Source organism: Aphidius gifuensis, linkage group LG6 (genome assembly GCF_014905175.1).
Source record: "Aphidius gifuensis isolate YNYX2018 linkage group LG6, ASM1490517v1, whole genome shotgun sequence".
Taxonomy (NCBI): domain Eukaryota; kingdom Metazoa; phylum Arthropoda; class Insecta; order Hymenoptera; family Braconidae; genus Aphidius; species Aphidius gifuensis.
Window position 1 is genome coordinate 15,326,452 of NC_057793.1, and position 72,089 is coordinate 15,398,540.

A 72,089-nucleotide genomic window follows, 5' to 3' on the forward strand; every position below is an offset into this window, starting at 1 on the left:
ATATTGCTCATATAGAAATATATATAGTAAATATTAAATGCAAAATAAAAAAAGGTTCAAGTATTTTTCAAGACAAATGTAACATTATTTTTAACATTAAAAAAATCTAAATTAATAAATTAAAAAAACGATTTTCAAAAAAAACATTTGTTTGTTCGTTTAGTTTGAATTTATTTTATTTTTTAATTAAAAAATTAATAATTTTTAATAATATTTGTTATTAATATTATGAAAAAATTAATGTCATATCGTCGATATGGACGATATATCGGATATATCGTCTTGACCATATCGTATCGTATCGAGTTTGACGATACGATATGGAACCCCATATCGTATCGAATATCGTCACCTCCATATCGTATCGTATCGTCATATCGTCATATCGCGGCATCACTAATTATTATTCGAAATGTGGTAAAGATACTTGATTCTATCCTAAATATGGAAAATTAAACAAAAAAAAAAATTACGTATTTAAAAAATAAATTTATTAATTAAACTTCCGTAGTAATTAATTGGTTCATTAATTAGCTAGAAAACATCTAAGTTTGCAGACAAATTGGAAATTATTCTAAGTTCCTAAACTCGAAAATAATCTAAGTCCTCGTTGAAGCCGAAAAAATTCTAAGTGTTGAAACTAAAAGTGAGTCCCAAAAAAAAGGGCTCTGAAATACTCGCGTCCACGATTCAATATATGACGAGTATTTAAAAAAAAGACTCATAAAGGCTCTGAAAGACTCTGAAAGGCTGTGAAATACTCTAAATCGATAAATAAAGACTTATAAAGAGTCATAAAGGCTCAAAAATTTTATCCCGGGATACCCAATGAAAATTAGCCAACCTACCCCACTACTAAAAATCCCAAACCATTATAAGACAGACACACGAGAAATAAACACCTGATAGGACAATCAACTCCAACGAAATCATTTCTACCAACTCCTACTCCCAATACATACGCAAAAGATGACTGAGTCCCGAAAATGTTGAGTAAAATCAGTTAATTCACAATTGCCAGATATGGTTCTTCATAGCCAAATTTGCCTATTTCTTCACAAGCAATATCAAAAACCTTGGTAAAAATATGAAACTGAAACTAGCTACAATGAAATCGGCTTAGATAAATATACAAAAAAATGTCATTCCTTATAATAAAAATTTCCTCTAGCGCTTCTCGTTGACCCATTCACTGCCCGAGCATCTGGCAACTCCGTGAGTTATCGTTTACAGCCCGAACTACGCAAATCATTATCTAATGTAATTAGATTATTATTATTATTATTATTATGTTTATTACTATTATTATTATTATTATTAAGCTAGGTTAAGAAAAGTTTTAACAGTAAGTTCACTTAATGATTTGTCGAATGATACAACAAAAACGATTGATATGAGAACTCTTACGAGACCGAGAAAAATGGAAGAATGAGTTTGGAACTATGAATGGAAATAACGTCACCAACAAGTAATAATGTTTGAAAATTAAATTATTAACAAGAATTATTAGATCGCACCACTTATCCAAAATTACCACGATAATTTTACAAGGGTTGTAAGGCCTTGAGTTTGATACAGGGCTATCAAAGGATGTGGAGGTTAGATGTAAATGGAAATAATAGGAAAAACACTTTAAATAAATCCAAACACTGTGGCTTAAATTCTAATAATATATTCACTTTATTATTTCACTAAGAATATAAGTAATTGTATTGTATATTGTCTATTGAGTTGACTCTGAAAAGTGTTGTCATGGACAAACACTACTATATTTTACATTGTAAGTATAAAGAAATTCCGTTGTACGCGAATCAATATTAATTAGAGATGTAACGTAAACGACTGTTAAAGAGCAACTGATTTCTCAGTTCGTTAAAAATTTTTAAGTCCAAAAAATGGGTCTGTACTATAATAAAAAATTAGTTTTAATCGGTCAAAAATTAGTCTAAGAGAGGGTAAAAAACTATGTGTAGGTGGAGGGATTTTGAGACATAAAATTGGGCCTTGTGTGGTCCAAAGGGTACCATGTGTAAACAAAAAATATAGATTTTACGACCGGAAAGTCTAAGACATTTTCATGAATTTATTTCATTTCAAATCGTTATAAATTTGCTTTTTTATTGTCGATTTTACGATCATTCTCTGTATTAGAAATACGTTAGTGCAGTTGTTTGACAGATGTGAGATTTTCTCTAATTCTTGACAAATAATGTTTTAAAAAATATTTTATAATATTACCAAAGAAAAACGTGAGTTTATGGTTTTATTTGTTACGTGATTTTTACTAAAAAAGCTATGCATTAGTTGACCATGCGTGAGAATATTCGAAGTCGTTAAAAAGAACTATTAAAAAGTGTACATAAATTACAGTAATGTCATTTAAAGTATTTTAGAAAAAATAAAAAAATCAAATTGTTAGTCACATGTTATTCAAAATTTTTTCGTTTAACCAAGTAGCCATAAAAAACCGAGTAATATTAAAAACTACTGAATTTTATTGTAGTTTTATTTAAAAATAAAAAAAATTAAAATCTGGTCAGCCTGGGACTGAAAGACATCTGTGGTTCGACCTGGAACAACGATCAATAAAAATGAATAATAAAAATAATGATAAAAATCAAAAAGACAAAGAACATGTGTCAGCAGTGTTGGGACCATCAGTGTCAGGCACGTGATTAATATTATATTAGAAAGTCTTGTTGCATTTTCAAATATGCCACTATCAGATAGTATTAATTCTTTTATTAATTCAACACCTGATTTTGAGGATGCAACAATTATAAAGACATCAAGACCATTTTTTTTTTAGATACATCAACAACAGATATTGATAAAATTAATGAAAACGAAATTAACAGTAATAAATTTACAATGAATTAAAATATTCGCAATGTAACGATGACATTGGTAACTGTTTAGCAATGGCTGTTTCACAAATTTTACCTGAATTAATGATACAAATAAGTATATTTAGTAATGTTTCTGGAAGTAATCCATTTTCAAAAGATTATTTGGATAATTTAAATAGTAAAATTGACGATAGTTTTCACAGTAAAACTCTTACTAGTACAAATAATACTTTTACGTCTAAATCGTTGAATGTATTAGGCAAAAAACTGAATCATTAAATATTTTTAATGGTAGAAATTTGAGACTTTATATTCATTCAAAAAAACAAACTATGCCACATTTACTGAACTAGTTGATGTTATATCAACAAAATATAACAAAATTGTTGATTCACGTTTATCAAATAATATGTCAATAGACAATAATGAGACATTCACGGAATCATTAGATAGTTTGTCCAAAAAAAAAAAAAAAAAAAACAATGAAAAATCCACATCAAGTGAATTTAAAAGTGCATTATTAACACCATCGGTTAAAAAATCATTAATTTCTAATGTTACATATGATACTGATTCGCCCAATTATTTAAGCTTTGCATTGTAACAACAAATTCAGACTCATATTATTATTTAGAAAAAAATCAAAACATCAATGACAGTATTCATTTACAACTATCTCCAAACTCAACATTTAACTGTCCTAAAAATCGAGATGATGATGAAAATACGACATTTAGATTTTTCAAATGTTACATCAATAGATCGTTGACAGTTAGCCTACATTTTATTGGAAAATTTAAATAATTATTAATTGACACTTAAAAAAATAATTAAAACTTAAAAATTAAAATTATTCAATGAATTACTTCAACTATAATTAATTGTATATATATATGAACGCAAAAAAAAAAAAAAAAAACTCATAAAACTTGATAGAAAAAAAATAAACAAAAACAACATTTGACTTTGTGCATTCGACTTACTAGCGCCGTTACTGGCGATAATATACACTGGTTTGCTTCGATTGCTCCATTCCGCGAGCTTCAACAGCTGCCCATCGTAAAAGCTAATACACAATGTGACGTCACAGATTACCCTCCTTATAAAACTCCATGAAAAGAAATAATAAAATAATTCGTCAACGTATGAAGAAAAATATATTATTATTAAAACTTTACAAAAAGATGTGACTCCACATTTTTTCCCAATTCGAATTTCATATTTATATGTAATCAAACAAAAAACAAAAATAAATTTTTGTACAAAAAAGAGAATCAAGTATTCGAAATTGTTATTATTTTTTTTTTAAACATACAAAAAAAGAGAATATCAAAAAAGTCAAGTACAAAAGTACTACTTTCTTTAAAAATCATTGACCCATATGAAGGGTCTTAACTTTTGACAAAATTTTATACTTGACCCCGCCCGGTTCTTCCCAAATAAAATTTCAAGCCTACACACTTTTATAATTGTTTATAATATTGACGACGGATATCTATTCATACAATCATACATATGTGCATCTTTAGCAATCTTTAGTTTCATATACCATGCAATATGCATTATTAGAAGGGGGAGAAGCTTATACCCACTCTATGCATTATTAGAGTGGGTATAAGCAGAGTGAAGCCATAGATGATTTTTATCTCGGAAGTGACGGAATCCTCTTATACCCACTCCATACGGTGAGCTCGGAAGTGACGAAAACCTCTTATACTCGTTCCATACAGCGAGCGCAAAATGTCGGACTAATGGGACCTCGGTGGCTTCACTCTGCTTATACCCACTCTATGCATTATACATTAAAAGCGCCCCTACATTTTACTTTTTGAACTATTTTACTGACGTCATGTTTTTGCCACTCACTAACGATTTCAGAAAAATTTTTTCACACATTTCTCACACACAGAGAAGGATATGTTAACAGTTAACATATGCCATGTTAAAATGGGTGGTGGCTGATAAGTTTACATCAAAGATATATATATTAACATTAAACATACGTATCTTAATAGTTAATATGCGTATGTTAACTATTAAGATATCTGTAATTGACACAATTTGAAGGTTAGGCTGATAGTTGAAGACATTTACGTATGTAAATATGAAAATTGAATGTAAAATTAAGAATGAATTTACAAAAAAACTAAATTTAAATAAATTTATGACAACACGAGTACATATTATATTATATAACAATTAGAATAGTATCACAATATAATGTCAAAAAAAAAAGATGACAAGAAGTAGACTGGCGCATCAAAATATTTGGCCGCGTAAAGATACGTATGTTAACTATAAACATACGTATGTTAACATTTAAGATATCTATGTTTATTGTTAATATATATATCTTAACATTAAACTTTTGTATGTTTAATGTAAACATATTGGTATGTTAACTGTTAACTTATCCTTCTCTGAGTGCAGTATGGGTTAATTTTAAAGAAATTCAGACTAATCATGGAGAAATACAAAGTAATCGCGGCGAAATATTTTCACGAGTGGTTGGCTAAGTATGATAGTTCAGTATTACATACGTATTATGTTTTATATTCGTATTAATCAATTTGATACAGATGAAGTGCTTCTACTTTTCACTTCTTATTGATGAGTCTACATTTGTGTGAAAGACTGGAAATTTTATTTGGGGAGAACCGGGCGGGGTCAAGTATAAAATTTTGTCAAAAGTTAAGACCATTCATATGGCTCAATGATTTTTGAAGAAATTAGTACTTTTGTACTTGACTTTTTTGATATTCTCTTTTTTTGTATGTTTGAAAAAAAATAATAACAATTTCGAATACTTGACTCTCTGTTTTGTACAAAAATTTATTTTTGTTTTTTGTTTGATATCATATCTTTTTGTAGTGTCTTTTGATCGTTTACAATAAAAAATAACAACATATCATACGTCCTGATCATCAAAATAAACAAGGTGTTTAAAGCTTGTCTATTTTAGACTACTCATACAAAAAATATTTTTTATCTCAAGATAGAAAAACATGAAGGCACTTGTTGTTGCTTTCATGTGAAGCTGCCATTGTGGTATGCAAATGCAAAAATAAGGTAAAATTTACATGAAAGCAACAAAAAGCGCCTTCATGTTTTTCTATCGCGAATAATATTTCTTATCGGCGAATCGTTATTGCGAGACTCGCAATAACTCCCGCAATACGGGACCAAGAATAGCGCCCCAGTTCTTATTATTCTTTGTAATTGATTTGTTTTAAACTGTTCCCTGGTAAAAATAATCTGGCAGAATCTGGCAGTTGTTCCGAAAACCGGTGTAAATCTGCGGGAATCTGTAAGGATCTGTCAGAATTTGCCAGATTTTTTTTCACGAGGGATATTATTTCATCAACTCTTTCATAACCGCATAGCTGTGAACATTCACGACCAAATTCCGTAGCACGTCCAATTACCCAAAGAAATAATAAACCTTTCTCTTGTAATGCTGGTATCCCTGGTAGAAATATTTCTACGAATTTTCTAAGAGCTGTCTGTGAATTTTAACGAATTTCTACGAAATTGACCCATGCGGAGAAAAAATTTTAAAAAATCTTCGAAAGTTTTCTTCGTACTCTTAATTATTTGTCTGAGCTTCGAGAAATATTTTAAGATTTCTTGCCGAATAATTCATAGTAGGAATACTTCTACGAATTTCAACGAACTTTTTACAAATTTCTGAATAGTTCTTCTAAAGTTCGCAAACAATCGAAGAAGCTTCTTTGAAGAACTAAATAAATTCCGAAAAATGTTCAAAGAAAATCTATAAATTATTTCTACTATAAGTCCATTTTCTCTGAAGCTCAAAAAAACTCGGAGAAATATTCAAAGAAAATTTTGGAACTGTGTTAACACATGGTTGACTTTTAGAGAAGTTCCCGAGCAATTGGAGAAGTTTCTCCGAAGGCCAAAAAACTCGAAGAAAAATTGAGAGATAACTCCGAAACTATTTTCTCGAATGGGTCAATGTCGTAAAAATTCGTAGAGATTCGTAGAAAATTCGAAGAAATATTTCCACCAGGGATACCCAACTGTTGCATTTCATCATCAGACATTGTACCATATGGTAATTCCATATGTATATTCCATCAACTTCATACTGTACATATCTGTTGAAAATTAATTATTAAAATTCAGTATTACTACCAGGTACAAATGTTGTAATTTAATATGATTTCTTTTTTTGACAATAAACAAAAACCGATTATTTTGTGTAAAAGCTCCTGTTTTTATAAAAAACGTAATGAATGAATGAATAAATAATTTAAAGTTTTTTTTCATACAATTCATTTTTTGTTTAATTAATATTTATAAGAATTATTTATTTATTCAAATATATAAATTTTTGAAATTTTAATTAGTATATTTTATGAGGTTAAAAAAAAAATCAAGAAAATATGAGTTCTATTGCACGTAGCCATTTTAGCATTATTTAAAAAAAAAAAAAACATAAAAAAAAAATAGATGCACATATGAAGATGAATTATTAAAGAAGTATAAATATAAATAGCAAAAGTCATTTTGAAAAAGAAAATTTCAGAAAGCTAAATGTCCACTTTAAATTAATATTAGCAGTGCAGCCAAAATATAAACACTAAAAAAAAGAGATGTCTAGGAGAGAGAAGAAAAATAATTGTAAAGTTTCATACCAACTGAACGAAAGAAATCTGGTCGATTTGATAAAAACTGATATAAACGCAAAGACCGTAAATATCAATTATGCTTTAAATATATATTACCGCAACGAAAAAATCTGATTTTTTTTTTTAAAAAAGCTCGACATCGATCTATGGGATCATAACTAAACCTCTGCATCCTCATTCAAGTCTATCATATTTTAATTAAATTTCTAATAGATTCGCGACGGAAGGGGACAAAATATTTGATGTATAATAAGGCACGGTAGTAGTTAACTCTCATCATCACACATATTCTCATCAACACAAATACATTTCTTTCGTATTCGGTAATTGTTGTTGTGATTCAATTTGTTGTTGTTTATCATCTTTAATGTTCTTATCTTGATCACCATTTGTCATTTCAATAATTGACTTTTAGCACAATGAATATTAAAGCTGGTAAAAATTCATCAGCTGATGCTGGTCCACGAACTGATAATTGTAATAATTTAAATATATTATTACAACAATTAATAATTGATCATCTGTTGTCTGTGGACTCATGTAGATTCAATTGATGGATTAATTACCCAGTTAGATCAAATTGTCCATACAAATCTTTGGGTTTTAATTTGGAATGTTCTGGTGGTAAACTAGCAACACCAGTTATTGGTATACCAGCTGCAATATTACGTGGTATTTTTTGTACAACAGAATGATAATGTCTTTGTAATGCAACAAGTTCCCATAATGATGTACAATATGCATTACAACATTCTGGTTCATCAAGTTCTGGTTGATAAAAACCATCAGCAGAATTAGCATCAGTATCAAAAAGTCCCTCAATTGATTTTGTTAGCATTATTATTTTAATAATACCAAGTAGCCTTAATGATCTATGATGTTGTAATTGCAATGACATTGGTGCAATTCTCTTGATAAATGCTATTAAACGATTTTGTGTTATTTTTTTTCTACGATTAATCAACACTTGAATTAATATTTCAATGATAATATGACAATCTTGTTGATTTTTCCCAGAATTAATTGATAATAATGAATTTTTATACAAATGTACATAAAATCTGTATGAAACAATATTTAATGCTGGTCCTTGTCCAGACGATATTGTAAATACAGTTTGTATACAATGTAATTGTTCACGTAAACCTAAATCTTTTCTTCCATCAGTGTATTTATGATATTAGCTAAATCTTGATAAAATTTAAGATTAATACAATGTGCAAATTTAGCTAGACCCTCTAAACATTATAGGTAAAACTTGACTATTTGGTGCTTGTTTTAACATTCTAAAATATATTGTAAATACAATACTTGTTATTTCAGTTAATATTTTTTGTTCTTCAACTTTTCAAGCTCTTTTTCAACAGCTTCTAATTTTTAATTTTTTCACGTTTACTCAATGAAAGTATACGTTGTTGATGGCTCATTAATTTTTTTTGTGTCATTTCGTCATCACGTTTTTTATCAAGATCAATATCTTTTATTCTCAATGACAATAATACTTTAACAAGTTCAGTATGAACCAAGTGACCACGTAATTTAATATATTGGTTTAATTTACGAATAATAACAAGTGATAATTTACCACGTTTATTATCGTTAAATATATTTTTTACACAATTAAATACTTTTTCACGAACTGATGGACGTTTATTGTCCAAAAATTATTCCAAAAAATTAGCTAAATTTGTTGGATAGTTGAAATAAAATATGGATGTGTTACTAAAAGATCACTAATACTTGTTTATGTTATTTCAGAGAGAGTTATTTCTGGTAATGTAAATACTCTTCTGTCACCTTTTCTTTTTCTCAGCTTATGACATGTTACCCATTTTAATTGACGTATTCTATTTTGTATAATTAAATCTTTTTCTTAATCATTTGTTATTTGTGGACTCATGTAGATAGATTAAATATGATAAATTTGTTATACTTTTAGTACTTGTGTTACTTGTCCAGATGGTAATGTAATATTGCTTGACGGTGGCAATACTTGTAATTGAAATATCTGCATTAAACAAAATTTAATTAAAAAATATATTTCGTCAATAATAATGTAAAATTTAATAAATTAATCAAGATGATTAATGATATTTACAAAATTAATTTATGATCCAGTAATTGCAAAAAGATTTTTATCTGTAGTTATATTAACTGGTAAATCATCTTGAATCCAATTAAGCTCTTTATGTAATTCTTGATTAAGTCCAAAGTATTCTCTAAACCAGCAAGTTGTTGAAGTTGATGTTGTTGTTGTTGTTATACCTCGATGACATTTTTAAGCTTTGACAACCACAATAATGCCATTCTAATATTTTCTTCAGTTATATTTTTATTATTATATCAAGAGGCACGGTAGTGCCTCGCGTCAAGTATGAGAAAAAAAAAAAAAGTGGGAGAAACGAGATTTAACTACCGTGCCTATATATTATCGACACGAAGCTAACCCTAACCCTCAAATTCCTCGGGAAATTATTTTAAAATATGATTGATCAGATAAATATATTATGTCTTCTGATCATTTTATTAAATCAATATCACACTTTTTTATAAAAAAAAAAACAGATTTTTTAGAAGTATACTTTTCTTTTAAACTTCAAAATCATTTTCAGAAATTGCGCTTTTCTTGAAATTCTTATAAAACCTTACCGCACTCTGACAAACATTATAAAACCAAAATCAGATCAAAGCATTATGGCTGCCAAGTCCAGAGCAATTCACAACCTTATAAAATAAAAATTGAGCAATAATAGTAGAATGGTGTGAAAGAACCTTTATTTATATCATATACAGTATTCAATATCGCATCGTTGGTGCTACAGTATTCAATATCGCAGCGATGGTGCGCGCGCCATATGCCGTTGGGATATAGGCGCGAATCCTACTCACCAGGAGTGCTAATGTGTGCTAATATACAACATACACATGCTTACTGATAAACGTAACCTTTTGTTTATACATCCTTTTCTTTATCGTGCCCTTGTTTCTTGTGCCTTTTGGAATATATTATTTGATTGATGTGAAAAATATTCTGTCTTCTGATCATCTTATAAATTAATTGAATCTTTTTAATAAAAATAAAAACAGATTTTTGAGATGTATACCTTTTTTTTAAACTTTAAAATCATTTTTAGAAATTGCGTTTTTCTTGAAGATTATTTGAAACTTTACTGCACTCTGACAAATATTATAAAACCAAATCAGATCAAAGCAATATGGTTTCCAAGTCCAGAGCAATTTGACAACATTATAAAAATGAAATTGTGCAAGGTAGTAGTAGATAGAGTGGGAAACCTTTATATTTACCACAGTATCCAATATCGCATCGATGGCGCAAATTAAATAATGATACTTTAAGCTATGTTCCCAAGTCACATGTTATTGTTTATTTTTTTTTCCATTAAGTTTAATGAGTTTTTTTTTTTTACATCATGTGTAAACAAAAATATAAAATATTTTTATTTACGAAAGGATTTATTTTCGATTATCTAAATCAGCTGCCAGAAACATCGGTCTATAGAGCAAAAAAGCTAACATATTTAGATGGTGTGAAAAAACCTTTATATATGTCAGTATAGTATTCAATATTGCATCGATGGCGCGAATCAAATAATGATACTTCAACCTATGTTCCCAAGTCTCATGTTGTTATTGTTTATTTTTCTTTCCGTCAAGTTTAATGAGTTTTTTTTTTTACAGGATATGTAAATAGAAATATAAAATATTTTTATTTACGAAATTATTTACGAAAGGATTTATTTTTCAATATTAAAATCAGCTGCTAAAAGCATCTGTCTATAGAGCAAAAAAACTAACATATTTAGATGGTGTAAAAAATCCTTTATATATGTCAGTATAGTATTTAATATCGCATCGATGGTGCGTGCGCCATATGTTGTTGGGATATAGGCGCGAATCCCAGGTCTGTAAAGTTAGCACATACATTTATAGCACAATCAAACCAGACTATAAAAAACAAAAAAAAACGCACAAAAATTGCGGATTCCGCACAAAAAACGCATATAATTCGCACGTAACTCCTGATACAGTCCGGTTTGATTGTGCTAACTTCACATACCTGCAAATCCTGTCATGCTAATTATGCTAATATATACAACATACACATGTTTCCTGATGAACGTAACCTTTTGTTTATATCTTTTCGTATTTATTGTGCTTTTGGGAATATATATATATTATTATGTTATTATATAAAAAATATTCATAATTATATATTTATTTGATTTGAATTTGGATATTAATTGTCAAGGTAATTAATATTATAATAATACAATAAATAAATAATATCAATATAGATTGATGCATATAGTAATTAAGTAAATTTTATAAATTTGTATTGTGTGCAATTGATATTTTGGTGACAATTCATTTACATTTACAAATGAAAAACAATAGAAGAAGAAATTACCAGTGCAATAAAATTTTTAGTGGAAAAGAAGTCTTCATGCTTATACAAGTTGAATTCATAAAATTGAGCTGGTTAAGACAATAACTGAAAACGAAACTTGTGTATACTGTGATGAAGAATATGCAAATAAAACAAACTTGTATTATCACTATTCACATTGTCATCAAGTCTCAGAGTATCAAACTATAAATTGTCCATTCGTAGGTTGTGATGAATCTGTGAATATATATGAGTATACTTATTTAAAACTGAGAAAACACATTTGAAACAAGCATCATTATCCAGTGAAGATGGAAGAATTCGCTTTTCTTAATGATAATAGTGATTACAATGTTATTTGTTCATTTATTCATTTCATTAATAATAATTAGTGTGATATTTTCTAATATAAATTATATTTATTCATTGTAAAATATATTATTTATACAGATTTCATGGATTGGAAGGGTAGAGTTAAAACTAAAAAGGCTGCACCTTTATAATAAAAGATACAAAGAGCAGAGTTTTGGTAATTCCAACACCAAAAGACAATACATCTGCAACTGCAACTTTAAAAAATTCAAAACCACTGTATGTCCATCTATGATGGATGTTACAAGTGTTAAAGATCCTGACAATAATAATGGTTGCAGGACTCACGACAAGCTAAAATTTCCGATTATAAACATGGCGGCTATAAAAATAACCAAAAAGTAATTAAATTCACTAAATTATCACTGAATTAACTACTATTTACTGAATTGACTGCAAATCCGTGGTGTCTCGCCGTGACTGCAGAACAAGCTTGACACCACCAAGCTTGTTCTAAAATCACGGATTCGCGATAAATTTAGTAAATTTAGTTACTTTTTAGTGATTTTTATAGCCGCCATGTTTACAAGCGGAAATTTTAGCTTGTCATGAGTTCGCACCCTAAAATTGATGTCAAGTATTGGTTATTTGATTGTAGAAAACCCTTAATTTTCGAAAAAAAACTGTTTTTGAAATATTTCCATGTTAAATAAAGTGTATTTTATATTTTGTTATTTTCGGCTTATTAATATTTTTTTATTATTGTTTTATCAATTATCGATATTTTATATATTTTTCTATTGTTGTCAAGTGTATTCAATTTTAGAGCTGTGTGTTCACACGCAAGTTTTTGCTGCAATGCTTTATGCTTCATGAATGAGTGCCCTCATCGGTAAGTTTTCTCGCTCACTGACGAATCGAGTCTCCGCTCGGTCTCTACAACTTCACAGCTCTATGGTGTTATTCATTTTTCATTAGCAATCTACAATTGTAGCTACGAACAAAAGTATTTAGAAAAATGTAAATCGTGTTCATATGCAAATGTTTCCTTGTCACACGAATTTATGATAAATCTTTTAATACCAAATAAAAATAACACATCCACTTTACAAGAAACTTATCGATCAATCACTATCATTGTGGCACGAAGGGGTTGGTACATGTGTCGATTCTTTTAGATCACTTCTAAAATTCACATTTGTGGTTCTACCAAGAAGACTAGAAAGTAGAAGAGTCAACTCCGTACATTGGAAATGGGACAAAATATGTCCTGTACCTCGAGCTTCTTAAATTTGCCAATTTGGCGCTGATTGGGTTCTACGTATAATGTTAGTTATTTTGTCAGTTATTTCCGCAAAAATACTAGCTGGATAAAAATTGATAATTTGTTCGTTGCTAGCAAAAACTGGTGAAGTAATGCAAAAAATGCTTACATATTTTTTTTTTAGAACGAACAAAAATTAATACGGATGGTACCAAGTAATTTTATATACTTCTTAATATTATAGTTTTTTCTATCGAATGATTTAAGGACTTTACAAAAAGATGTGATATCTAAACAAAAAAAGAAACACAGTTTTTTTTACAAAAAGGAGCGTCAAGTATTCGAAATCCCCACTAATTATATGATTATAGTAATTTTATTTTATATTGATATTTATTAATTTTTTAGATACAAAAAGATATAATACCAAAATAAGTCAAGAAGGAAATATTTAACGCATATAATTAAGTCTTAATCTTTGACAAAATTTTATACTTGACCCCGCCCGGTCCTTCCCAAATAAAATTTAAAGACTTTCACACTAATGCAGATCTACTGAAATTTAGTAGTCGTTCACTTTCAAAATAAATGTATGCGCAGTCACAACCTTGCAACTTTATTATAGTAGTTTCATATAAAAAAGACAAGAATAGAGCGTGACAAGTGTGATTTTTTTGAAAATCTATGAAAAGTATTTGAATTATATTAAATTAATGTCGTAGAGCTCAAACGCACGACAAGCTAACTTTTGCTTGTAAACATGGCTGACGTAATTCTGAGTGATCTAAGCATGCGCAACACGTAAAATTACTAGAAAAATCACGATGGCTGGGGACATATTACTAGTTTTATGGGAATTAGGACGGCCATGTTTACAAGTTCGACACAACCCAACTTGTTGCGCGTGCTCAGTGCACTTTACAAGCGAAACTAGGCTTATCGTGAGTTTAAACCCTTAGCTTATTAGCATTGTAACTGAATTCATTTAGATTTTTTGGTGATATCTGGGAAAATTGCATAGTGGACACCACCTTTTACACCGTAAAATATATATTCGGCGCTCGTGTCATATTGTGTCATACGCATTTATTATTGAATTGTTGATTGACGAAATAAGTATATATATATATATGTATAGAGGTATATATATATATGTATATATATATTTTTTTAAACACGCCGGCAAGGTAACAAGATTGTACGCTGCCAGTCCTAGGCCTAGATAAAATGTGAAGGGTATATATATATAATAATGGATAATTGGAAAATACCATTAACTCTGTTGTCGAGACGTGTGTAGGCTTCAAATTTTATTTGGGAAGAACCGGGCGGGGTCAAGTATAAAATTTTGTCAAAGATTAAGACTTAATTATATGCGTTAAATATTTCCTTCTTGACTTATTTTGGTATTATATCTTTTTGTATCTAAAAAATTAATAAATATCAATATAAAATAAAATTACTATAATCATATAATTAGTGGGGATTTCGAATACTTGACGCTCCTTTTTGTAAAAAAAACTGTGTTTCTTTTTTTGTTCAGATATATTTATCACAACATTTTTTAGTTATTTGTGCAACTGAAAGAATTAAATCTTTATCATTAACAGATAAATTTAATATATTAAATCAGCAATTTCTTGAAGTGTTTTAAAATAAATGTAATTTGTTTCTGGTGATGTTATTGTTTTTTAACCATTGTATTTATTGCCCAAGATGCCCAACTTGTATTATTATTTAAAAATTCATGTTCACTTGTTATTTCTCCTTTTCTAAATACACAAATATATAATATAAATAATATAAATAATTAAATTAAAATAATACAAATAATAATAGCAATAAATAACATAAGATAACACAACATACTTGTAAAATACTTCCCAATCTTGCGGATTTACTGAACGATTACGAAATTCAGCAACAAGTCTTTTTCTTTTTGCTCAACATTACCACCAAGACTTGTTATACCAAGATCAAGGCCACCCAATAAATTATCATTACTACTTGATGTATTTATTATAAATTATCATTATTATTATTTTATTAATTTATTTAGTAAATATATATTGTTTTTATTATATATATAGGTATATATATTTTTTTTTTTTTGACGTTTAACGTGACAGTTCAACGACGTATTCTGGAGGTTATGAAAAATAATAAAATAAAATGCTGCAGTGCAGCCAATATGGCATCACCATTCACCCTTGTAAAGTTTTATACCATACCAACTGAACGAACAAAATGTAGTCGATTTGAGAAAAACGAAAAGACCGTAAATATCAATTATGCTTTAGATATATATTACTGCAACGGAAAAATCTGATTTTTTCTAAAAAAAAAGCTCGACATCGATTTATGGAATCATTACCAAACCTCAGCAGCCTCATTCAAGTCTATCATATTTTAATTAAATTTCTAATAGATTCGCGACGGAACGGGACAAAATATTTGATATATAATAAGGCACGGTAGTAGTAGTTAATCTCATCTCACACATATTCTCATCAACACACATACATTTCTTACTCATACTTGACTCGAGGCACTACCGTGCCTCTTGATATATATTAAACCAGGTAGGGTCAAGTTTAAAATTTTGTCAACAGTTAAGACTTAAGTATATGCATTAGAAATATATTTAATTCTTGACTTTTTTTAATACTACATCTTTTTGTATTAATAAAATAAAATAGCTAAACGATTTCGAATACTTGACGCTTCTTTTTGTTAAAAAAACTAGGTTTTTTTCTTCGTTATATTGTGTTCAATAAAAAATATCAAACATACAAAAATTTATACATACGTAAATGGAAAAAATCTACAGTTTTCAGCCGCTTTCTTATAAAATTGTTATAATAATGACAAAAAAAATATAAAAAATTTTTAGTATTTTCGATAAATTTATTTATAAGTGTTTGAAATGACAATATACTTTTGAAAATTTATTTTAAAATTATTATCAACAGTTTCTACTAATCATTAATATTTTTGTTTATAACGTTTTATTTTTTAGTAATAATTAATTAAAAAAAAAGATAGTCAAGTTCCCCAAGGTGCACCCTAAATGTTCCGTAGGATTTTTTATTTTTTTTCTTGCCGTCTACAAAAATATTGTAAAAAAAACAATTTGTGACACTACACGGAGAGAAAAAAATATTATGTTTTACTATGCTACTGTAGTACCGGTGGATGTTTTCGGATTTTTGATAAGATATAATATTTTTTTTATATTTTTTATTATTTATTTTATATATTTTAATAAAGGCACATAGTAAATTAAATCATTTGTAATCAAACTATGGAACAAGATTTTTTTTACTGAAGACATAGTCGAAAGTACTAACGAAATCTTTTTCTTTTAATAAACTGTAGATACAAAGTGCTATGTGTAAATTAATGTTTATTATGTTAGCATAGTAGAATTGACAATTGACGCTCGTTAAAATAATCATTCGGTACCTAAATTCGAACAATGTTATTTATACTACTCATCAATTTTAAAAAATACGATTCCCGATTTAATTTTTATTGTGTGTTTTATATTAATTACGATATTTGAAGCGAATTTTACTATGTTCACATGGTAAAAAATGCAGAAAGACGAAATATCAAACAAAAGAGTCAATTTTACATCAATTCCAGTTTAGTCCCGTAGCTGAGCGGTCTAAAGCGTATCCGACACCACGTCAATACATACTTCGCCGGTTCGATCCCCGGTCAGAGTGTGAAAAAAAAAAAAAAAAAAACAAAAACAAAACAAAACAAAAGCTTCTGCGTTAATAATACAACAGAAAAAAAAACGACAAATTTTTAAAATATTTTTTTAATCAAGTGTATTTTTGACTATACAACATAGTACTTTTTATTTTAAACATGGCCATTTTTACGATTGAGTATTATGATACTTACTACGTTCGATTAAAATTCTTAAACATAGTAAAACTCACTGTTTACATGATAAATGTTGCTAAATTTCCCAAAACATCCACCAGTACTATAAAACATAGTAAAATCCAGCGTTTTTTTTTAGTAAAACCTAATATTTTTTTCTCTCCGTAAACATATCGTTAAATAAAAAAAAAAATAAAAGACCGAAAAATTTGAAAAAAATAACGTAGAGTCAGATGAAGCGTCGTCGATTAAAACATTGCCGGAATTGATCGGTCAATATTTGGAATTGCGCCATGTCCAAAAATCGGCATATTAAATATAATAAGGCCCAAAAAGTAAAAAAAAAATATCATGTCTGTTTTTGGAAAAAAAAAAAAACCTAAATTTGTTTTAACATTGACTAATTCGGTTCAGCGGTTCAAAAAATATTGAAAAAAGACAGTTTGTGACACTACATATCGTTGAATAAAAAAAAAAATAAACGACCGAAAAATTTGAAAAAAATATCGTAGAGTCTACAGATGAAGCGTCGTCGATTAAAACACTGCCGGAATTGATCGGTCAATATTTGGAATTGGGCCATGTCCAAAAATGGGCATATTAAATCTAATAAGGCCCCAAAATTGGAAATAAATATTACGATTGCTTTTGGCCAAAAAAAATAAAGAAAATGAGCATCTCACAAGCCAATTCGATTCAGGACTTTACGTTTTATCTCAAAATAACAAAAAGTCACAGAAAAGCGAAAACATAAGTGTCCTACGGAACACTAAAAAGATAAGTGTTATTATTATCAATAAATTAATATCTGTATTTATATAAAACTATTGAGCGATCAGTTGATTTTAAATATGACTTTCCTGTTTAATCTTTTTGTAAAATATTATGAATGTTCTCAATTATTATTAACTTTAAGTATCTCAGATGTTCGATTATTTGATTATATCTAAAATATTGATTGTTATGATATAAAACTTTATGTTTCTACGTACAATAAGTTACTAAATATGAATTAAACGAAAATTTTGCTATTGAATATAACTTTTTTTTTTTTGATTTTCATAAATGATTAACTATTCTTATTTTTTATAATTATTAATTTTTGTAAAACTAAATTCAATTTATCTTTTTGGTAATTATAAAGATAATATATCGAATTTATCATCCCGAGATGAAAAAATTGAGGTATTTTGACGAAACACAATTGTGTTTGATACTTGAAATTGTGTTTCTGAGTGCCATTAAAAGTACTTTTCGAATACCGATTGAAAAGTATTTTTAGCAGGATAATTATGTTTGATGAGTATTTGAAATACAATTGTATCCGGTTAAAATACTTGCTCGGGATACTCAAATATACAATTGTATCCGGTTAAAATACCTGCTGATTATTTGAAAAAAATAATTCCAACAAGAGTGCGTTTTATATATATATTTTTTTACATAAAATCGTTTCTACCCGGGTTTGATCCCACGTTTTCCTAATTACTAAACCTACACTCTACCGCGAGACTATTTTTTCAGGTTAATAAAATTTGAAATTTTGCTCACATAAGCTACGAGGTCTATACAAATATAATTTGTTTAAAAAACTAAAAAAGAGATTCACTATCGTTATTTTAGATTACGACTCGATTCAGTTGACTATACATCCTTTCCTTATCAACATTTGCCATAATTAATTATAGTTAAATAGCTATTGGCAAATGTATGTAAGAAAAAGATGTGGTGTCTACAGCATGATTACTAGAATAAATTGGAAATGTTAATATAAGGATAGAAAAAATTATTAAATAATTATTATTTAATTCATAAATAAATTATTTAACTCTAAAAATAATTGGAGTTTATTATATAATACGGTGCTATGATATTGAAATTTTTCTAAGTCCAAAAACTGGAATATCAGAATACTTTTCAAAGACTTTTAAAATACTCAAACATATAAAATACCTGTCAGGGATAATTGTATCCGAGAACCGATATTCGAGCTCTTCATTTACTTCTTTCATAATACCACCAAAATATCGAAAATACTCATAAGTAATCTCACAATACCTCATAAACATCGCCGGATATAATTCAAACACTATAAAATATCAATAATACGCGGTCAAAAATTGAATTTTTGGTTTTATCATAAAAATTAATTGTTACAATGAAAATTTTATGTTTTCATAATTTATTGTTGATCTTTAGATGAATTGAAACTATACTTTTGAATATGATTTATCATATTGAAAAATTCATATTAATAAAATAAAATTTCTCAGCCATAATCAAATTATATCAATTACCTGATAAATTTAATTATTTATCTCTTGTCATGAGTGCTTGTTGTGGATATTCCTTCCGAAATCAGTGACCGTGGTGTAGTGCCTTCGTGATAGGATGCCACCACTCGTATAAGACTTTCATGAAAAGTTTTTGAAGTGAAACTTTTTTTTGGAGGGTAGGTAGAAAAAAAATTCGTCACAAAAATGATGGAATAGGAGACAGAAGTAGTGTAACGGAAACTGAAACAGAAACTGAAACGGAAACTAAAACGTTGAAAAAAACACAGTATACATATAGCATAGGCAAAGCAACATGAAACGTTGCATGAAACGTGGAATGAAACACAGTATACATATAGCACAGGCAACGCAACATAGAACGTTGAATGAAACGTTGCATGAAACGTAGAATGAAACACAGTATACATATAGCAGGGGCAATGCAGGACCCGTATTCACAGGGCAAGTTTTATACAATTTAGGGCTTTTTTTGCAACTGATGGCGCTTATAAAATTTTTTTTATATAGATTTTACATATAAAAAATCTAAAAGCGCCACCGGTGGATGGAAAAAGCCCTAAATTGTAATGCCTTCTGAATACGGGTGCGGCATGAAATACATGTAAGTATAGTATAGCTTGAGAGAAAGAAAAAAGAAATGGGCATGCGCATAACTGAAAAAAAAAATATATATATCGCTAAATAGTAGTATAGTTTCATGGTTGTCATCAGTTGTCATAGCCGGCACCATAGCATTATCATTGTCGAATATTTAGAATATCAGTTGTTGTATTTATATTTTTTGTAAGCTATTATTATCAAATTTTTGTTTCAAAAATTATTTTTATTTTATACTAGTCAGCCGTGTCCGGCTGCGCCGGACTTACGGATATATGTATTTTTAATTCTCCAAAAAATTAAAAACATAAAAAATATAGAGAAAAAATTTCATTTTTACATCCTGATAAATTAGAAAACAACATAAGGAACTAATGCATTATTTTTATTCTGTTCTTACCGGAAAAATATATCGTTCGATCAAAAAAAAACCCAGGACATAATGAAAAAATTTAATTTCTACATTCTCGTGAACCGGAAACTGAAGCAATATTTTTAATCTCCTCTTTTTTGGAAAATATATATATTTTTAAGAAAAACCCTGAAGATAATTGCAAAAATCATTTTGACCTCCTGGTGATCGTAAAAGGTAATCTGAGTAATGTTTTCGTGGACTGAAACCCTCCTGAACTTAAACTAAATATCTATGTCAAATTTCATGTCAATCGGTCCAATAGTTTACGTGAAACTGCGTTCCCACGGCCATGTCTTTTTACTGCATAGATATACATGATACTATAATATAGGTTCATGAGTACATATATAAAAATATAACAATAAAAAATAGTATATTAATCTCTTTCCGTTTAATATGGACGCAAAACGTTGTAAAATGACGGAAAAATTGTCTGTATCATCACAAATCTCTGATGAATCTAAAATGAGGGATAATGAACCCAACAAATTGAATGTTGATCAAAATAATGGAAACAAAAATGGTCATATTAATACTTATTTTTTAACACTTAATTCAAAATGTAATCCAAAAATAATATTAATATAATAGGTATTCTTGAAAAATCAAAAACCGATCTAACTCTATTATTCGTCGAGGCTCAAGTTTCAACTGATCAAAAACCCCAGGAAAATCCTGCGAAGAAATCAAGACCATTAAGTACTGAACATGTACGACAATATCGTGATAGACAACTTAAAAAAAAATTACAGGAAAACCCTCATGCTCTATTAGCTTCAACATCTTCACCTGTTCCAAGCACTCAACGTTTACGGCAATACCGTGCTAGACAACGTGAAAAAAAAATTACAGGAAAATCCTGATGTCATATCAGCCCTAACACTTACAATTTTATCAAGTACTGAATGTTCACAGCGATATCCTTCTAGACAACGATAATTCATAACAAACAAAATAAATAATAAATTGTTAATAAAATGCTCAATAATATAAATACCGACCGTAATATAAATTGTTAAAAACAACAGAAAAATCAATAAAAAAAACTTATAGAGTCATAACCGCAATCACTCCAAAAGATGTTTTACTTCCCCCGCGCGTACTAGCAACACGCATAATTTTTTTTTTTCTTTATCTTCTAGTGCTGATGAAACATTCTGACAAAAGAATTAAAAATTACAATTGTAATCAATTTTAGTTCACTTTTGCTGAAACAGATAATAGATATTGAAGATATAATAATAGAAAATGTTTTAAGGCAGTATGTCAAAATATTGAAAAAAAATTCCCTCTCACAGATTTTGATCAAAGAAGGCTTATTTTTTAAGTGAAATAAAATATATTTTATCAAATTTTTTTTGTAATTTTCTACCACGATTTGACCGAGATAATTAGGGTCAAAGTTGACAACAATTGAACACTTTAACACACAAGCATAGGAAGCATCAGCACGTTTTCACTTCTATTGAAAAAACGCTCTCACAGAAAACCTTTATTTTACTACAGCTTATACTTCTTTTAATAACAAAAATGATTTTAAAAAAATCATCGATTTCTACCACGAATTTTAAAAGTTACTAATTATTTAAGACGAAAATTTAGGGTCAAAAACAGTCAAAAAGTACCAGGCGAAGCATTGAAAATCTGCTGAAGTAGTATTAGTGTGTGTAAATACGAGGCGCCCTCACTTATATTTCTAGAGACGCGTCAGTAAAGTATACAAATTTTAGACATTAGAGGGCACTTATTATTTTTTTAAGCTATGGTTACAAGGGTGCCTCTTTAAACCCAAAGAGTTATCCTACCTTGGGACTTACATACTGCCTTAACAATGATCGTTATGACACAATTAATTATCCAAGAGTAATATCATTGCTTTTTTTTTATACCTTATTGTTATTGGATAAATGTATTTTGTTTGTAATGAGATGGAGTGGCATAACGCAAATTTCCGCTACTGCATCTTTTACTGCGCACATGAGTCCGATGACGCTCAAACTTGTACGAGCACCACAAGAAAAAATTTAGTTTGTAAAATGTAAAATAAAAAAAAGATAGTCAAGTTCGCCAAGGTGCACCCTGAGTGTTCCGTAGGATTTTTTATTTTTTTTCTTGCTGTTTACAAAAATATTGTATAAAAACAGTTTGTGACACTACATATCGTTAAATAAAAAAAAAAAATAAACGACCGAAAAATTTGAAAAAAATATCGTAGAGTCTACAGACGAAGCGTCGTCGATTAAAACATTACCGGAATTGATCGGTCAATATTTGGAATTGCGCCAAAAATGAGCATATTAAATCTAATAAGGCCCGAAAAGTAAAAAAAAATATCATATCTGTTTTTGGAAAAAAAAAAAAACCTAAATTTGTTTTAACATCGACTAATTCGGTTGAGCGGTTCAAAAAATATCGCGAAAAAACAATTTGTGACACTACATATCGTTGAATAAAAAAAAAAATAAACGACCGAAAAATTAAAAAAAAATATCGTAGAGTCTACAGATGAAGCGTCGTCGATTAAAACATTACCGAAATTGATCCGTCAATATTTGGAATTGGGCCATGTCCAAAAATGTGCATATCAAATCCAATAAAGCCCCAAAATTGGAAATAAATATGACCATTGTTACGTCTTGCTATCAATATTATAAATAAATAAATCAATGAATTATTTTAGCAAAATCAACATTTTACTTGTTTCTCACAATATTATATTTTTTATTTTAAATTATTTTTGCAAACCGTAGTTCAAAGTCACCTTAGCTACTCGATATTTTACATCCGTTGACGTTACAAATAATTCTCTAAGTAAATTATTAAATGCTGACTATCGTGGGACAGGTAAATTATAATTGGTCAAAGATGTTTCCACCTAAGATCATCCCTACTTTTTAATTTAATTTTTATGGGAATTATTATTTTAGAATTTAAGGAGCTTCACTCTTGCGACAACTTTTGTTTGGACAATATCTAAATTAATTCTTAATTCTATATTTTATTACTTAAATATTACAATCAATTGAACTTTTAATTTTCTAATAAATAAAATTTTAAAAGTGAATTTAAATTAAATAATCTTTGTGTTTCAATTGTTATTTTTCCGTTTATAAATTGACTGTTCCTAATATTAAAAATATATTGACTGTGACATTTTTCCGGGGTGCTGTTTTTCTGTGCTATGAGTTTGTGTTACCTATTGGATTATTCTAAATTATCAACATCATCAGGCGACCATCCAGATTGACACGCTCTCTATAATTTAATTTTGGATAATCCACAACAACAAGGTAGAATCTACAAAAATTACACATTCCCTCCTAACCCGTTACCCTGTAGGGAATAACAAAACAAGAGGATTTTTATAAAATATGTTAAATATCAGGCTCATTAATTTTTATTATTGTCAGTTTATTATATTATTATTTTTTTTGTCAAACGTTCTTTCTTCTTTTTGCTATTTCATAGTTCAAATAAATTAATTAGCCTGGTACGTAACACCATTGATTCTGGCCAAAAAAAAAAAAAAGAAAATGAGCATCTCACAAGCCAATTTGATTCAGGACTTCTCGTTTTTTCTCAAAATAACAAAACTCCACAGAAAAGCGAAAACATAAGTGTCCTACGGAACACTAAAAACTTCACTTCAAGTCCGGCCACCATTGAATGCGTCCGCAAAATAAAACTCGTAAAATTTTATCTTGGTGACGTGGCCTTGCCACATCACAAATACTTGAAAAATGAATTGTTTAATAATTCATAATTCATCATATAATTTAAATGTTGAAATAAATAGTTTAAATAATAATAAATCAAAATTTGAGTTCTATTTTATTTAAAGTATTCAAATAAAATCCTAAACAATAAATTAAAGTAATTTGGTGGAGTTTATTAACAGTTAACCGACAAGTAATGGGCCGACAAAAAACAATAATTGTAGCTGATTGTACTTGGATTGTAGGTGATTGTAATATATTTAATTTTGTTTGTCAACCCCCTCATTAATTTTAATTAATTAATGAATATTTGGAGTTGCCAGATAGCCGACAATTTATAATTTTCAAATGGCTGATATTTTTATAGTAATAAGATGCTTAATCGATAGCAAATCGTTTGTACATCATTATTTTTTGTTTGTCATAGTTCAATAATTTTTATTTTTTTAAATATTATTTAAAAACCATTGTACTATTCATCCCCCTGTTAATTAGTACTTGCGCATGCGCGACCAAATGTCATGTTGGTGTTGGGAAATGTTGAGGATTAATAAAAATGTGTACAATGATAAACAATAACATTTTTTAAATAATCAACAACTAAGTAAATATCAAATTACTATCTTATCAATTCATTATAGTATTTAATAAAAAAAAATAAATCAAACTTCAATATCTGTTCTTTTTTATCACTGTAACCGCGCATCCGCAAGTACTAATTAACAGGGAGGTTAATAGTACAATGGTTTTTAATTAATATTTAAAAAAATAAAAATTATTGAACTATGACAAACAAAAAATAATGATGTACAAACGATTTGCTATCGATTAAGCATCCTATTACTATAAAAATATCAGCCATTTGAAAATTAGAAATTGTCGGCTATCTGGCAACTCCAAATATTCATTAATTAATTAAAATTAATGAGGGGGTTGACAAACAAAAGTAAATATATTACAATCACCTACAATCCAAGTACAATCAGCTACAATTATTGTTTTTTTGTCGGCCCATAACTTGTCGGCTAACTGGTAATAAACTTTGGTGGCAAAAGTTTGAATATTAATAAAAAATAAAATGCTATAAAAACCACATGTTACAACTGGCTCCCAACATAGAGGCTCGACCATGAGGTGAGAAAAAGAGAAAAATATGAATATTTGATTGTATAAAAGACATCTTCAAGAGAAAAATAAAATAAAATAGTATAAAAAACCACATGTTACATGTTTATTTTTAGGGAATTTTAATTTCTTATTGTTTTCGCTTTTCATCTGGACCCCCCCCCCCCCCGAAAACTTTCTAAGTTCTTTAATCTAAATACGATAAATATGGGAAACATTTAAATATGAAGGAAAATATAGAAAAATCACTGAATATGAAGAAAAAAACGATAAATATAGAAAAATATCAGTGAATATTAAGGAAAAATTACGGAATATAAAGAAAAATACGATATATATGGAAAAATGTCAGTAAATATAAAGAAAAAAGGGCTAAATATAAAGAAAACTTTTATAATTATGGGAAAATATCAGTAAATATGAAGGAAAAATCACTGAATATGGGGAAAAATACGATACATATGGGAAAATATCAGTAAATGTGAAGAACAATGTAGAAAAAAATAGAAAAATATCAAAGAAAAATCAGTGAATATAAAGAAAAAAACAATAAATATGGGGAAATATCAGCAAATATAGAGGAAAAACTACTAAATATAAAGAAAAAATTGCTGAATATGAAGAAAAAACCGATAAATATGGAAAAATATCAGTAAATATAAAAAAAAGGGGTAAATATGAAGGAAACTCTCATAATTATTTATTTATTTATTTATTTATTTATTTAATGATCGTTTTGAAGAGCCCAATAGTAGTTAAACCATAGAAGGGCTGCAGTGGTATGACATAGTAACATAGTTAAATAATAATTTGTACAATTTAAATTACTTATGATAATTTTTGTAGATAATTGTCTAGTTCACAAAGATTATTGAATAATATTAATAAAATTAATAATAACCTTAATACATAATTATCTAATCAATAGTATAACCTATACATTACAAAGCTACCTTCAGACATTCTTTAACAAATCCTGGAGATATATTTTTTAATTCCATTATTCTATTAAATAGCATAGTTTTACGACACACTGTGTTGGTAATATCAACCATTCTGTTAAGAGGAGTTGAAGTATTTACATTTTCACAAAACAATAGAAAAATATCAGGGAAATATCAGTAAATATCAAGGAAAACTTACTGAATATAAAGAAAAATACGATAAATATGGAAAATATCAGTGAATATGAAGAAAAATCACTAAATATGAAGAAAAATACGATACATATGGGAAAATATCCGTAAATGTAAAGAAAAATGTAGTAAAAAATAGGAAAATATCGAAAAAAATCAGTGAATATAAAGAAAAAAACGATAAATATAGGAAAATATCTGCAAATATGAAGGAAAAATTACTGAATATAAAGAATCCGATCATTATGGGAAAATTTCAGTGAATATGGAAGAAAAATTACTGAATATAAAGAAAAATACGATATATATGGAAAAATATCAGTAAATATAAAGAAAAAGTCGCTGAATATAAAGACAACTCTGATAATTATGGTAATATATCAGGGAAATAATAAGAAATATCAATGAAAACTTACTCAATACAAAGAAAAATAGAATAAATATGAGAAATACAAGTAAATATGTAGGAAAAATTACTGAATATGAAGAAAAATACGATACATATGGGAAAATATCAGTAAATGTAGAGAAAAATGTAGTAAAAAATAGGAAAATATAGAAGAAAAATCAGTGAATATAAAAAAAAAAACGATAAATATAGGAAAATATCTTCAAATATAAAGGAAAAATTACTGAATATAAAGATGAATTCGATCATTATGGGAAAATTTCAGTGAATATGGAAGAAAAATTACTGAATATAAAGAAAAATACGATATATATGGAAAATATCAGTAAATACGAAGAAAAAATCACTGAATTTAAAGAAAAACCGATAAATGTAGAAAAATATCAGGAAATCTGGAGAAAAAAGCGCTAAATATAGAGACAACTCCGATAATTATGGGAAAATATGAAGGAAATATGAGTAAATATCAATGAAAACTCACTCAATACAAAGAAAAATAGGATAAATATGAGAAATACAAGTTGTAACTGATTTTTCCACCGATAAAGTAGAAGCCTCAGTTACTATGGGATCAACGAGGATTTCTCACCATCCTCCTCTCTTACCGCCAGGAGGGAGCCAGCTGGTGTATAACGGCAACCAACGGACCGTGGGGTAATTTCGGGAGCAATGGCCGCCGACGGCCATTTCGGTAGCGACTAGTTCAGTAAGAAAATGGTAGAGGGGCGCGGTCCACCATATTAGTTCCAAAACGTCACTCTGGCACCATTACTAAAATGTATATTGTTTTTAGTATTGGCCGGGAGCGTAATAACCTCACCCCGCGGCGGCGGTTATTACCGTGATCATTAACTTTGGTTTAACTCACTCGCACAACCTGAGTCAATACGAGAGCGAGGATATTCGTACCTCACAGGCTTTACCAAATATCCTCCTATTGTCTATTCACTCTAGTGCACCAAGTAGTCGAACATAAAGTCCATCCGCAGCCACGCTGGTCTTACGCCGGACCACTCTATGCATTTGACTACTCGATTATAGGTTACCCTGACAGTAAGTAACCACACTAGAGCGAGAGAGCGAGTGATATACAACGTCCTACCTATACAGCATAGCGACATCGTAAATCACCCCCGAGAGCATGCACCACGCATCGGGAGCTTGGTTGGACTCATCGGTGACATCAACTAGTTCCATCCTAGGACCCAGTCGACGTCATCGTCTAAGTCGGCTAACTCCACCAAGGAGTCATGCCAGCTTCACCAATGATATCAACTAGCTCCTCCATAGGAGCATGTCGACATCACCAAGTCACCAGCCAACTCCACCAAGGAGTCAGCTAGCTTCATCGGAAGCCAACCACGGACTGTCACCAGTCCCGGTGCCATCAGCCAGCTCCGAGAGCCGGCCGACGACTGGCAGTGAGATGCCAGCGATCACCAGTTTTATGGACTCTCTATCCCCACTCCCGTTTGACCCACTCCATACGACCATCTGTGCGCACACCTCGATGCGACTCTCCGGTGGGAGTGTCGAAGTAGGGGATACGAATCTGTCGTAGCCAGGGTAGGAATCCGGATTATCCACTCGTGGTGGATGTCTACCAAGTCAACACTGACATTCAGGCGAAAATGGATGTCACTACCGAGGCCACTCACAAACCGGTGGTATTAATTAGCGTCTTAGTCGATAAAACCCCTCAGACCAGACCTCTAATTATTTTCGGGAGCGCGAGATCTGCCAAATCTCGTTACAAAGTAAATATGTAGAAAAAATTACTGAATATGAAGAAAAATACGATACATATGGGAAAATATGAGTAAATGTAAAGAAAACTGTAGAAAAAACGATAAATATGGAGAAATATCAGTAGATATGAAGGAAAAATTACTAAATATAAAGAAAAAATCGCTGAATATAAAGAAAAGTCCGATTATTATCAGAAAATATCAGGGAAATTTCAAGAAATATCAAGGAAAACTCCTTGGATATAAAGAAAAATACGATAAATATGGAAATTATCAGAAAAAAATATGTCAATATCAAAGAAAAATCAGTAAATATAAGAAAAATTACGATAAATATAGGAACATATCAATTAAGTTCTCCCCCCCCCCTCCAACCATAGTAGATCCGTCGAAAATCCCTTAATTAATCTAAACACGATGAAATTGGAAAATATCGGGGAAACATCAGTAAACATAAAGAAAAATATAGAAACATATAGCAAAATATCATGAAAAAAATCACTGAATATAACGAAAAATATGATAAATATGGAAAAATATGAAAGAAAAAAACCACTAAATATATATAAAAAGATATGATTTCAATTATGTTACCCCCTCTTGATATTCGAATGGAAATCTAAGAGAAATTATCAAATAAATCACAAAAAAAAAATAAAAATAAAATGACAAGTTTAAAAAAAAACAGAAGAAAATAATACAATATATGTGACCTAAGATATAATATTGTGGAGAATAATCAGAATCCATTTCAGTCAAATTAAAAACATTATATAATAACCAAAAATTAATGACATAAAAATAAAAACAAAATTAATGCAACAACATCACATCATCAATAGAAAAAAAAAAAAACATCTATCATTTTTAACCAATTTGAGAACAGATACAAAGAAATTTTTGAAATCATAAGCCAATAAAATCGAAATGAGTAAAAGAAAACAAGAAGGGAACAATCCAGAAATGAAGAAAAAAAAATAAAACTGAGTGATAAAAACACAACAAAAAATACATTAATGAATAAGAAAATTACAAAATAACAGATTTAAAATTAAACACAATATGGTAAGTCAAAAATTAGGAATGAATATAATTTACGTAAAAAATTAAATTAAAAATTCAATACAGTGATACAATTCGAGCACGAATTATAAATAAAAGTGAAATAAAGGAATGGAAGAACGAACGAGGAACTGGTAAAAAATTTACGATGGATATATGTGATGAGAGTGACAAAATAAGATGTATTTTTTTTTCGGAGAAGCTGCAAATGAAGATCATGGATTGATTGAGGTACCGTTATCAATAAAATGTATAAAACGAAAAGGAAAATTATTAACATATGATAAATTATTAAATATTCAAGTTGAACAAAATATATATGATCACTGAAGGATTAGTGAAAAAAGTTAATAACCAAAAGATAATAAACAGAGGCTAATTTGAAATTTGAAGACGATGAGAAAAATGAAAATATACTAAAGATTAATTTCGAATTGAAAAAATACAAGAAATCATCTAGCAAATAATTCATGTGCAGGTAAAATTATTTTAGCGAAAAAAAAAAAAAAAAAAAAAAAATTTCAATGCTGAGAATGTTATTATATAAATATCACCGCAGTCATAATAGCAATAAATGAAGTAGAATTTATATATGCAATGACAGGACGGTTATTAAAAAAAAGAACAATAATATTAGCAGACGATTATGAAGTAAAATAAAATTTGAATAAAAAAAATTTAATAAACCAAGTAAAGATACTAAATTTACTAAAGAAAATATGGAAGGAACAAACAAAATGATAAATAATTTTGAGTTGTAACAGTAATCATTGTAACAATAGAGAATAAAATAAATTTGTAATTACGAATTTCAATCGAGAAATTAAAATTTCCCCCGTAGGGCAGGCATAGTTGCTTCAGCAACTGTTTCATCATTTTTTTAAATGAATTCTCATTGATTACTGCCTGAATTTTTACGAGCTTGCTTGTCCACTTATGATGATGCTGAGTTGCATGCATTCGGTATGCCATTTAGAACAAAATAAAAAAGAAATACTTAGGTAAAATTTTTTTTGGGTACAATGTTATTATACTGAATCCTTTGGCTATTTTTTTTATTCAGCCGTCGGTGCTTTCTCAAATTTGTCAGTTAACTCAATATTAATGACTGCGAATTAGTGTTTTGCATGTCATCATGAAAGACAAATTGGATAAAAAAAAAAAGCTACTTTCAAATTTTACAATTGAGGAAATTAAAAAGATTATCGATGTAAAAGTATAATAGTGAGATGTTATGATTGACCTCCAGTAAACAAGCAAGATTTCTTCTTGAACCTATTGGTTGTTTTGATAAATTTATATTATCACTGCTGGTTGAACAGGCTCGGTTTTGACGGTTGCTCATTTCGAAACTTTTAGACTGTTTTATTAAAAATCACAATATAATGATTAATTTAAAATTCTTTTTTTGTCGATAAAAAAACCTTAGAACAAATCTAACCTTGTCTATCTGTACCTAAGATAACCTGGCCGACAACAAATGAATAATCAGAACTCATAACTCCATAACAAGGTCTTTCATTGAATTATTTATTTCGAGAACCGGCGAAATAATAAATTTCGTTACAAATCATAAATAAAATCAATTGTTACTACACCTCCCAGATAAAATTTCATGTGCAGCAGACGTCGGAGGACGTGTGATTTTGCCATTGAAACGTCAGGTGGACGTCTGCTCAGATGTCTCACAGACGTAACAGTGTTACGCTTTAGGACCTCAAATAGACGGCAAAAAAATAAGATATATCTTATTGTTATATTGGATGTATATATTGTAAATTACTGTATAGGTAAGAAATAGGTTTTATTAACATTTTGGAAGATAATGTTATGGTAAGATGTAAGCGTTATTATTTTGAAATAGTATTTTCTTAAAATTTATCCAACATGAACCGTAGCAGTGGTTCTCAAACGCTTTTTAAGACAATAAAAAAAAAATTTCCTATGAATATATTTAAGGCGGTATGTCAGAATATTGAAAAAAAATTCTCTCTCACAGAATTTGACCAAAGAAGCCTCATTTTTTAATTGAAATAAAGATCTATTTTATCAAATTTTCTTTGTAATTTTCTACCACGATTCAAGTGAGATAATTAGGGTCAAAGTTGACAACAATTAGCACTTTTTACACACGCATAGGAAGCATTGTCACGTTTTCCCTTCTATTGAAAAAACGCTCTCACAGAAAACCTTCATTTTACTACAGCTTATATTTCATTAAATTACGAAAATATTAAAAAAAAAAATCATTGATTTCTACCACGGATTTTGAAAGTTATTAATTATTTAAGACAAAAGTTTAGAGTCAAAAAGTACCGGGCGAAGCATTGAAAATCTGCTGAAGTAGATTAGTGTGTTTAAATACGAGCCGCACACACTCATACTTCTAAGTAGTATACATAGGAGAGTTCTGGACCAGCCCCCTGCTGTGCCCCCCTTCCCCCCGCGAAACCCGCGACCCCCACTGTGATTCGCCGGTGATTTCCCGGAATCCGCGAGGGCCCATCCCAGGGGTCCGCGAATTAATTAATTAGAGCATCGTCACCATGGGGGGTCCTGATTTAATTTTGTAAGGTTACCCAATGTATTTCTATTATTATTATTATTTTTATTATTATTATTTTTATTATTATTATTTTTATTATTATTATATTATTTATTTATTTTATTTATTTATTTATTTATTTTTTTCATAGGAGGCCATCTTGAATTTTTAAATTTTTAAATGCCCGCGGAATATGCCGGTAAAATAGTTTTCAATTTTTTTCAATTTTTAAATTTTAAATGCCCGCGGACTATGTCGGTAAGATAGTTTTTCATTCTCTGCAAGAAGGCGCTGCATTCTTGCAGCATATTCCATCTTGAACTCTATTTTATTCTATGGCTACCGATTTTCCAACGTTTTTCCTAAACGATTTTCTTTAAGTTCGGTCCTGTGTGTGATGCGGTTATTTGATAAAGGTTTTAAAGAAAAAAGTAAAATGAGTGGAAGAAATAATAAAAGGGTAAGTCATTCATTTTTTATTTTATCAATTAATTTATTTTCTATTCTATTGTTTTTCTGTTTCTATTTATTTATTGGTGTGGTTTTTTTTTTTTTATAATACTTTATCTTTTCTGAACATGTGCTTGAGAATTGCATCATCAAGCACGTGTTCTAACCTTTCTTTTTTTTGTTTCTTTTATTAATTTTATATTTTATTGTATTTTCTTTTAATTTATTTTATTTTATTTATTCTTTTTATTTAATAAATTTGCAGTCTTTTTATTATATTTTTTTTCATTTCTGAACACGCGTGCAATTTTTTTTTTTTTTACACACGTGTTTTGCAAAGAAAAAATATAATAAAAAAGACTGCAAATTTATTAAATAAAAAGAATAAATAAAATAAAATAAATTAAAAGAAAATATAATAAAAAATATAAAATTAATGTGAAAAAACAAAAAGAATGTTTAGAATGCATGCATGAGAAAATTGCATCACTCAAGCACGTGTTCTCTTTAATTTTTTAGTTTTTCTTATTAATTTAATTGTATTTTCTATTAATTTATTTTATTTATTCTTTTTATTAAATAAATTTGCGGTTTTTCTATTATATTTTTTTTTTCTGAACACGCGTGCAATTTTACGCACGTGTTTTGCAAAGAAAAAATATAATAGAAAAACAGCTAATTAATTATATAAAAAGAATAAAATTAAATAAAATAAATTAAAAGGAAATACATTAGAAAATGTAAAAATTTTTTTTTTTATTTTATTTATTTATATTTTCAGAGAACATGTTCGTGGAAGAGGCTCTTGAAGCAGCGTTTCAGAGGTAGGATTTTAACGCTCGAGGGGTTGCAGAAAGAGTACGAGGAGCAACCAATGGAAGTCATCATCGTTCCCATTTCTATTCCCAGAGGTAATTTTTTTATTTTTCTATTTTTTTAATTATTTTCATTTATTTCACTAATTTTAGTTTCTAATCCATATTTTTCTTTTTTTTTGTTGCAGATGAAGAGGATACAGGATATGATGCTGACGATGAGGTAGCCAGCGAAGACGAGGTAATTGATTAGTTTTTTCTCGTACATTTATCATTTTTTTTTTTTTATGTTAATTCATTTCTTTTTTTCAGGAGGAAATTCAACCGGATGAGGAGGTATAGACGCAGGAAAATATCAATTAATTCAAAAAACAAAAAACAATAACAATTCCTCTTCCTTCATTCCCTCTATTTTGTTGTTTTTTTTTTTTTTTTTTTTGTTTTTGTAATTTGCTTTTTTCTTCAGTAGAGTCATTGAAATTTGTTTTTTTAGAGTCATTGTAATTTGCTTTTTTTTATTTTTTTTTCAGTAGAGTCATTAAAATTTGCTTTTTTTTTTTTTCTTAGAGTCTTTAAAGTTTGCTTTTTTTTCAGTAAAGTCTTTGAAATTTCTTTTTTGGGTCTTATTAATTTGCTTTTTTAGAGTCATTGAAGTTTGTTTTTAGAGTCATTGTAATTTGCTTTTGTTTAGAGTCATTGGAATTTGCTTCTTTTATTTTTTCAGTAGAGTCATTAAAATTTGCTTTTTTTCTTAGAGTCTTTAAAATTTGTTTTTTGGGTCTTTGTAATTTGCTTTTTTTTAATGGTAACTAAATTTATTCGTATTGCTTTCATACTTAGTACAAATAGTTTCTTTTATTTTATGGTAACTAAATTTATACGTATTGCTTTCATACTTAGTACAAAAAAATTTTTTCTTTTATGATAAGTAGATTTATACGTATTGCTTTGATAATTAGTACAAAAAAATTCTTTTTAACTCATATACTTAGTACGAAAAGTAGTTTTTTAAATTTTCAATTAGTTTTTATATTTTGTTTCTTTTTGATCATTTTTACAGCATCTTTCAATGGACATACCTTTTATTGACTTGATCAGCGATAATGATGATGTAATTCATTGTAAGTATTTTCTTAATTATTTTTTATTTTTCAATTATTTTTCCAATTAAATATTTTAATTCATTGTTGTTTTTTTTTTTCTTTACAGTAATCAGAGACACGCATGATCAAGAATATGAAGATGATGATGATGATGATGATGATCAGGATGCTTCAATGGATATTCTTGTCATTGACTTGGTTAGTGATGATGATGATGATGAAGATGACGATGATGATGATGATGCAGACACCGTCATTTTAGAACCAGAGGAGCTGGTTCGGAGGGTCGAGGATGCAGATTTCTACAATTGCTCCTATACGCCGAGTGAGAGGTCCAGAAGGGGACGAATTTGTCGTGACCCAATGTGGTCACAAGATTATTTGTTTTATTAAATAATGATTAAATAAATAAATAAATAATTTCAAATTTTATTCAAGTATGTTGTTTTTTTTTTTTTTAATTAATCCTATGGTTTTTTTATTTTTTCATATGAAATATTTTCCTGATTCTGAATTTTTTTTTTTTTGTGAGTGTTGATAGAAGTTATTGAAAATTTCGCTAGTTGTATATGAAAAAAAGGTGACGCTAGTGTGATGGTGTCGCTAGTGTTCAACAAAAAAGTAGGGATAAAGCTATATAAATGATGGCACATCCAACTCATTCTTCTAACAAATTCACTGTGGTCTGCTGTCAAAACGATATATAGTTATATAAAATTATCAGGTGAGTCTTAACCATAATTTATTAATCAATGAGTATTTCAATAATCCTAAGATATTTTATAAAATTTCTTAATAAACTATCCTTAGATTTTCACTAGCTATCATTCTTCAACGATATCTTTTGCACTAGGTTGTTATTTTTCATTATAAAAAATAACCTCAAAATTTTTTTGTTGTAATCCATCATTATCTTGTCAATTTCTGAATATTTTCCAAATGTTTCAAGTCAATTATTCTTAGATTTTCACTAGCCATCATTATCTTTGCAATTTTAAATATTTTTTGAAATTTTTTTAAGTTAATTGTCTATAGATTTTTACATGCAATCATTCTACATTAATATTTTTCGTTTTTCAAGGTTAACCAAACGAATATTATTGTGGTCTGCTGTCAAAACGATATATATATATATATATAGTTATATAAAAAATATCAGGTGAGTCTTAACCACAACTTAATAATCAATGAGTATTTGAATAATCCTAAGATATTTTATAAAATTTTTTGATAAACTATCCTTAGATTTTCACTAGCTATCATTTTACATGAATATTTTTCTATACAAAAATAACCTTAAAATCTTTTTATAATCCATCATTATCGTTGCAATTTTGACATATTTTTGGAAATTTTTTAAGTCAATTATCAATAGTTGTTTACTTGCAATCATTCTACATTAATATTTTTTTGATTTTTAGGTTAATCAGCAAATATTAAAATAAAATGGATTTAAACGCACAATGCAAACAACTTCGAGAGAATTATCGAAAAATAGTTGAACGTTTACATCAAGTTCCAGATCACTATGAAATCAATTCTACAATTGTTTCATTACGCAGAGATATTTCAAATTATAATAAATCATGTGTGTGTCAGGTGCTCATAAAAAATGCACTCAGGCAACAGTGGGAATACTAACAACATTTTTATTCAGATTACAAAGTTTGCAAGTACGAGGTGCAGGTGCATCTTCAACAGTTGATGTATCAAACGATACTACTGAAAATTACATTGAATAGCAAGATTTAGAAAATGTATTCAGAAACAGGATGAAGACTAGCATTATAATTAATTTAAAACATAAGAATGTAAAAGACTTTCTTTCTGATGCTAAAGAAATGTTAATTAGTCAGATAGCTCTTATTTTACAAGATAAAAATGTACTCAAAGTCAATACTGTATTAGCTCTGAATTATGAAATTGAAAAACCAGCTGATAATAGTGTGGAAGTTGAAACAAAATATTTCAGTGAAGGTAGTTTTGAGGTTTTACAATCATCAGATCTCAGTCAATTATTTCAAGAAAAATTTGAACATTTTTTAGAAGATGTTGAGGAAGCTGAATTAAATGGATCTGGTTGGAAACTGCATGAAATCCTCCATCTTGAAATACAAATAAATGAATACATACCACTGCAAGGTGGTAATTCATCTTCCGTTGAAATGCCATCATGGATAATTAAAACTCATTCAGTTGTGAATGTTAAAAATTCAGACAATTTATGTTTTATTTGGTCAGTTTTAGCATGTTTATACAAGGTGTCTAACCATGCTGACCGTGTGAGTCAATATAAAAAACATATTGATGAGTTAAATTGTAGCGAAATCACTTTCCCCATAACATGGGAAAAAATCAAAATTTTTGAAAAAAAAAAATAAGTTGAAAATTAATATTTCTGGAATAGAGAATGATGATGATGATGATGATGATGATGAGGAAAAAAAAATAAAAAACGTAGAAAAGAAAGGATTGTTCCATATTATATTAGCAAGAATGAATCTAATTTGAATACAATTCATCTTATAATGATCAAAAGAGATGAAGAAGCAAAAAATGATGATGATGATGATGATGATGATGATGATGATGATGATGATGATGATGATGATGATGATAATGATGATGATGATGAGTTAGATTCGCAAAAAAATTTATCACAATATCATTTCGCTTGGATTAAAAATTTATCGAGATTAGTAAGTGCGCAAATTTCTAAACATAATGGAAAGAAAATAATTTGTGATCGATGCTTATGTCATTTTCAATCACAAAAATCTTGTGATAATCATGAAAAATTATGTAGTGAAAAATGTCAAAGTGCAATGAGATTACCGACTGCTAAAAATAATATTTTAAAATTTTTAAGCTATAAACATCAGATATCGGTACCATTTATAATTTATGGTGATTTAGAATGTTTATTGGAAAAAGTGCAGAGTGAAGAACTTGAAAAAAATCAAATTTATCAAAAACATGTTCGAAGTAGTGCAGCATATTATTTAAAGTGTAGTTATGATGACTCACTTTCCAAGTTCAATCTTCATAGAGGTAAAAATTCAATTGAATGGTTCATTACAGAGCTTGAACAAATTGCTCATCAAGTCAATAAAATAATAGATGATATTAAACCAATGTCTCTCACACGAGATGAAGAATTACAATTTTTAAATGCTAAAAAATGTCATATTTGTGATAAAAATTTCACGAAAAATGACGTAAGAGTAAGAGATCATTCTCATTGGACCTCAGAATACCGAGGTGCCGCCCATCAAATATGCAATATTAATTATCAAGAATCATGTATTATCCCAGTAGTATTTCATAACCTCACAGGCTATGATGCACATTTTATCATCAAAAAATTAAAAAACCAGTTCGCAGGTAAAATTGATATACTTGGAATCAATAAAGAAAGATATATTTCATTTACAAAACGTGTTAAGGGTACAAGAATAAGATTTAGATTTATCGATTCATACAGATTTATGGCAAGTTCAATAGATTCATTATCGAATAATCTAGATGATGATAAAAAATTAATAACAAAAAGTCTCTGTAAAAATGATGATGAATTCAATTTAATTACAAAAAAGGGAGTATTTCCATATGATTATCTTGATAAATGGGAAAAATTTGATGATACAACACTTCCATCGAAAGATCAATTTTATTCAAAATTGAATGAAGAAAATATTTCAGATGAAGCATATGCACATGCTCTAAATATTTGGCAAAAGTTCAATATAAAAACACTTGGGGAATATTCTGATTTATATTTACAAACTGATGTTGCCCTTCCAGCTGATGTTTTTGAAAGGTTCAGAGCTGATTGTTTAAATACATATAAGTTAGATCCAGCACATTATTATACACTACCTGGACTTAGTTTTAGTGCAATGTTGAGATATACTCAGATTGAACTAGAATTGTTGACAGATCCTGAAATGATGTTGTTCATTGAGCAAGGTATAAGAGGTGGTTTATCACAAGTCTCAAATCGATATGGAAAAGCAAATAATCGATATATGGGCAGTGAATATAATCCAGAGGAAGAAGAGTCATTTTTAATGTACTTTGATTTAAATAATATGTATGGAGCAGCAATAAGAGAATATCTTCCAACTTGTGAATTTGAATGGATTAATAATTTTGATATTTCAATATTAAATTCAACTGCTGATAACTCAAAATATGGATACATTCTTGAAGTTGATTTAGATTATCCTGCAAGTTTGCATCATCATCATAAAGATTTTCCTTTAGCACCAGTACGCGAAAAACCACCTCTAGAAGTAAAACTCCAAAACTACTGGCAACTCTAGATAATAAAAAAAATTATGTTATCCATTACCGGAATTTAAAACAATATTGTTCTTTGGGGATGATTATTACTAAAGTTCATCGTGTTTTAAAATTTGAACAAAGTGCATGGCTTCAATCTTATATTGATCTTAATACAGAGTTACGAAAAGCAAGTGCAGTAATGAAAGATCTTAGAAAATTATTCATTGATGCAATTTATGGTAAAACTCTAGAGTCTGTAAGAACTCGTAAACCCATAAAACTTGTAGAAAAATATGGTGGTAGAGGTGGAGCAAGATTTTATATCTCACAGCCAAACTTTCACAGTCATTTAATCATTGACGATCTTGTAATAATTGAGATGAAACCAACAAGTATACTTTTCAATAAACCAATTTATCTTGGATTTTCTATTTTGGAAATGTCAAAAACATATATGTATGATTTCCATTATAATTTCATAAAACCAAAATATGAAGATAAAGTCAAGTATTTATATGGTGATACTGATTCTGCTGTTTACCACATATTTAGTCATAATCCATACGATTTAATACGTAATAATCCTGATAAATTTGATACATCTGATTATCCAGAAAATAATCAATATGGAATTCAATTAAAAAATAAAAAAGTTATTGGTATTATGAAAGATGAGAATAATGGAAAAATAATGAAAGAATTCATTGGTTTACGAAGTAAATTATACTCTTATGTTATAGCGGATGAAAATAATTCATTAAAAAAACGTGTTCATATGAGAGCAAAGGGCGTCAAAAGATCAACTGTAAGACAAATAACTTTCGATGATTATAAAAATTGTTTAATTAATCATGTTATTTTAAAAAAGCAACAAAATATTATAAGATCACATAAACATGAAGTAACAACAAGAACAATTGAAAAAATTGCTCTCAGTTGGCAAGATGATAAACGACAGTTAACTAATGGTGAAACTGACACTCTGCCTTGGGGATATATACCTGTTGAACGAATGTGTTTGAGTAAAAGTATATTTAAAAGAAAATATGAATGATGTAAATAAAAGTTGTATAAATGTATATAATGAAAATTATTGTTAGAAAATAAATACACGTTGCTTTTTTTTATTTATTAGTTTATTGATTATCTATCCATTGATTATGACTATTGTCAAATCCAAGATATTTTACATACATCTGATTCCCTCGTCTTTTCAAAACTTTTTCAATCAAATAAATGTCAGAATGTCGAACTTTTTGTAGCTCTTCAGTATAAAAGCTTCCTTGTATTGGATTTCCTTGATAGTCTTTAAGCTTATACGTTACAGGTGATGTTTTATTAATTTTAGTAATTGTGAATATTTCGTTTGTCCAATTTGGTTTATATCCTTTATCAAAGACATGCTTATATTTACTTATTCTTACATGTTGATTTAATTTAAATTTGATTTTAACATGACAATGATTTAAACTTTTAAATACAGTTTGTTTTAATATTTTAATATTTTTACCAACAACTTCAACTGGTTTCATTTTAATTGTGCGATGTTTTGTATTATTATATTTTTTAATTAATTCTGGCAGCAATTTCAACCATTTATAATTTCCTTGCATGCTAAATTCAAAAAACATTTTGTTTTTTAGTGTTCTATTGAATCGTTCAACTATTGATGCTTTTAAATGAGTAAATGTTGAATACATATGAACATTATATTTTTTTAACATTGTTTTGAATGTTGAATTATAAAATTCTTTTCCTTGATCCACATGAAGATTTTTGCATATTCGACCTTTTTTGAATATTGATTCCATTGCTGCTGTTACCTCTTTTCCAGTTTTATTTTTGAGTCCAACAGCCCAGCTGAATTTTGAGAAAATATCAATGACTGTTAAAATATAATTATATCCAGAATTGATCTTTGAATGTTCAATCATTTCAACAAGATCAGCTTGCCACGTTTCATCCTTATCACGAATATCAACTTTACGTCGTAAAAAATTTTTTCTTGCTGGAGCGTGTAACTCACGCACAACGTCTCTTTTATAATCAGTCATAGTTCACTGACGGATGTATACAGACTGATTTTTTTTATATTAATATATTAATATATTAATCCACATTCTCTCAACTCTTCAATAATTGACATGATCTCATTATCATGATTCGGATTACCAGCTGTTCTTGATGCTACTAATAATCGTAATCGATCAACAAGTTCATTCGGATCGTCCCAATAGATATAATTGACTCTAGTTGGATTATTTTTTCTAAGAGTCATAACCGTTGGTAATAATCCAGTACCATAATGCTCATTATTATCATTCTTATGAGGTGCAATAAAATCAATGTATTTCCGAGATGCTGAATTTTTTATTGGCATATTAGATCTATGATATTGATGATGTGCATTTGTATTATTAATAATTTCATTATAATTTTTTTCATCAATATCAGTAATAGTTCTTCTGTCTGGTGATTTCATAAATAATAATTCCATTAATCCAGGTGTTATTTTGTATGGTGTATCAAAAATATTTAATTCATCATCGTTAAAGAAAATTTTCGCATTTCCAATTTTGTAGTCAGATTTTACTTTTTTTACACCATAATCTTTATCACACTGTATACTATTGATTTTTCCTAAGTAATCATCTATTAAATCTCTATTTGATTCTTCCACAAATGTTTCCTCGCCTTCATCAGCAGTATCATATTCAGCTTCTTGTTCATAAACTGATTCTTCAATATCAGAAGTACTAAAATTGTCCTCATGTGTTGAATTATTTTTTTTATCATTCGTATTTTTTTCATCTGGAAATGATTTATCATCATCAATTAATAATTTTTTGCTAACCGTTGTAGTTGGCAGTTGTGCAGCTAATTTGTTGAGCGTTGTGACAACAGGTTTAAGATATTCATTTGCAGCATCTGATATATTTTCTTTCCCTAATTTTATCAATTGATATTTTTTACGAATAACGTTTTGTACTTTTTCAATTTCACTTAAAAATTTTGTTTCATCAACTAGTTCTTGCTCACAAAGAGGCATGTTGATCCTTTGCGATTTTACAATTAACTGAGAAAATCTAACAAATTGTTTTGTTATTTATAGTTATAAAGCAGTCAAAATTTTTTCTATATCTCCCTTTATCTATATCTCTATCTTTATCGATACACAGGAAGCAATATTTTTCTTTCCAACAATCCACACACATCTGATGGAATTTACTATACTCCATATCAATATTAACGTGATCGTGATGTATATGCTTTAAATTTGTATCATCTTGTGGAAAGACTATTAAAAAATTGATATTATCACGTATTAAATGTTTTGGTATTCGTGCATATGATTGACATAAATAAAAAGACTCAACAGCTTTGTGCCTTCCCATACAAAAAAATGCTCTTATATGATCCTGCTTTTCAGTTGCAACATCATCAAATATAAACAACGAATTTGGTTTTGCTTCATCAACTGGTACGACTTGGACCATGGGAACAAGAGTGTGGAATCATCAATTTAGATGATAAGAGGAATCCTGGAACACATTGGGTAGCATATAAAAAACTCAATAAAAATTCAGCAATATACTTTGATAGTTTTGGCAACTTACAACCACCGAAAGATCTTGTCAGTTATCTTAATGTTGGTAGCATCACTTATAATTATAAACGTTATCAAGATTGGAATACGTATAATTGTGGACATTTATGTCTCGCATTTCTCACAGGAAAACTATAAAAACGGCAGAAAAGAAAATTTCTAATCAGTTATTTATCGACCTTGACAATGAACGAAACGTTCACTTTAACTCTCACCGGTAAATCTTCAGTCTTAGAAACTGATTACTTTCCACCAATACAATTATCAAGTGAAAAAAATTATTCATTAGCACTAATTTCATTTTTATCATTTAATTCATTGCCAAATATCGATCATGAAAATAATATAATTTCATATTTTAACGGTTTTGATAAAATTGAAATACCAGCTGGAAGTTATGAAATAGATGATTTAGCTGCTTACTTAGAAGAATATGGAATCAAAATTACATATAATAGAAATACTTTACATTCATATATAACAAGTGAAAGAGATATTGATTTTGTAAAACCAAAATCACCAGCACGTTTACTAGGATTTACACCTAGACTATTGAGGGCAGATACAAAATATGAATCAAACTACCCGATTAATATTTTAAAAGTGAATACATTGAGAATCGAGTGCAACAATACAACAGGAGCTTACGTGAATCAACAAAAAGTTCATACAACATATAACTTTTTTCCTGCTGTACCCCCTGGTTATAAAATAATTGAAGTACCAGCTAATCCAATTTATTTACCAATTATCGTTAAAACAATTGATCATTTACAACTAAAAATTGTTGATCAAAACGGAAAATTAGTAAATTTCCGTGGTGAAACAATAACCATTACGTTACACGTAAAATCATAGGAATGGGAATTTGCTTCAATTCACGCGCTATAAAACGTGGGGCATCGTATAAAAGCAGCACATCATGGACACCTCTAGTCAGTCTGAATCGAGCAGTCAAGAAGTTGACACCTCAGAATATAAATTACCTGCAGAGTCTAGGTCTAAAAGTAAAAAAAAATTTTGGAACTTTAATTGGATAAATATAACTTGTCTTAATTGTTTTACACGTCAAAATGAGTGATGAAAATATTTTCGATATAAACGCGCCAGTTCAATTTAACAATGAAATATCCAACTATGAGCTACATGCTCATCAGTCATTTGGATCAACCAGCTTCGATAATAGTGATGAAATAAGAATATCAATACAGAATCAAGATTTGTTTGTTCTACCATCAAAAAGCTATATACGTATGAGTGGAAAATTAACGCAACAACATGCTGCTGCAAATGCAGAAGATCCACTTGCCCATATTTTTTCTTTAACGTTAGTAAATAATGCTATGTGTTTTTTGTTTGATGAAATGCGTTATGAATTAAATGGAGTTTTAATTGATAAATCAAAGAATGTTGGTATAACATCTACAATGAAAAATTATTTATCATTAAGTTCAAGAATGAATTATGAAAATGCAGGGTGGATAAATCAAAATGGTATGAAATTGATAAATGATGATGGATATTTTGATATATGCGTTCCATTAAATATGATTTTTGGCTTTGCTGAAGATTATCAAAAAAAAATTGTCAATGCGAAACATGAACTCATTATGATACGATCACGTTCAAATTTGAATGCGATCGTACGAGATAATGAGAGAGTTCCTAATATGCCAGAATTTGATTTAAAACTTACAAAAATTGAATGGCTTGTACCGTATATAATGTTATCAAACAAAAATAAAATTGATATAATGAAATATATACAAAAAGATCCTGTCATTTCTATTGGATTTAGATCGTGGGACTTATATGAGTATCCATTGCTGCCACAAACAACTCATCATATATGGACAGTGAAAACTGCAACTCAACTGGAAAAGCCACGTTATGTTATTCTTGGTTTTCAATCAAATAGAAAAAATGATTGGCAAAAAGATGTAACACATTTTGATCATTGTAAAATAACAAATGTTAAACTTTATCTTAATTCTCATATTTTTCCATATGGGAATTTGAATCTTGATATTGAAAAAAATCAATTTGCTTTATTATATGATATGTATGCTAATTTTGCAGAGTCTTACTATGGCTCAAAAATAGATTTAGTAACAAAAGATAATTTTATTAAAAAATCTCCATTAATTGTTATTGATTGTAGTAAACAAAATGAGTTTTTGAAGACTGGTGCTGTAGATGTACGCTTGGAATTTGAATCAAAAGAAAATTTTCCTCAAGGAACGACAGCATATTGCTTAATTTTACATGATAAAATAATTGAATATAGACCAATAAGTGGAATAGTACATAAGTTAACATAAATTAATTGTAACCTATGGTTTTAATTAAATAAAAACAAACGAAAATAATTTGATTTAGTGTATTTATTTATTTATTTATTCACATTTCCTCATCATCATCGAAATCACGTAGATCATATGTACTATCATCTAATATTACATCTTGGTTATTTTCACCATCAAGAACCATGGTTAGTGTTCCTTTCTTGACAGCATTTTCTAGCTCCTTAAATTCTTGATCATCTTGATTAAAATGTGTAGCAAATCTTTTTGGTAGATATGCATAATTTTCATTGTTGATTTCAACTGTTAGCGCTGGACCATACTTTGATGTTGGAAATCTCGCTACTTTAGTAATTTTATAAACTACTTTTCTCTTAAAATCTTTTAATGATTTGCGTTCGTTAGCTTTTTGAAGTTTTTTTGCTTTTGCAAAACCCATTTTTAATATCTGTAAATGGAAAAGTTATTTTTTAGTTAAAAAAATAATTAAAAAACAATGATAATATCAATAAGTTAATAAAAATTTATAAATATATGATAAAACTTACTTGTTGGTTTCTAAGACTGGGCGCACTACAGCTGATAGACTGAACGATGAGTGATGTTTAGTCTCTGTGCACGAGAATATATACTAAAACTCAGGTCCCCCACCAACGAAAAAGTTTCCTTTCCTCTCTTCACTCAGAGTGGGGGAACGTTTTGATTGGTCAATATTTTGTAGGAGAAGAAAAATCAGGTTTTGCTTATCCCTACTATAAATTTTTTTAGGAGTGGGGGAACGTCGTGATTGGTTTAAATTTTGTGGGAGAAGGAAAATCAGGTGATGCTTATCCCGAATAAAAATTTTTCTTCTTAGAAAATAGTTTTTACTTTCTATTATTCTAATCTTTTAATTTTTTAATCCTATAATCTTCTTCATGGAATTTATAACAATAGATGTAAAAAAATATTTTTTTGAGAAAAAGCTAATAATTCCTGTTTGAACATGTTTCAGTATATTTTCTAAAATTTAATCTTTTAATCCATTGTCGTCAGATGATTCATCAATTTTTATAACAATGAAATCTAGACAGAATTTTTTGTGAAATTCAATTCTCCATTGTCAGTTCCTTCTTTACATTTTAAACAATCTTTTTCTAGTACATAATAAGATATTCCAACATCATCTTCACAATTATTTTGTATTGGATGTTTTTTACATCGTTTTAATTTTGAAATTGTTGGATTTGAACGTTGTTCTACTGATAATTTTTCCCAAATTTCATCAATTTGATGTGATGCAAATTTTATAATAGCCATCACTGGAAGTGCAGCAATATCTTTTTGTGTCAAGTCAGTTATATTTTCAACTGCACAAAAATGTAAAATGGATTTTTTCATGTTGGCCCTTGTTGAAAATTTTTTAATATACCAGTATTTGTATCTCTGTGCATTTTCATATGCACATTTGTAAGAACTGCATAAAGGATGTGAATTCATATGTCGTATTGCTGGATGTTCCATCTCTAATATTTTTATATCTGGACATCCCAAGTCTTCCAAATTAAGAATTGTCATTGGATTAAAACGTAAAATAAATGTTAACCATTTTTTTCTATCTTCACCTTTGACAAATAAATAATTAAACTTTCCAACTAATTCTTCAATGATTATTGTTGATACGTTATTATATTGATCATGACCAGCTTCCCAAGATATCCCATGATAATTTTTTTCACAATTATTCACAATATTTTTATATTCTTCTGTTAGATGTGATTTTTCACAAGGTGGTTTGAATATTTTTATAGTTGGTGAAGATCTTGAATTTATAGGTTGGATAACCAACTCTTTTACAAGAAATAAACCTTGAGGTTCTTGAAATCCTTGGAAATCAATGAATGCTGACATTTTGTTTCAATATATATATCTATTCAACTCAACTCAACTCAACTGAATAGTGACCAGTTCTGAACTGATGAAATTTCTTTTATACCTCTGAATAACCACTCTCCTCTTTTTTCTATCCCTTCCACTTCCTATTTACCCCTACCATTTTTTTTACCCCCTCTACAACTTATTTTACGAACATCAAATAGTTGATGAAATAATGAAACTACTTACGATACTTTCTGTAATTTGTCTTGATGATGCAAGAGCTAAGGTTCCAACCTATAAAATGATTGGTCCTCAGTTCGAACCATCATCAAGACAAATTTTTTTTAATTTCATCAACAATGTTTTTATATATCAATAAAAAGAAAAAAAAAAAAATGGATATCTCTCATATTTTAATCAAACTAATTACAGTCCATTGCTTCTACCAACTGAGCTATCGAAGGCAAGTTAGTTCTTCATTGTATAATATATGAAGGAATATTCTTTTACCGATAGGATATAGCATAATCTCATGTTTGTTTCAGAGGATAGCGTGTAAACTCTCATGCCAAGGGTCCGAGTTCAAATCCCGGTTGGGGAAAATATTTTTTTTTCTCTATAATAAGAACTATTTTACCGACATATCCCGCGGGCATTTAAAAATTCAAAAATTAAAAAAATTCAAGATGGCCTCCTATGAAAAAATGAATAAATATATATAATAATAATAATAATAATAATAATAATAATAATAATAATAATAATAATAATAATAATAATAATAATAATAATAATAATAATAATAATAATAATAATAATAATAATAATATAATAATAATATGTAATAATAATAATAATAATAATAATAATAATAATAATAATAATAATATGTATAATAATAATAATAATAATAATAATAATAATAATAATAATAATAATAATAATAATAATAATGTAATAATAAATAATAATATGTAATAATAATAATAATAATAATATAATAATATAATAATATAATAATATAATAATATAATAATATAATAATATAATAATAATAATAATAATAATAATAATAATAATAATAATAATAATAATAATAATAATAATAATAATAATAATAATAATAATAATAATAATAATAATAATAATAATAATAATAATAATAGAAATCCATTATGTAACCTTACGAAATTAAATCGGGACCCCCATGGTGACGGTGCTCTAATTAATTCGCGGACCCCTGGGGTGGACCCTCGCGCATTCCGCGAAATCACCCACGAATCACAGTAGGGGGTCGCGGGTTTCGCGGGGAAGGGGCGCTTGGGATTTTTATTTATTAAATATATAAAATACATGTAATTTAGTTTTAAAAAAAAAAATCACCAAGGACAAGCAGAAGCTAAGGAAAAGATATAGCTAAGGAATTAATGTTGCTTAGAACATAATTTTTTTAAGGAAGTAATGAAGACTAAAAATTAATGTTTTTAACAATATTAATTCCTTAGCTACATCTTCTCCTTAGCTACTGCTTGTCCTTCGTGATTTTATTTATTTAATAATTGAAATACATCTAATTTATTATTTTAAGAACGAAAATGTCCAGAAAAAATCAGTAGCTAAAGAAAAGATGTTGCTGAAAACATAATTTTTTTGGCTACATTAATTATTCGAAAAAATTAGTTTTTGACCGAATTTAATTCCTAAGCTACATATTTCTCACCTAGTGCTTGTCCTCAGTGATTTAATTTTTTAGAAATAAAATTACATGTATTTTATATATTTAATGAATAAATATATAAGCTACATATTTCTCACCTAGTGCTTGTCCTCAGTGATTTAATTTTTTAGAAATAAAATTACATGTATTTTATATATTTAATGAATAAAAATCCCGAGAACAAGCATAAGCTAATTTTTTTGGCAACATTAATTCTTTAGCTACATCTTTTCCTTAGCTACTGCTTGTTCTTCTCAAAAATAAAATTACATGTATTTTATATATTCAATAATTAAAAACCACAAGGACAAGCCGTAGCTAAGGACAAAAGAAAGCTAAGGAATTAATGCAGCCAAAAAAATTATGTTTTTAGGTACATCTTTTTTTCGGCAATATTAGTTTCTTAGCTCTGTAATATTCTAATTTTCATTTTTCAATTTAAATTCGATGTGAGGTTACGAGAATTGTTTTAAAAGATTAGACAAATGAATCTATTAAATATAACCACAAATGGCTAGGTAGTTGGAATAAAAATAGCACAACAATTTATATTTACATTAAACAAATATTGGTAGTTTATTAAATAAATTTGGTGACCCTGTTCGCACACACTCTCTCACACACACACAATTCACACAATATATTTTACAACCTTGTTTTGTTTGTTACTCTGGATGATAACACTGACAATGATGATGACGTTGTCTGGGTTGATCAGGCCCGTTGATGACAAATTATATTGAATGCTTTACACATCCAAATCACATGAGCTAAGAAATTAATGTTGCCAGAAAAAGTTATGTTTTCAGCAACATTAATTCTTTAACATCTTTTCTTTAGCTACTGCTTTTCTCTCGACATTTATATTTTTGACAGAATAAATCACTTGTATTTGATTGATTGAATAATTAAAATCACCAAAAACAAGATGCTTGTCCTTGATAGTTTTATTTTCTAAGAATAAAATGACATGTATTCTATATATTCCATTAATAAAAATCCCAAGGACAAGCAGTAGGTAAGAAAAAAAATAGAGCTGTAGCGTGCAACATATTCATATAATAATAATATATATATAGTGGTGGCCCTCCGTGACATCAGTGAATAAAGTATGTGTGTAATGTGTGGATGCGTGAACGTAGAAAAAAGAGGAAAGAGAGTCTCCATGGTAAAATGGCGACGGAGAGACCGTCTGAAGAGACGGCGCTATTTTTTTCCATGCTGCCGTCACTTGGGTATCTACCGGCGTGCCGGCAAGAAGCAACCAACCAACAAGTACCATTAAATTTGCAAATAAAATTAAAAACCAGAGTAATATAAACGTGGTCACATAAAAATTTGAATATACATTGCCTGGACAATTCATCAAATAACCTGAAAGTTGTTGTGTCCATCAATATTGTAACAACAACAACAACAACAACAACAACAACAACAACAACAACAACAACAACAACAACAACAACAACAACAACAACAACAACAACAACAACAACAACAACAACAACAACAACAACAACAACAACAAATTGTTCTTGACTAACCCCCATCATACTTAAACAACCTGGTTTTAAAAGTAATCCTAATGATCTCACTGCAGTAACTTATTTGCTTGATGACATAAGGTTAAATATGTACAATCAAGAATTTACAATTTCTAAACCCTTTGATACAGTTGATCATAATTTTCTTTTACAAGGTCTTAGTCATTATGGCGTAGGTCAAGGTGCATTGAAGTGGTTTACTTCATATTTAACAGGCAGATAACAACAAACAATTATCAATGGAATAACTTCATCATCATTAACTGTAAAATCTGGTGTACCACAAGGATCCGTACTTGGACCACTATTATACTCAATCTATGTTCATGATATTAGTTCAGTAATAACATATTCAAAGCACTTGCTCTTTGCTGATGGCCTAGTTATTCATATCAATAATTCTTTAGGTAATTTAACATCAACTATAGAAAAATCAACATGGATATTAATAATCAATTGGGCTTCAAAGAGGCAATCAACACTCAAACCAGACAAGAGTCACGCAATCATCTTCGGCAAAAAACATCTAATCAATAGAATAAAAGCAAGACAAAGACAAGATATTGTTGTTAACACCATATTAAAATACGATTCAGTGATTTTGGTATTTTTTTTGATGAATCATTATCATGGGTCAATCAAGTGTCTCATGATTAGTGTACCTACCAGAGTTCTGTGACAAGGGGTGATCGAAAAAAGGTAGATCGGCGAGGGGACAGGGGAATGAGACCGGTTATGTAGAGATGGTAAAGAAATTTGTGCGCATTCTTACCATAAGTCGGTAATACAGATTTTGTCATTTTAAACTGCAATTTGTCATGTCCCATGTTCCCATGTAGTATGTGTTATGTTCCTATGTTTTATGTCCCCATGTTATCATGTAGTATGTTCCCATGTCCCATGTTCCCATGTGTTTACAAATAAATAAACTAGAATTATTGTGTCAAATAACTGTGATATAAATATAGACTACACTGAGAGAATTTTTTTGTTAATTCTACGGGGCAACCACTACGAAGTGGGCCAAGTTGACATTTCCGTATTTAACTATTTATTTGCACTAAGTTTTCTGCATGTGGTTACTACTATTTACGAAAGAATACCGTAAAAATTCAGGAATTTATAATTACGGGAATATGATGTAAAAAATATAGAATTATCACGGAATTATTTCATTGCGCATTGAATATTTTACGGTGTATTCACGAGTTATTTTATATTCTATCTAGGGTATATAAATTATTTGTGAATGTATCATCAAATATTCCGGTATGACACCGTAGATATAGAACGTTTACCAAGAAATTTATAAATACGGGAAAAAACTCTAAAAAAGTTAGCAAACCATTGACGAATTTTTAAGTTACCGATTTATATTTACAGGGGACCCCGTACTTTTACGGCTTCTTTTATTTTTTTATGACAACAAACAAATCTTGAAGGCTTTTAAAAATAGAGAATTTATTTTTACGGGGCACCCCGTACTTATAAAATACATATAACGTCAACAAAGGTATAATAACAAAATACCCCGTAGTTTTATCTAAAATAAAAACAAAAAAAAAAATTTATTTACACGACAGTCATAATTGACACGATGCAGATAATTTTAATTAGTAACAAACATGTAATTTTATTTAAAAAATAAATAAAAAATGGCCAAGGAAAAGCAGTAGCTAAGGAAAAGATGTAGCTAAGGAATTAATGTGACTAAGGAATTATTTCCTTGAAACATAATTCTTTGGCAACCTCAATTCCTTAGCTACATCTTTTCCTTAGCTACTGCTTTTTCTTGGATATTTGTTTTTTTTTAAAAATGAATTTACATGTATTTTATTTTATAAATAAAATACATGTAAAATTATTTTTTAAAAATACAAATGTCCAAGGAAAAGCAGTAGCTAAGGAAAAGATGTAGCTAAGGAATTAAGGTTGCCAAAGAATTATGTCTCAAGGAAATAATTCATAGTCTGTCATCCAACCTTACTTTACCTTCTCGCTTTTCACTTGACATTACTATATTTATAAATGAAATACATGTTTTTTAAAAATACAAATGTCCAAGGAAAAGCAGTAGCTAAGAAAAGATATAGCAAGAGGTTTAGGGAAAAGAATTATATTTCAAGCAACATTATTTTCTTCAAACATAATTTTTTGGCAACCTTAATTCCTTAGCTACATCTTTTCTTTACCTACTGCTTTTTTCTTGTTTTTCAAAAATAAAATTACATGTCTTTTATCTATTACGTAATGGCTGTAAAATTAATCTAGTCGTAATTACGACTCAATTTATTTGGCAACATTCTTTCCTCAGAAACATTTGCCTATAGCTTTTTTATCAATTAATTATGGGAAAAATAGCTAAGGAATCGATATTGCTAAATAAATTAATTTGTAGTCTAGTTTAATTTTACATCATTTTTATTTATTCTAAAATATAATTAGTGTGTCGTATGGCTGTAAAAGTAATTCAAATTACGTATTAATTTATTTGGCAAAAAAACATTTCGACAATAAAGCAAGAGTGGGAGCAATGTGTACGTTACAACATTCCTACGGAAAAAGTGTAAATTTTACGTCCCAACGACGTAAATCAAGAAGATCACTGTTTAAATGTTCTCTTTTTCATGTTTTTTCGGTAAATTTTACAATAAATAAGATGAATTCTATTAAATTATTTTGGTGTTTCATTTTCTCGGAATAATCGGTATTTCTCTTAAAAAAATGTAAAATTAACAATAAAATATTACAAAATTTATCTATCTTTTAATGCAAACTTTACATTTTTTCATATGAAATAAGTTTTCATTTAAAAATAATAAATCTTACAATATAATCTTACAAAATTTTATGATATTTATCAGATAACGTAGAATCATTTTTTATTTATGCAAAAATTACACAAAATTATGGTGTATTTCGCAGATGTCGGCCACGGTCCCAAATTTTACAATAATCTGTGTAAAAATCGCAGGATATTTTTCTCAGTGCTTAAAATCTTAAATTTTACAAATAAAAAATAAAATACATACAAACTCTAAATCGTGGTCTTGCATCTAAATCATCATCATCATACATTTGAAAACCACTCAGTCTTGGAAACATAGTGCTAGCTATTAAACCTCTGAGAATAGCTTCAATATGATATTTTATCTAATAAATAAATAAATAAATTAATTAATTATTGAATTATATTTGTAAAATATTTATAAATAAAATACTAACCAATACTAAATTTCGGCGGCGCAATACCGGTGGAATAGAACGATTCATGCGTTGTGCATATCGCCAATCCATTTCCGTTTCACATAATCTGCGAAGACCGTCTCGATGAGGAGCCAACTTTGTTAAACAAATTTTCGAGGATTAAAAATTTACTATAATACTCATGTTTAAATTGAGAAAATTAATATAATATTAAAAAAAATATTTACCAGAGTTTCCAACGAGTCCATATCCATTTTTGATTAGCACTTTTAATTCACACAAACTAAAAAAATAAAGCAGCTTCTTACTTGAATAACAATCCGGAACAAAGTGACATAAATCATCCCGGTAAATTGTATAAAAAGACAAAAAATGCAAGATTATTAGAAAAGTAGAGATATCCATATTTCTTTCCGATTCAATATATAATTCTTTTATGCTATACATTTATATGTCTAATAAAAGTCAAACAATTTACATGGAGAATGAACATCGAAACATGATCTGTTGACGGCCGGCAGGCACGCGCGGTAATTCCAGATGCATTGTCTCAATTATACATCGAGATTTATTTTTTTTTTCATTTCTCTCTTTTATATTTTGGATATAAAATTCATTTTTTTCCTTACTATGCATATTTTTTATTTCTCTCTTCTTCTATTTTAAATATAAAATAATTGAATGTTTTTTTTCATCTTCCTGTTCTTTGACCTTCGGACAATATTATTGCTTTCTTTTTCATTTATTATCTGCATTGTCTTAATCATGTATCGAGATTCATTTTTTACTTACTTTGCACATTATTATTTCTCTCTTTTTTTATTTTAATTATAAAATAACAGAATAATTTTTTCCACTTCCTTTCTTTTTTCTTCAAACAATATATAAATATTGTTACGTACCAGGCTAATTAATTTATTTTAACTATGAAATAGCAAAAAGAAGAAAGAACGTTTGACAAAAAAAATAATAATATAATAAATTGACAATAATAAAATATAATGAGCCTGATATTTAACGTATTTTATAAAAATCCTCTTGTTTTGTTATTCCCTACAGGGTAACGGGTTAGGAGGGAATGTGTAATTTTTGTAGATTCTACCTTGTTGTTGTGGATTATCCAAAATTAAATTATAGAGAGCGTGTCAATCTGGATGGTCGCCTGATGATGTTGATAATTTAGAATAATCCAATAGCTAACACAAACTCGTAGCACAGAAAAACAACAACCCGGAAAAATGTCACAGTCAATATATTTTTAATATTAGGAACAGTCAATTTATAAACGGAAAAATAACAATTGAAACACAAAGATTATTTAATTTAAATTCACTTTTAAAATTTTATTTATTAGAAAATTAAAAGTTCAATTGATTGTAATATTTAAGTAATGAAATATAAAATTTAGAATTAATTTAGATATTGTCCAAACAAAAGTTGTCGCAAGAGTAGAGCTCCTTAAAAATTATTAATTAAAAATTCCCATAAATTTATAACTAAGGTAGGGATGACAAAAAGTGGTACCATAGTTGAACCAATCAGATTTAAGGGTTCCCATGGTAGTCAGCATTTAATAATTTACTTAGAGAATTATTTGTAACGTCAACGGATGTAAAATATCGAGTAGCTAAGGTGACTTTGAACTACGGTTTGCAAAAATAATTTAAAATAAAAAATATAATATTGTGAGAAACAAGTAAAATGTTGATTTTGCTAAAATAATCAAAAAAAATAAAAAGGAAAGGACATTTGTACAGATGCCTGCTGACATTGAAAAAAAAAGCTGTGCTGAATATAAAAAATAGAGATAATATCTGTTTTTTGTGGTGTATGACTGCAGCTTTACATCCTGTGACTGCAGCTTCGCACTCTGTACAAGAAAATCCTTGTCGTGTTGCATCATATCCACATTTCAGTACAGTGTTATCATATGATGGATTAACTTTTCCAATGAAGCTGCGAGACATACCAAAATTTGAAAAACTCAACAATTTAAAAATAAATGTTTACGCAATTGTTTCAAATAATTCAAAAAAAAGTATTATAGCTCCTATATTTTTGAGTGATAATATTTGTGACAGTCAAACGATTCATCTAATGACAGTCGATAAAAACGAAAATAATAAAAAAAAATAAAGTTACCAATACTAATGACAGTATTTTTGATGATGAATGTTTTTCGGCTGACGACGATGATGATGATGATGACGATGATGACAATAATATGAAAGTTGATGGAGAATATGAAAATTATTGATCAAAAATTTATCACGTCTCGTCAGTTCACAAGTCAAACAATATAATGGTCGTTTATATATTTGTGATAGATGTCCAAATCATTTCCCGTCAGAGCTCTATTTGGAAAAACATTTGGCTGACTGTTGTCAAATTAATCATGTACGGATGATTATGCCAAGAGAAGATGCCAATATACTGAAATTTAAAAATCATCGGTACAAAGAACTTGTACCTTTTGTCGTTTATAATGATTTGGAGTGTATTTTAAAACCAATTGACAATACTGACTCTGAAGAGCATATTTCACACAGTGCTGCGTACTATGTTAAATGTACCTATAATAATACATTATCATTCTACAGAATGAATCGTAGTGAAAATTGTATTGAATGGTTTATTGGGGAATTGGAAAAATTAGCTCACCAGGTCAATGATATACTTTCAAATCCAATACCAATGGAAAAATTGACTGTGCAACAGGAGCACGAATTTCAAAATGCAACAATATGTCATATATGTGAGGAGATTTTCCTAGAGCAAGACGTTAAGCGCCATGATCACGACCATTTTCGGGGATCATATCGAGGTCCAGCTCATGCTAGATGCAATATTAACTATACATAGTCTCACAACATACCTGTAGTCATGCACAATTTATGAGGATACGACTCACATTTTTTAATACAAGAACTTTGCAAGGCATTCGATGGTCGCATACATATACTACCAATAAACGAAGAAAAATACATTTCATTCACAAAAAAAGTGGATAATACCGTTGTAAGTTTAAGATTCATTGACTCATTTAGATTTATGTCTAGTAGTATTGATAGATTATCACCTGATTTGAGCAATGATCAAAAAATTATAACACGTTGTGAATGTAATAGCGAATACTTTGATTTATTGTGTAGAAAAGGAGTATTTCCCTATGAATATATTGACTCATGGGAAAAATTAGCTGAAACATCTCTGCCACCAAAAAAAGAATTTTTCTCAAAATTGGATAATTCTAATATATCAGATGCAGATTATGAACATGCCAAAAATATTTGGGAAAAATTTCAAATAAATACATTAGGTGAATATTCAGATTTATATTTGAAAACTGATGTGCTGTTGTTGGCTGACATTTTTGAAAATTTTCGTTTGAGCTGTTTATTAACATTTAGTCTAGATGCACTTCATTATTTTACTGCACCAGGTCTAGCATTTAATGCGATGTTAAAATATACAGGTGTGGAACTTGAACTTTTGACAGACCCAGCAATGCATCTTTTCATTGAGAAAGGAATTCGAGGTGGTGTTGCGCAATGTATGAATTGATACGCAAAAGCCAACAATCGGTATATGGGTGAAAAATACAATCCAGAAGAAGAAGAATCATACATCATGTATTTTGATGTAAATAATTTATATGGTGCAGGCATGAGTCAATATTTGCCTTATGGAGGTTTCCAATGGGAAGACAATTTAAATATTGATGTAACAAATATATCTGATGAAGCTGAAATTGGATATATCTTGGAAGTAGATTTGGATTACCCAAAATATTTACATGAATGGCATAAAGATTTGCCGTTGTGTCCAGAGCAATTCACAGCACCAATTTCAAAACAATCAAAATTAATGACAACATTATATCCAAAAAAAAATTATGTCATACATTATAGAAATTTGAAACTATATTTGGGACTTGGCATGAAGTTGAACAAAATTCATCGTATAGTGAAATTTGAACGAAGCTCATGGCTGAAAAAATATATTGATCTTAATACTGGTATGCGTCAGCAAGCGACCACAGATTTTGGAAAAATTTTTTTCAAATTGATGAACAACAGTGTGTATGGTAAAACAATGCAAAATGTAAGAAAAGAAAAAGATGTTAAAATAGTGACAAAATGGGAAGGTCGCTATGGAGCAAGATCATTGATTGCAAAGCCGAATTTTCACAGCTGCTCAATTTATAAAGATGACATTGCAATTATTGAAATGTCAAGAGTTAAAATAATTTTCAATAAACCAATTTATTCTGAATTTACAATACTAGATCTTTCAAAAATCTGGATGTATGATTTTTACTACAATTATATCGAAAAAAATTCAATCACAATGATGTCAAAGCACTTTATATGGATACTGATTCACTCATTTTAAATTTCAAAGTTCCTGATATTTATGAGAAAATGAAAGAAAATTTGGAAAGATCTGACACATCTGATTATCCACAAAATAATGTTTATGATCTGCCAAGAGTCAACAAAAAAGTTATTGGTCTTCTGAAAGACAAAAATAATGGTAAAATTATGACTGAGTTTGCTGGCTTGAGAGTCAACTTATATGGTTATAAAGTCATGAACATTGATGATGATAACATTTACAAAAAAGCCAAAGGTGTCAATTAAAAGACATAAATTTTGACAATTATATGGCGTGTCTTTTCGATCATCAGATACTAAAAAAAATCAACATTTAATCAGAAGTAAAGACCATCAAGTGAGAACAATTGTACAGAGTAAAATTGCACTCAGCTGGGCTGATGACAAACGAGCACTTGATCACGATGGTGGAACAGATACTTTGCCTTGGGGTTACGACCCTGAATAATTTTTGATGAATAATTAAATAAATGTAATAAATAAATAAATAAATATCATATTAAATAAACCTCCGTTTTCTACTGTTGTATTCATTTATAATTTCCAGTAACATATATCTATATATATTTATGGTTTGTGTACATGTATACACTGGTGAGCAAGCCCGAGAATTGAGTTTGAATATTATTGTCTACATGCTTGCTGACTAGTTGATTTTCCATTCCATTTTTCAAAATATATATTGTTCTTTTCTTTTAAAAAATTTATACTTTTTTTTAATTTTCGTTTTGTATAATTCAAAAAACGTGTTAGTCCTTTAATGATGTAATTGCATTGCACATATGGATTGAGGGAAGTTTTTATTTTTTTCATGCATTTGTTTTCAGCATCAAGAAAGCAAGTGAAAAAAAAATATTTTCGTTGCTTTTTTATTTTACGAGATCACTTGGCGCGCGTTGCGCACCTGTTTCTTTAATAACGATAAAAAAATAGTTTTTCGAAAATAATTATCACAATCACACTCTTTCCACATGTATTACTTGCCTCATACATATTGGTTACCCCATACGTATGACTTGCCTGATACGTATTGCTTACCTCATACGTATGACTTGCCTCATACGTATTGCTTACCCAATACGTATTACTTACGCCATACTTATCACTTGCCTCATACGTATAACTTGCCTCATGCGTATTGCTTACCCCATACGTATTGCTTACTTCATACGTATTCGTTACCCCATATGTATTACTTGCCCCATACGTGATGCTTACCGCATACGTATCACTTGCTTTATACGTATTGCTTACCCCATACGTATGGCTTACCTCATACGTATTATATATATACCTATATTAATTATCAGAAAAAAAAATAATAATTATAAGTTATAAGCTAAGTTATAAGTTAAGTGAATTAAAATAAGTATTTATGTTATAACTTAGCCTCAAAAAATGGCCAAAAACATAAGGCCATTTTTTAAAGCCATTTCTAAGAAGCCAAAAAAAAAATAAGGCCGTTTTTTGAGGCCATTTTTAAGAGGCCAAAAATATAAGGCCATTTTAAAGGGCCATTTTTAAGAGGCCAAAAAAAATAAGGCCATTTTTTGAGGCCATTTTTTCCATGTACGAGGTTCAGATCGTCTTTTTTTTAAACTATATTTCACCATGTTGCCATGGTATTTACGGCAAGCTGAAATAACAGACGAACTTCCCGGCTCTGCTTATAACATAAATATTTATTTTAATTCAAGCAGAAATCTGTCAAATACTAAAATAACGAATCTTGATTTCAAAATATAGAAATGATGTAATTTATTGATTTACCTGACGACGAAAAAAAAAAATTTGTGTAAGAGTGACTGAGAAAGAAAATTTGTTTATTTATATTTCAATAACAACAGACAAAGGAAAAATGACAAATGACATGAGAGTGACAGAGAAAACAAAATAACCAATCAAATATTCGGAAGATCGATGACAACTGTCCTTTTTATATAAGAATGACGCGATCTAGAGTTGATGAGAAAAGAATGCACACATATCTGTAACTCGATGAGAGCCAAGAGAGTATACTTTATCTATATTTATTGTTTGTGTACATGTGTACACTGGTGAGCAAGCCCGCCAATTAAGTTTGAATATTATTGTGTACATGCATGCTGACTAGTTTATTTTTGACTCAAAAAAAACATAATTTATTGATTATTGATTTTTAAAAGAAAATTGTACTTTTTTAAATTTTTGTTTTGTATAAATCTCAAAAAAACGTGCTAGTCCATTAATGATGTGAGTGCACTGCACATATGGATTGAGGGAAATTATTACTTTTTTCATGCAAGTGACAAAAAATAAAAATATTTTCTTTGTTTTTTCATTTTATGACGCGATCTAGAGTTGATGAGAAAAGAATGCACACATATCTGTAACTTGATGAGAGCCAAGAGAGTATACTTTATCTATATATATATATTTATTGTTTGTATACATGTGTACACCGGTGAGCAAGCCCGAGAATTAAGTTTGAATATTATTATGTACATGCATGCTGACTCGTTAATTTTTAACTCAAAAAAAACATAATTTATTTATTATTGATTTCAATAATTTTTACAAAAAAATTGTACTTTTTTTAATTTTTGTTTTGTACAAATCTCAAAAACGCGCTAGTCCTTTAATGATGTAAGTGCATTATACATATGGGTTGAGGAAAATTATTATTTTTCTATGCATCGTACTCAAAGTTTTAAGACAATAAAATTTATCAAAAGATATATATTTATTTTTCATGCTACATGCAAACAATAACATCCTTGAGCATGTAAGTTGATCCTTAACTTTGTCAGACATAGGTGATATATATTTGAAAAAAAATGAGTAGCAATTTCAATGTCTTGTATCGTAATAATATAAAGAAAGACATTGAAAGATGCTGACATGAATTAAAAAGAATAGTATGACACGAAATTGTATATATATGACAGAAAAGAACAGGGAAGAGAGGCGGACCACAAACGACCACTAGTGTTATGACGGCGACTGAAAATCATTTACATTATACGACGTGAAGTCAAAGGTATCATATCTTTTGTGCCCCATTGCAAGTATTTTGTATCATTCAAACTTCACATTTTTTTTTTTTCGAAAAAATTTATATCGACATATTGGCGTGCACTCTCTATTTTACCAATATAAAAACTTTTAGTGTATATTAATATTAAATTTGTGAAAAAATAAACCGAAAAATATATTATATTGTTCAAACTTGAAAGTGGTTATAATAATTATACTGTAATAATATTGCATATCTCCTGTGCATTATTGCAAATTTATTTTCAAAAAAAAAAAAAATTCTGACATTAGCGTGCACTCTATCTGAATTAGTGTTTAAAATTTTTAAGCGTATATCCACATGAATTTGTGAAAAAATAAACTGAATCTATTATATTGTTCAAATTTAACAGTTAATTTTGCAAATTCGTTTTCGAAAAAATTGATATTAGTGCGCACTTTCTATCTGGACCAATAATAATAAAAACCTGTCTCAACCCAGTTCATCTGCCACCGAGGACCTAAACCATTTAATAAAAAAAAATAATGAATCAATTTCGAGTGCTGTAGCATTACGCGTCCTTCTATCCAAGGATAATGAGACACTCGATGAGTCAATTCAAAAATTGTTGGATAAAGTGAAGCGGTTGCAGAACACCAAAAAAGGAAATTTACAACAGATGAGAATTTCAGATGAACAAATCGATCAGTTACAATTGAAAAATCGAAAATATCGGAGACATCAAAAATACGAAAAATTCTGCAAAAAATTAAAAACCTGTGAACCAGAAGAGAGTGGCTTGTGGTATTGAGAAGATCATCAGTGCCCGATATGTCTACAGGAGTCAATTGAATTTCCAGCGAAACTGTCTTGCGAACATTATCTTTGCAGACAGACTTGTTTGGAAAGACTTTTAGAGTCGGACAATGTCAGATGTCCGATATATAGACACGCGATTGATTTTTATCAATTTTATGATGATAAGGATCATCAAGTAAAAAGGATTAATCATCGGGTCAATATCGAGCACAATGATGATGCTGAGATCCCAAAAATGGATACTGATGGCAATCAACCTATCAATATTGATAGTGATAGTGATATGTTTGAAGAATAATCAGTTCTTCATTAAAAGTACGTATATTTTTTTAAAAACTAAAATATTATATTTGTAAAAAAAAAAAAAAAAAAAAAATAAACTTATGTATTTTTTTGTTTTTATTTTTGTGTTACAGCTGTCAATCACGATGTGCTGCTAGAGGGGCCATGTTTTCGCAATTTCTAATGCTAAGAAGATGAGATGTATATGAATTTGTTGTGGGGTAGGTATAGATTCAGACTCGGAAGAAATTAAAGATCTTTGTGCAAATAAAAATGAAGTCAACCTACGTTCTCAAAAAAAAAAAAATACAGTAAAAATTATGACTTAGAAAATATATTCAGTGGGTGTAAAAAAAGAATACAATTTTTTTAATCCTATATTGAAGAAAATAGAGGAATTTAATCTTGGTATTTCTGGTTGGAGCTTGAGAAAAATTCAGAGCATTATCTTTAATGTATGCAAATATCAAACGTTGCGTGGTGGTGCTTCCACGTTTGTTGAAATGCCTGATGATATTAAAAAAAAAAAAGTAGTTTTGAATATAGAAAATAAAGATCATTTTTGTTTTTTGTGGTATGTCTCGCAGCTTCATTAGAAAAGATATACCATCATATGATAACACTGTACTAAAATGTGGATGTGATGCCACACGATTCGTATGTATTTGTGCAGGATGCAAAGCTGCAGTTACACATCTAAATACGATAAATATAAAAAATATTAGCTGAATATAGAGAAAACTCCAATAATTATGGGAAAATATCAGGGAAATATCAGTAAATATCAAGAAAAACTTACTGAATATAATGAAAAATACGATACATAAGGAAAATATCCGTAAACATGAAGGAAAAATAACTGAATATGAAGAAAAATACGATACATAAGAGAAAATATCCGTAAATATAAAGGAAAATGTAGGAAAAAATAAGAAAATATCAAAGAATATAAAATCAGTGAATATAAAAAAAATTACAATAAATATAGAAACGTATCAATTAAGTTAAGTTCCTTAATTAATCTAAACACGATGAAATGGGAAAATATCGGGGAAACATCAGTAAACATAAAGGAAAATATAGAAAAAAATATAGCAAATTATCATGAAAAAATCACTAAATATAATGAAAATATGATCAATATGAAAGAAAAACCACTGAATATATAAAAAAACATATGATTTCAATCATGTTACCCCCTCCTAATATGCGATTGGAAATCTAAGAGAAATTATCAAATGAATCACGAAAAAAAATAAAAATGGAATGACAAGTTTAAAAAAAAAAAAGAAGAAAATAATACAAAATATGTGACCTAAGATATAATAATGTGGAGAATAATCAGAATCCATTTGAGTAAAATTAAAAACAACATATAATAACCAAAAATTAATGACATAAAAATAAGAACAAAATTAATGCAACAACATCACATCATCAATAGAAAAAAAAAAAAAACATCTATAATTTTTAACCAATTTGAGAACAGATACCAATAAAATCGAAATGGGTAAAAGAAAACAAGAAGGGGACAATCCAAAAATAAAGAAAAAACAATAAAACTGAGTGATAAAAACACAACAAAAAATACATTGATAAAAAAGAAAATTAGAAAAATAACAGATTTAAAATTAAACACAATATGGTAAGTCGAAAATTAGAAATGAATATAATTTACATAAAAAATTAAATTAAAAATTCAATACAGTGATACGATTCGGGCACAAATTGTAAATAACAGTGAAATAAAGGAATGGAAAGACGAACGAGGAACTAGTAAAAAATTTACGATAGATATATGTGATAAAGGTGACAAATAAAATGTATTTTTTTTTGGAGAAGCTGCAAATAAATATCATGGATTGATTGAGGTACCGTTATCAATAAAATGTATAAAACAAAAAGGAAAATTATTAACATATGATAAATTATTGAACATTCAAGTTGAACAAATTATATATGATCACTGAAGGATCAGTGTGAAAAGTTAATAAACAATACCCGTTAATAAATAATTATAAAGAAATAATACCAGTAAATGCTAATATAAAATTCGAAGACGATGAGGAAAATGAAAATATAATAAAGATTAATTACGAATTGAAAAAATACAAGAAATCATCTACCAAATAATTGATGTGCAGGTAAAATTATTTTAGCAAAAAAAAAAAGATGTGTGTTATTGTACGCACAGGAAAGTGAAACTTCTTCAGTAATTCTAATAAATAGTAATTGAAAGATCTCTCGTTGCATTAATATATTTTTGACTAGTTGTCTTTTTCGCTCTCATTCCGAGTGAACTATTATGTTTATTCAGTCATTAACAAATATGATAGAAACTTTTAAATTTATTGATTAGTTATAATATTAAGGTTCTATGTAAATGAAATTCTAATTTAAAAACTTAACACAGAATATAATTTTATATAAATATTTATTTATTGAACCACTAGTCAGCTGAACACTTCCCTTTCTATTTTATGTATACATTCATTCTGTTTTATGTATATATTCATGAAATACTGAGTTTTTTCAGTTGCTCTTTTATCTTCAGGATTTTTGTCGGGATGATATCTTTTAATATTTTCCGGATATATCAACTTTAGATGACTTAAGCTTTCAATATTTTTGAATATTGAGTCAATTTCAGCCTCGTAATCTGACATGTTACAGCCTGAAAAATATAAATAAAATCAATACAAATTATAATGGAAATAAATTTAATTTTAATTTAGTAGCTATCTCTTCAATATTTGAATAAAAAAAAAGACCTGGTAAGATTTGTTGGGTCATGTGGCCAGCGTTACCTGTTGAAAATTGAAAATTTTCAATACTCCGGCTAGGGCCATTGTTATTTTTATTGCTCAGACATATTTTAACCGTTAATTAACGAAAACATTATTCATATTTAAAAGAAAGGCAATAGAGTTTTTCAAAGCTTTTTTTGGAGCCTCATAAACATTTTGATTCAACTCTATGATGACATTTTTTGGTCCGTTTTTTTTATTTTTTTTTCGGCGAGCCATAACTTTTGTTATAATCAAGATAGGGAATTCGTATTAGGCTCAAATTATGCGCCTAAAAAAAATCTAGTGACGGCATTACGGTTTTTTTTTTCTCTCAATAACAGTTCAAAACTTAAGACTTTAAGACTCGCGAGACGCGAGACCGAGACCGAGATCTCCTTCAGTCAATAAAACGATACCGATACCGAGACCGAGAGTATCGACTGAAAGTCTCGCCGGTATCGCGAGACTTTGAAAATTTCAGATCGAATTTTTTTTTCTTTCTCGTAACGAATCGTATTGAAAAGAAGAACTGTTATGCAGTACAATACTGTACAGTAAGACACTGCACAGTAAGACATTGACGCTACAGTCACAACGAGATAACTACAAGCCTTATCTACCTATGAAAATTGTAAAGTTACGCCAATTATATTTTCCTAAACTGATATTTTTTGTATCTGATATTTTAAAAGCAGTATTTTACTTCGTGGAAAGGGAAAAATACATATCAATGAAGAGAAAAAAAAGAAAAAAATCTATTATTTGTTTATGAAATTTCTAAAGTCTTTTGTCCAACTACTTCATTGATTTTTAAAATTTAAAGTTTCAACTTCGAACATTCTTTCTTTCTATATTTATTCGGAAATATTATTTTAGAAATTCTAAAAATTATTAAATTATGTTATAATTTTGTATGATTTAATTTATCAATTTTATTGATATAAAATATTAATTAAAATAATTCAATATTTATTTTAAAATATTGAATAATATAATATTAATTGTTTTTATTTCATATGAATTTTTAATAAAATATTTATATATTATTCAATCATTTAATTCAATTTAATGATTGAATAATATATAAATAAACCAATTGGTTTCTATTCTTTTATATTTTACTTAACGAAAAAATATTAGTATAAAAGCGAGACCCGGCGATACTTGCGAGACGAGACCGAGACGAGACCGAGACCGAGACCGAGACCTGGTGCGAACGAGCGAGACCGATACCGAGACTCGCTGAATCTCGTCTCGTCTCGTACCGCATGAAGCCCTAACAGTTTTCGAGCAAAAAAATTAAATATCCGAATTTTTTGTCAAATTTTGAAGTTTTTTTTTTTTTTTCTCAAAAACTATTATAGATAGGGGAAAAAACCTATTAAGCGGACGATAGAGTTTTTTGAGACGAATAATATGAGCCTTATACGAAGGCTCTCTTTTGATTTCGCGTTGAGTTATTCATTGCGCCGTTTTTAAAATTTTTTTCGGCGAGCCATAACTTTTGTTATAATCAAGATAGGAAGTTCGTATTAGGCTCAAATTATGTGCCTCAAAAAAATCTAGTAACGGCATTAAGGGTTTTTTTCTCTCTCAATAACAGTTTTCGAGAAAAAAAATTAAATATCAGAGTTTTTTTTTTTAATTTTATAGTTTTTTTCTTTTTTTCTCAAAAACTATTATAAACGGAAAAAAATTTTGCAAAGCGGGCGATAGAGTTTTTTGAGACACAAAAATTAAGCCTAATACGAAGTCTCTACTATGATTTTGCGTCGAGTTATATATTGCGCCGTTTTTATAACTTGTAAAATTTTCACATGAAAACGTATGTACTATTTTAAGTTACATAAATAATAATTTAAGAATGATGAAATATAAAACAGAAAAGATTCACGAATAAAAAACCTTTGGTGATAAATACTCTCTGATGGAAAGTTTAGACACCACAAATTTTTAAGTAAGAAAAAAAAATTTTTTCAAAATTTACATTTTAGTTTTTTGATCAAAAACTATTATCAATAGAGCAAAAAACCTATAACGCGGGCGATAGAGTTTTTTAATGCGCTTCTTTTGAGCCTGGTACGAAGTCTCTCGGTTAGTTAGTTCGTAAGTTATGAGCGTTTTTTTCTTTTCGCCGATGAATTCAAGACTGCGGCTGAGCCTATGGCTCCTAGCCTCCGTAAAAAAAAAAAAAAAAAAACAAAACGAACTATTTGATGTTAAAAAAATTTAATTAACCACAAACACATGATGGTGCTTCATCGCCGCCACCACCACCACCACCACCACCACCACCATGTATTTGTTCTATTATGATTGCTGCTGTTTAAATATGATCAATATTGTTATTGTTATTTTGATTTCCACTCGGTACATCATTTATTAAATTATTATTTACTCCTGTTGTTGTTGTTTCATTGAATGATTCAATATTTAATCATCTGTTCCATTTTTTTGTCCTTAACAAATTCATTCAAGATCTTAAATTTATTTCGATCATGGCAAGCACAAGCACTTGAATAACCACTATCTTGTGTATTATTTGATTATTGAACAGATTTATTTCAAATACTCATTATTTGATTTAAAATATTATTACAACTACCAGTACAAGTCTCATGAAAATTACCAGACATTGGTATAGCACCTGGTCCTATTTTAAATTTTACTGATTTAGGATTACCAGTACATTTATCAGATGTTTTTGATAATATTTCAGTGTCATTGATTGTCTCTTGAAATCCTATACAATCTAAATTACCATCTTTGCTATCTTTACGTTCACGTGGTACCACATTTTATTCACATATTATTTATTGTTGTTTGGTATTGTGATTATGATGTTGCTGTCGTATTATGTCAAGCACTTGAATAACCACTATCTTGGGTTTTATTTGTTTATTTGACAAATTCATTTTCAATACTCATTATTTGATTGAAAATATTATTACAACCACCAGTACAAGTCTCATGAAAATTACCAGACATTGGTATAAGATCTAGTCGTATTTTAAATTTTACTGATTTAGGATTACCAGTACATTTATTACATGTTTCTAAAAATTCTTCAATGTCATTAATTGTCTCTTGAAATCCTATACAATCTAAAATACGATCTTCACTATCTTTACGTTCACGTAGTACCAAATTTTATCCACATATTATTTATTGTTGTTTGGTATTGTGATTATGATGTTGCTGTCATATTATGTCAAGCACTTGAATAACCACTATCTTGTGTATTAATTGTTTATTCAACAGATTTATTTTAGATACTTATTATTTGTTTAAAATATTATTATAACCACCATTACAAGTCTTATCAAAATTATCAGACATTGGTATAGCACCTCGTCGTATTTTAATTTTTACTGATTTAGGATTACCAGTACATTTGTCACATTTTTCTGCTAATATTTCAATGTCATTAATTGTTTCTTGAAATCTTATACAATCTAAAATACCATCTTAGCTATCTTTACGTTCACGTGGTACCACATTTCATCCACATATTATTTATTGTTGTTTGGTATTGTGATTATGATGTTACTGTCGTATTATGTCAAGCACTTGAATAACTATTATCCTGTGTATTATTTGTTTATTTAACAGATTAATTTTAAATACTCATTATTTGATCAAAAATAACATAATAAATTATATATTGTATATAATAAAAGTTTTAACCTTAATATTCACCTTTGTCTCTTGAATCTTTTATGAAACTAAAATTTTAAACAAATTTTTTTGTATCGTTGTCAAGGGAATAAATAAATAAAACAAGATGAAAAATAATTTAAAATTACTTACCTTCATACCGTTACTTTCGTTGCATCCATCTTTTGTTTTTTTTTTTTTTACTGCCCATTCTAAAGAAGTTTCACTTCAAAAATTTTTTTTCAATGTGGATAATGTTATTATATAAATATCACCGCAGTCATAATAGCAATAAATGAAGTAGAATTTATATATGCAATGACAGGACGGTTATCAAAAAAAAGAACAATAACATTAGCAGACAACAGTGATTATGAAGTGAAATAAAAATTGAATAAAAAAAATTTAATAAATTAAGTAAAGATACAAAATTTACTAAAGAAAATATGAAGGAACAAACAAAATGGATGAATAATTTTTAGTTGTAACAGTAATCATTGTAACAATAGAAATTAAAATAAATTTGTAATTACGAATTTCAATAAAGAAATTAATACTCCCCCCGCAGGGCAGGCACAGTTGCTTAAGCCTGCAACATCATTTTTTTTCGTTACATGTAATATTATTTCTAATATACAATGTAGCCTAAAAGTTTGTATGGCAAGGGCATGCATAAATTGAATGAATAATTAAATAAATAAATGAATAAATCAATGAAAACAAAAATAGCCAACGAAAAGCAGTAGCTAAAGAAAAGATTATTAAAGTTGTTAAAGTTATTGATTTATCGAAAAAAATCATCTTTAAAGCAACATTAATTCCTTAGCTACATCTTTTCCGCTGCTACTGCTTTTCCTCAGACATTTTTATCTTTCAAGCATGAATCTCTCTTGTTTTTGGAATGTCGGACTGACTGGACCTTTCTTTTAACCAGTCGTCTGGCGACGGTGAGTTTGCGGTTATTTTTGTATGTTGGTGACCAACCTCCACGTGCTATCACTTTTGTAAGCTTTGATTTTTGTGATCTACTCAAGGCTGATCCTCGAGTTGTTCTTGATACTTTTGATAATTAGATTTAGTTTATTAATAAATTGATAATTAATATTTTGTTGGACGCGGTCCCCTTTGGAGTAGGATTTTTGAAATAATTATGGATTACGTTATTTTGTAATTGAGTTACGTTGATACACGAGTTAAGTTAGAGTTCGATAAATAAATATGGAAAAAATTGGATTAATTGCGTGTTTTGTTATTATTTTCGGAGTATATATCAATTTTTATTTCCAGGATTTAATTATTGTGACAGCTGGCCATTTTGCTAAAACCCACACACTGAGGGAACCTGCGGCTTTCCTCTAGATTGCTTGTTTCGGTTGTTTTATTCATTGTTTGATTGTATTTTTGTCCAGGTATGAATGTGTTCTGAGCGCGAGATTGTGTTATTTTTTTTCCGGTTGTAAGGTGATTTGAAAACCCCTCGATTTGATTAATTACGTTTTTGTATACAAATTATTATTATTATTATGTTGGATTATTCGATTCTAGCTTTGTTTATTTTTCATGAACAATATACAGGAAAAATGACGGTAAAAGATGGTCCGAGAAAATAACTGGCCGAAATGTCATGTTACAAATGGTGCCCAATCACAGACTTGCATTGTTATTTTATTCTGAAAATGATTATTATTGTAAACTTTGTCGGGTTTAACTAGATGCAATATTAATAAATAATTATAAAATCTTGTTGACAACTTCCTCGTATTATTTATTGAATTAATATACGCAACGCGATATCAACAATCATCAATTTCGTGCAAAAACTCCGCCAATCAATTTTATTATTAAATTTTAGCGCGATATTATCTATTCAACTCGCGAATTGTTAGTCTCCGCTAGAATATTTATTTCATTATTATTGACGCGATATTACTTATAAACTATTTTAAAACATTTATCTATTATCAATTTTATACTCTAGAGTAGCCTTAATAGTTTTGAATTCTCGCGCGTCTAAGTCACAATATGACGGAAATATTATAGTGCGCGTGCGCGGGCCTCACGGCAGAGAAGGGATGAAGAAGCCGGTTAACCGGCACCTGACATCTCATTCGTTTTCTTGTGTTAACCGTGTACAGACCGTCATTGTGACTAGCTGTCAGTTTAGACGCCGTGAAAATTCAAAGTGCATTAAAAGTTTATGAGTTTATAAAAAGTATAAAATAATTGTTAATAATTGTGCCAATAAATGAGAAGGACTTCATACTACAGTTGCTACGAAATATCGAGGTAAATAAATTAATTATTTACGAGTTTTCTTTGTTTAATTCACTTGGTCATACAAGTTGTTAAATTCTTTTGAATCATTGTAGTTTTCTCTTTTTTCTTTTTGCATTTTCCATTAATAATTTTACATCTATTAATTGTTTGATATTATATTTAATTATTGTCATTTGATTTAATTAATTATTTAGTGTATAAGTTATGTATTCAAGATTTTTCTTCAGTGTGCGTCGACAGGCCCATGCGGATTCAGACCCGTTGAGTAATACATAGACCTCTCTCTCTCTTACACACGCGTAGTATTAGGGGGAAATAAAATCGTTTGTATGTAGCTTAGTAACAAAGGAAAATCCTTTGTCTTCGCTTGCATTTGTCTAAAATTTATTCAGGTCATCCTAGATTATCTTTTATTGTTAATAATTATTTATTTATAAATTTTGATATTGTTTATAACAATATATTATTAAATTAAGTTGAAGAAAATTAGTAAATTCGGAAATAACGGCTAATCCGATATTTTCTTCGTTAATATATAATATTACGCACTACTCGGTCGATCCAGTATTTCTCTTGGTTTTCTTGATAAATCATCGCGGTTCCTGGACGACCCAGGTACTCTATTGTTTATCAATTGGATTCACGTGATCTTGGTTGATCCGGGATTTAGTTTAGTTAAATTCTCGTGTTATTGGCTGATCCAAGAATAACAAGCTATACCACCAAAACGAGTTGTTACGGCAAGTGGTTAAGCTGAAACCGTGTTATATTCTATTCAGCTAGTTCCGATAAGTAGTAGCTGATAAAGCAACCAAGACAGAGGCACTTATCCTCCCTTCTTTATCAGAAGACTTCATTGTGGGTATAGACTTTTTACAAGCAGCAGGTATAGTGATTGACTTTGGTGACAGGTCATGGTTTTATAGGGATAACCCAAAAAAAAGAAACATATTTTCACCAGCTGTAAATTCCACAAAAATACACTGTCTTGGACTAAGGACACTTGAGCGGGATTAAAAATCAGAATTAAATAAGTTTTTGACTGATAATCTTCCTGAGGCACCATTTCTTGTCACTCATCTGACTCAGCACCACATTGACGTTGATGGATATCCATCCATACGTTAGAAACCACACCGAGCAAATCCAGCCATGTGTGCGGTGATGAAGCAGGAGGTTGACAAAATGTTGGCATCCGGAATCATCGAACCTTCTCGAAGTTAGTTGGCAAGTCTGGTGGTGTTGGTACCAAAAGGTGAAGAAAAATATAGATTTTGTGTTGACTTTAGAAAAGTAAATGACGTAACCAAGAAGGATGCTTATCCAATTCCGGATATGACAGCCATCTTGAACGAACTTCGTCAAGAACATTATATTACCATTGATTAAAGTCGGGCAGAAAACCCTAGCAGTGGTGGATTATCGAGCACCGTTGAACACCAAACAGCTTCGTCGTTTTTTTGGTATGGCATCCTGGTACCGCTGGTTCATACCAGACATTGCGTCAGGGCGGAGCCCTTAACCAGACTGACAAAAAAGGATATTCCTGAG

The 72,089-nt window shown here is 28.8% G+C and overlaps 2 protein-coding genes and 1 pseudogene across 2 annotated transcripts; 1 reads left to right on the forward strand and 2 right to left on the reverse strand.

Annotated features, from left to right (window-relative positions):
* Positions 1-8,063: 8,063 nt before the first annotated feature.
* LOC122859887 lies at positions 8,064-9,777 on the reverse strand (annotated as a pseudogene).
* A 23,917-nt stretch (positions 9,778-33,694) lies between these two features.
* LOC122859888 (nucleolin-like) lies at positions 33,695-35,193 on the forward strand. Its single transcript, XM_044163571.1, has 5 exons — positions 33,695-33,793; positions 33,886-33,938; positions 34,010-34,033; positions 34,758-34,818; positions 34,907-35,193. Exons 1-5 carry the CDS (start codon positions 33,757-33,759, stop codon positions 35,191-35,193), a joined length of 462 nt encoding a protein of 153 aa, XP_044019506.1. The 5' UTR covers positions 33,695-33,756.
* A 9,901-nt stretch (positions 35,194-45,094) lies between these two features.
* Positions 45,095-45,575, reverse strand: LOC122859574. Its single transcript, XM_044163241.1, has 2 exons — positions 45,546-45,575; positions 45,095-45,445 (listed from the first exon to the last, which is right to left on the reverse strand). Exon 2 carries the CDS (start codon positions 45,434-45,436, stop codon positions 45,095-45,097), a length of 342 nt encoding a protein of 113 aa, XP_044019176.1. The 5' UTR covers positions 45,437-45,445; positions 45,546-45,575.
* Positions 45,576-72,089: the final 26,514 nt, after the last annotated feature.

What these genes read in the sequence shown, in the direction of transcription:
- LOC122859888 (XM_044163571.1), top strand. Translation starts at nt 33,757, where the DNA reads ATGGAAGTCATCATCGTTCCCATTTCTATTCCCAGAG. An exon ending in AGGTAGCCAGCGAAGACGAG is followed by an intron (nt 33,939 to 34,009) that starts GTAATTGATTAG and finishes TCTTTTTTTCAG; the next exon opens with GAGGAAATTCAACCGGATGA. An exon ending in AAATTCAACCGGATGAGGAG is followed by an intron (nt 34,034 to 34,757) that starts GTATAGACGCAG and finishes TCATTTTTACAG; the next exon opens with CATCTTTCAATGGACATACC.
- LOC122859574 (XM_044163241.1), bottom strand. Translation starts at nt 45,436, where the DNA reads ATGGGTTTTGCAAAAGCAAAAAAACTTCAAAAAGCTAACGAACGCAAA.